General features: G+C 42.7%; 2 long non-coding RNA genes across 2 annotated transcripts; one reads left to right on the top strand and one right to left on the bottom strand.

Annotated features, from left to right (window-relative positions):
• The first annotated feature begins 19,194 nt into the window (after positions 1–19,194).
• On the top strand, positions 19,195–24,332 carry LOC309340463. Its single transcript, XR_014156003.1, has 3 exons — positions 19,195–19,230; positions 22,836–23,022; positions 24,206–24,332. It is a non-coding gene; the product is annotated as an uncharacterized lncRNA (long non-coding RNA).
• A 22,570-nt stretch (positions 24,333–46,902) lies between these two features.
• LOC309339673 lies at positions 46,903–52,182 on the bottom strand. Its single transcript, XR_014155524.1, has 3 exons — positions 52,126–52,182; positions 47,600–47,709; positions 46,903–47,027 (listed from the first exon to the last, which is right to left on the bottom strand). It is a non-coding gene; the product is annotated as an uncharacterized lncRNA (long non-coding RNA).
• Between the last annotated feature and the right edge of the window lie 19,907 nt (positions 52,183–72,089).

The raw sequence follows: 72,089 nt of genomic DNA, 5'->3' as shown, positions 1-72,089 counted from the left end.
CAAAACAATGAATGCAAACTTTATACCTTTATCCCAAGTGGCTGCACAGATGAGCACCTGACAATGTGAAAACATTATTATGATTTTTTGAAGGGCAAAGTAATTGAATGCTCATTAGTCATCTGCAGGGATATAACAATGTGAAGTGCTCAAGTAATTAATGTTATGACTTAACTTATAACACAAAGCCATGGTTCAAATTTATCACCATTTTATTACCATATTAACACCTCCATATTGTTCCGAGTGATTATTTAAATTAATTCAGGGTCCTTTTCCAGCTAACTACTGTATGCATATAATTTGTCCCATGAGTCCAGTAATAGTTGCTGTAATTCACAAAAGATACATGCCTTGGAGGGGGACAGAGTTCCCCATCTTTGAAATGAAGACTTTGTCACTTTCTTCATTAAGTCTTGGAAGATTTGGAATAAAAAAAATACATATTATATATTTTAGTATAATGTATTAAACATAAGTCTTCTTCCTTCAGCTGGGGAACATGAGTGCCATTAATCAATATGAGTCATGGAAATACACCCTTGTGTATATTTGTTACAGCAAATGTCCAAAATCTGGTGAAGGAAATATTCACATATTAATGTTGACTATTCAGAAATAATTTTTGTGAATCTGTGGTTTATACCATCTCTGCTTAGAAATATGTCAGTGAATGTGGACAATCACATTTTGGAGATTGTCAGCATTTATTGGGGTAACTCATATTTTGTTTGGTGGGGGACTGTCCACTCATATTTTTGCTGTGGGTTGTCATTATTTGTATGTGAACGTCCATGTTCACCAATCAATACAGTACACATATTCTAGAAATGCTATGGAACAGGGTGGTCCAACTTTTCATACCAAGTGGGCGACAAGAATACAACACAGAACTCACAGGCCACACACTGCCTTGCTGTGCAGGTGGGGAACAAGGCCAATATTTGGCAGAAACCTGTGCTCAGCTCTCACACTGCTCTCCCAAAACTATGGAGTGCTTCACCTAGAGTCCTTCCCAACGTGGAGAAAGGACTAACTAGGCATTGAACCACCTTGCTGTAGAAGATTCATATGAGCTGAACGATTTCTGAAAGCTTTCTTGTATCCTCAGATTATTTGCTAAGGAGAAATACACTAACACTGGCCCAAGGAGTGTCACAGCATCCTGAATCATCTTTCTTACAAGTTTCATAATAACTATTGGGTGAGGAAATGGCACTCCTTCCACCACCCCAAGCATCTTTGCTGCTTACGCCCTTGTGCAGAAAGCACCAACTGCTTCTGATTTAATCTAACAGTGTATTTTAACCTTTTTTTGAACTGCATTCTTGGGCACCTCTGTGATCAATTTGTTTTAAAGTTTGGATTGCTATCTTAATTAAAATATTATCCATCTGGCTTCCAGGGGCAGGTTAATTGCTTCTGCAGCACTTCAAAGCAGGCAGGTTAACAGCTCCTTGAACCACTGAGATGAATGCTGTACCACGCAAGAGACCAAGGAGCACACAAGCGGCATGAGATTTGGATTTTTATGGATGCTGTCTAGGCTTACTTATTTGGAACATGGGTTAGTGGGACTTCTGAGTACACAGGATTAGGTTTTAAGCAATACCCCTTCTTTCACCCCAAGCTCGCTTTTTCTGATCCATGAAGACAAACTGTCCCCTCTTTTTCAAGGAATTGTATGAATCAGGTGACCCTAGGTCATCAGTGACTGCTGGCATAGTAGAAGAAAGGGAGCATGATAGTGCTTCAAATATGTGGTTAGTGTGAGCTGAATGATGATGAGAATGCCTGAACTGGACCCCTATAAACAGAGTAAGACAAGCTGTATCTCAAAGCAATCTGCGAAATATAAGGAACAGTAAATCTGAAAGCTTGACTTCTAGGAAATGGACTGCCTAGAACAATGCACAAGAAGGGTTAGTATTATCTGTTTATCTTTCATTTAAGTGCTGCTTATTATTATTTCTTGCTTATTATTTAATTAATTTATACTTGGAGGTCTCACATTTGGCCAAGTCTTTAGGAACTGATGAAATAATAATAATAATAATAATAATAATAATAATAATAATAATAACAACAACAATATATTATATTATATTATTTATACCCTGCCCATCTGCCTGGGCTTCTCCAGACACTCTATGTGGCTCCCAACAAAATATTAAAATACAGTAATGCATCAAACATTGAAAGCTTCCCTAAACAGGGCTGCCTTCAGATGTTTTCTAAAAGTCTGGTAGTTGTTCTCTTTGAGGTCTGGTGGGAGGGTGTTCCACACTACCGAGAAGGCCCTCTGCCTGGTTCCCTGTAACTTGGCTTCTCGCAGTGAGGGAACTGCCAGAAGGCCCTCAGCGCTGGACCTCAGTGTCCAGGTAGAACGATGGGGGTGGAGATGCTCCTTCAGATATGAAGGAGCAAAGGAAACAATATGAAGTTGGAAAAAGAGAGAGAGAGAGAGTTCCACCTACTTGTAGCAATGGTTTCCAAACTTTCTGCCTTCTTGAATCTTTTCCACATTAACTAAACTTCTAAGGAGCTTCAGTGGATTCTAAGGCACACATATTCACTTGACCTCACCAACTACCTTGCATTCACAGAATGTGTTGTGGAACAGGTACTTCTGCAGGTGCACTTTGTAGGTTGTCTCATGGATATTGTACTGTGGTCTCTAATACAATTCATGTCCCACATTCTCTCCACCAAGGAGCTGTACACAACCCTGTTAATAAACCATTTTGTTTCAACAAAGTCTTAGCTCTTTAACAGGATTTGCTGATAACACACATGAGAAAAAATGGTAATAGATGACAAGGTAACTACTGCAGAAGCTTATCGGATGCTCCTCAGGGAAAATATCAGTAATATCAGATAAGCTACCTTAGAACTGAAACACAAGATTTGAGAACCACTGTTCTATTGTTTTTAATTGTCCTATTCATATAGCTTACATTAGGAAATGTGCCATAGGCAGACCTGTTGGCTGTATCCTCCATCAGGGTCCAAAAACTGTCAACAAAAGCTATGCATGTACAGCTTAATGCATATGCAAATCTAACTTGAGCACAAGTTGAATACATGTAGTCTCTTTCACCCAGTGAACATCTGGATTGGATGCAGGACCATTGGGACCAATCCCATCATCTGCCCTGACCACATATTTATTCCATCATATGTTATTCTATTAGGGGACACGGGTGGTGCTGTGGGTTAAACCACAGAGCCTAGGACTTGCTGATCAGAAGGTTGGCGGTTCAAATCCCCATGACGGGGTGAGCTCCCGTTGCTCAGTCCCTGCTCCTGCCAACCTAGCAGTTCGAAAACACGCCAAAAAGTGCAGGTAGATAAATAGGTACTGCTCTGGCGGGAAGGTAAACAGCGTTTCTGTGTGCTGCTCTGGTTCGCCAGAAGCGGCTTAGTCATGCTGTACGCTGGCTCCCTCGGCCAATAAAGCGAGATGAGCGCCGCAACCCCAGAGTCGGTCATGACTGGACCTAATGGTCAGGGGTCCCTTTACCTTTACCTTTTATGTTATTCCATTAGGCTCAAAGCTGTGTAGGGAAGAGAAGCTAGCTTCATCAAGCTTCTCCCTCCAGCAACTGCCACCTCACAGCAGCCATACCATCAAGGTGCAACAGAGAAGGGAAGCTGGGCAACTCTATCAGCTCAGCCAAGATCAGTGAGTTTTGGTTTCTCATTTTGTTTCCATTGCAGTATGTTATAGGAACTTTATAACCAAGTGTCTGAATCTGAATCCCCCCCCCCAATCTACCTGCCCAATCCCCTCTCCTATTATGACTCCCTTTTTAATATGCAAGTTTAATGGCAGAGTCTGCCTTACTATTGATCTTTCGAAGGCCCTTTGGAAGTCTTCTTTTCCAGTTGAAGGCTAGGATAAAAATGCTTTAAATAAATAAAGGATTTGCCTGACTAGTGCTGCAGTTAGTTAATATGAAAGAAGACCATATTGAGCATCAAGATGTTCCAATTTCAACCTGCACAGATGGGAACGGTAAGTGCCTTAAAATCTCACATGCAATATACTGCCTCAAGTAGACATTACTATTGGATGTCATGGTGTCCTTCAGTGCTCCAGATAAAATAGGAATGACACAAAGTTATTCGCTGAATGCTTGCATTTTATATGCCACTCTATAAGTAGTACTATTATAATTTATCAGAGCTGCTATAAGAGCAACTATAAATTCACAATGAATTGCACAGGATATTTTCTACTCACTGTAAGGCAGGTGGCAGTGCAGAACTAGAAGGCAAGGGTGATGATTACCGGCTCAAGTAGCTCATGAGTCATAAAGTTAACCTTTCTCTCGAAAAACTATCTTGACTCCATTGATGTTATGATTTCTCATTTGTCTCATTTGATGAATAACTTAAAGAGTTACAGACCTTGCTTACTTCTCTGACTCATTTGTCCCTAGTGCATTGAGGGGAAACCTTAGGCTTACGTAAACAACCAAAGAAGACTAACTCTGAGTGCATGCACTATAACTTTTGAAGCAGCAATTAATCAACCATTCAAAAAGTAGACAGTGTAAGGATGTACAGTTCCTTCACTTGGGATCTGGCAAATACTCTACTTAGCCAAAAGAGCTTTCAGCTGAATCCCATTCTTCACCTTGATATCCTGCTGCAGATTGAACCGGCAGAGTTACCAGGGGCTACAAGAATCGAGATAAGCATTGGCTGGCTTCACAGTCTTCCCCACATTGTGACTTAATGCATCACACACACACACACCATGATTCGTGATATATTGCCAAAATTCAAAATTATGAAATCGATATCACAATATGGACTTCAGACCAGTTTTGGATGATATATCGATACATCACCCAACCCTGTTCTCCAACCTGGCTTAGCTAAAAATACGCTGCTCTCAGTTGCTCATCCCAGCTAAGCTGAAGTTGGTTGAATTGAGCAGCAGCTGCTCACTGTTGAATAGAGTTTGGATCTGGTGTGATTTTCTGCTAGTTTAGCTCATCCTGGCTTGCTGTACACCAGCCTCTTGTGCATAGGATTGCTCCCTAAAAGGCCTGGGGAGGGGGGGAAATAGTATTTGGCAGTGAATTTGGTGCCCCAGATTTGCTGCCAGGTGAGCCTCTCTGCAAAAAGCGTTCTACATACATGGAACCACCACTGAAAAGGCCTTTTCTATCATAACCACCTACCCCACCAAACTTGGTGAGGACACTCAAAGTGCCTCTAAAATCTGTCAGGGTATAAAGGCTTACTGTGCTAATTTACCAGGATTTGGGCCATGGGAGAAGTGATGGGGGAGCCACAGTTCCACAAACTCACTTGTTTCACCCCAGCCTGTACTTCCAAAGCCTCTAAACATACAGGACTTCACTGTGAATGTTAACTAACAGCCTTAAGTTATGCTCCTCAAATGCTTATATTGCTGCTTGGCAGAAGTAAGGTTTAGTATGAGAACTGTTTTACTTAGAAAAGAAAAGAAAAGAAAAGAAAAGAAAAGAAAAGAAAAGAAAAGAAAAGAAAAGAAAAGAAAAGAAAAAAGATTGATGAGCTTGGCCTCAATTTCCCCATGAAAATTCACAAGGTTTACAGTAGGTCATTGCATTTTCTGTGCAGAGTTAGTGATAGCAAAGAAGTGGTATCTTTGTAAAAGGTTTTGATATCAAGCTATATCTGTCAGCAGTTAAGACTTGAGTGTATTGATTCATCTGGAAGAGACAGAATGCCTGTGTACATTTCTTTGATGGTGAATTAAGTTATAACCATGTTGTTTCTGCACAGAGGGAGAAGAAAGGGACAGAGAAAGAGCATCAGACAATATGAATCGTGGAATTTGGAAGTTTTATAGAGCAGGGAGGGGGAGGAAGAAGAGGTTGAAGTGCACCAGCTGAAAATCGTTGGCAAAGTGATACTTAGCGTTCTGCTTCAGTGAGCAGTGTGTTTATTTCAGTTAGAAAATCTGTCTAGATAAAAGAAAAAATTCATAAAAGGGCTCACTTTTCTTCCTGCCCTCCTTTTAGATCTCGTACAATGTGTAGCACTGACCTTTGTAGAACCAGATGTATTGAGCAGCAATTTTGGTGTCTTACGTTTTTATAACCTGTCCTTCGTAGGTCTCAGGACTTCCAAGTTTCGGTAGACTTTTCAAATCAGCAGTGAGGCTTCTAAAAATGTATCCCTAGCTGACTGAGGATCTAACACAGTGTTTCCCAACCTTGGGCCTCCAGCTGTTTTTGAACTACAATTCCCATCATTCCTGACCACTGGTCTTGCTAGCTAGGGATGATGGGAGTTGTAGTCCAAAAACAGCTGGAGGCCCAAGGTTGGGAAACACTGATCTAACAGATACACAGATTATGCTGTATATAGATGGGGGACTAATTCTATTGAATTTATATTTAATGGCAAATCAACCCAATTTGCACTAACTGAAACAATAAATGAACTGCAACACAGTCACTCTTCCAAGGTCACACTTCTCTGAAATTTTGTTTTACGGTACTCTGGGCAAGTACCACACCAAAAAATGCATGTAATGGGATAAAGCATGCCCAAAATGCATATTAGTGAAAATTATAACATACAGAAATGCATTATATTAGAGGAAATACAAATATTAGGGAAATATGTTTTGGAAACATTGGTATATTAGTTAAAATTGCTTACAAAAATTGCACTAAAATGCTGATAAATTTTCATGAGGACTTTAAATATACATACATATACTTACATACATAAATACATACAGCCGTACCTTGGAAATTGAACAGAATCGTTTCTGGAAGTCCGTTCAACTTCTGAAATGTTCAGAAACCAAGGCACAGCTTCCAATTGGTTTCTGATTGCGCGGGCATGCTAGAAACAATTGCAGAAGCTGCCCAGAACACTCATTTCCAGTTTTCGATTATTTGGAAGCCAGAACGTTCAACTCCCAAGCTGCTTGGGAACCGAGGTACGATATCACAAACAAATGTAGAGAACTGAATTTAAGATTGGAAAACAGAGAAACAGAAAAACAAAAAATGACAGATTCACTCATCCCTTCTGCTATTTAGATTGTTTTCCCATGACTAAAAAGCCCCATCCGAAAGGGAGGAATTTATATCATATTTTAGGTGATAGCACCAATCATCTATTTGTAAAGCTGGAGAAATGCGATTCAGACCCCTTCTTCCCTGTTCTGCTCCCAAACAGGTGACTGTTGTTCTTTCTGATTATCTGAATAGTGCTGGCTGCTGTATAGGATTTTTAAGACCTAGGAACCACTTGCAGAGCAGCTAGCTACTATAAAATCATATGTAATTGGATTATGGCCAATGTGTTCTTCAGAATTATGACTCAAAGATACATTACAACAAATGTAATGCTGGAATATCTGAATTCGACGTTTTCTAATGTCACTTGTTTTCACTAATATTATCAGGAAGAGGACCATGAAATTGTTTTAAAGTGCAGTAGCAGTGATAAAAGAGAAGAGAGATGGATATAGTAACAACAAATGAAGGCACAATCCATGGTTGCATTTGATCCATGACTTGCAGAGATGAAGAATCTTGGAGACAATTCAAAAAGAAACCCCTGCTTCTTCTTATTCATAAACAGTAAATCAGTTATTATGCATCCGAGCAAATAACAAAGCATTTTCGATTCACATCCCCTGGAAAATGTTCTATGGATAAACTATAACTGTTGCAGATTTGTTCTCCTTAGCCATGTCTGTAAGATGGTTACACTTAATGGTTATAATCCATCAAATACACCATATCTACGATGCATTTATTTCAATATATATACTCCAGAACACAATACTTCACATTTAAACAAATAGCTTCTGTTTAAATAGATGGAAATAGATCTGAACCATCTTATACCCAGGAAGGAGCAGCTTATCTAGTGGGCTGGTGCCGCACTGTTGCCCTCCCAACAGGAGGGGTGGGGCAGGAGAGGGCAGCTGTGGGGCTAGGACTGTGCAGTGGCAGAATTAATCCAGAGTTCCTGTCATGTGCCACACAGTTCAGACCTCATTGCTACCCTGCCTCATGCATGCACCATCCTGGTAAACAGCAGCGTGGTGGGGCAATAACACTGGCACATTTGTGCTTCTGTTTCATCTCAAATATCTGAAAGACCATAATAGTGGAATGGATGAAGTGAATCTTGTTTTTATATAGCGCACAGATGAATAATAACAACAGAACCGTGCTCAAGGTGGCTAACACCAACAAAATTACAATAAAACTTAATAGGTAAGAAAAAAAACAAAACAAAAAACAGTTAATTAAAATACGGGTTAAAATACAATTTAAAATGCAGCCTCATTTTAATAGTAGCCCATATGTTGCCTTATGTTGCCTAAGTATAAATCTGCCCTCTCATTTAAATTATCAGGACAGACTCTATATACAAGACTACTGTATACACCTATACATTTTCACGTCTTATGTAAAAAATATGTAATTTCTATTAGATGAAAATGGTATTAACAAAAAATAGACTTACTTGTTATTTTTAATTTTTATTATTATTAAAGTAAATTCTTTAGTTTCTGAATCTTTTTTTCTATCTTTCTCTTTTAAATTGTTCTTTCTTTCTTTCTTTCTTTCTTTCTTTCTTTCTTTCTTTCTCCCTCCTTCTCTATTTCTCTCCTCACCTTTCCATGTTTTTATTGTATCTGTTTAAAAGTTTTGGCTTGGTTAAAAAATGGGAAAGTAGATCAAGTTTTGCATTTTTCTCTATAAACCTTAATAAAATTCATTTTTTAAAAAACCCTTGTAATTAGGGATGGCCAGGAATGAAGGAGGGGTCTTCTTTCAATGAATTGTGGACTCTGCCAGCTGTCATACTTCTTTGTTTCTTGCCCACCCTGCCTTGTCACTCAGCTTTTAAAAGGGAAAGGAATGTGAAATTACCCTGCCAGTGAAAAACAGCCACCATATAATTCAATAAGCCATGTGTGGTACAACAGAATCATGCATGAACTTAGGGGTAAGCCCCAGTGTGGCATCACTAGGATTTCAGATGGACCCTCGCACCAAACAGAGAGGGAACACTAAACCTTTACAATAGCACTAGGGCCCTTATGTAGCTTATAGGATCATGTTGCAAAGTAATTTCCCCCTCAAATTTTCTTGCCATTGAAATATCTAAAATTAAACCAATTATGTAGGAGCCAATGCAGCTAATCTTTCCTTTCAGCTGCAATACATTAGAAAGGATTTCTTCTTCTTAAAAACAATGTTTGATTCAGTCCGGGGACATCTACAGAAACACTCATTTATTTAATTGTACTATAATTCTAGCTTCTTGAAATTGCATGAGTAAGAGTGTTCAGAATATAATTGGCTTGAAACTATAGAAATGTACTGTATTTTCAAAAAGATTTTATGGACCTATCTAACTAAAAAAATATAAGAAGGAATAAAGAAAATTTGATCAGAAATGAACAACTAAACACATTGTGTGTCTAAGTAGAAATCTTTATGCATGGCACTACATCCATAACACACATGCTGTGTTAAAAATATAATAGCGATACATATACTCGAGTCTCCAAATGAGCAACGGACACCAACAGAGAGGCAGGTGTACAAACAATTTCAAATAACAAACTACAAGACCAGAACCAGGCACTTTTGGAAGAAAGTGATTTTCTAGATGTGCTTCAACTGGGGTTTAGGCCTCAGAATTGGAGTTTTGGCACAGAAACTGCTTTGGTTGCCCTGTGTGATGACCATTGTTGGGACAAAGACAGGGTCAATATGTCCTCCTTAATTCTCCTTGTCCTCTCAGTGCATTTTGTAACACTGACCATTGTATCCTTCTGGAGCAGCTGTCTCTGTTGGGTGTAGGCAGCAGTGCTTTGCAGTGTGATCCTACTTTGAATTTTGTTTCCAGAGGGTGATGCTTGGGGACCATTCTTCAGACCTGTGGAGCCTTTAATGTGACATTCTTCAGGGTTTGATTTTATCCCCCACACTGTTCAAGATCTACATGAAAACACTAGAGACTTGGTGTACGCTGATATATGCTGATAGGTAAAAAGGTAAAGGACCCCTGGATGGTTAAGTCCAGTCAAAGGCAACCATGGCATTGTGGCGCTCATCTTGCTTTCTGGTCAAGGGAGCCGGTGTTTGACCACAGACAGCTTTCCAGGTCCTGTGGCAGCAGGACTAAACCACTTCTGGCTCAACAGAACACCATGACCGAAGCCAAAGTACACAAAAACACTGTTTACCTTCCCACCACAGCGGTACCTGTTTATCTACTTGCACTGGTGTGCTTTTGAATTGCTAGGTTGGCAGGAGCTGGGACAGAGCAACAGGAGCTCACTCCATCACAGGGATTTGAACCACTGACCTTCCTATCGGCAAGCCCAAGAGGCTCAGTGGTTTAGACCACAGCGCCACCCAAGTCCCAATATGCTGATGGCATATAGCTGTACTTCTGTTTAAGTTGTGCAAGACAACTGTCTTGTTTTGGTAATGGATTGGATGAGAGCCAATAAATTGAATCTCAACCAGATAAGACTGAGACACTGTTAGGGGGCAGTTCCCTAGACCAGATGCATGAGAGGTGGTTTGATCTGGAAGGGGTTATATACCCTCTGAGGGAGCAAGTATGTAGATTTGGATTTCTTCAAGATCCACGGCTGTTGCTTGAGGCTCAAATGGCCTTGGTGGCATAAAGTGCCTCAGCCAATGGCCAATTGTTAAGGATCATGGAAGCTGCAGTCCAGCAACATGTGCAGGGCCACAGCTTCCACACTGCTCTAAGCAGTGCTCTCTGTTGCTTGGGCTCCAAACTCATGTGGACCTTCCTGCTTCCTAAGAGAAATACCAGGTGAAGCATGGTTAACACCTTGGGATTTCTGAAATTTTATAAAAGTATTCCTCATTCTTAGGTATAAAACACAATCTATTTTTAAAAACATATTAAGTTATGAGGAAAGTTTGTGGAAGAATGGATCCTATTTTCCCCAGTACTGTTTCCTGCTCCGTGGTGTCAGGATTACATCACTTTCCTATATTAGCCATAAAGCAGAAATGAGCTTTCTTGACCCCAGATTTTCAGATATCACTCGGTGACATCTCAAATGCAATGATTCTCAGCAAACATGTCATTTTGCACATTGGGCTGTCAATCAAGTGTTGAATAATCAAATTATGAGAAAGCAAGTGGCGTATGTGAACCAGGCTTAAGAATGCAAGGATTTCCCCCCCATTTCTCGTCTTCACTCTACCCTGAATATTTTTCCGCTGCTGATGCTATTTTTATCTGCATTGTTTTGACCTCTCCCGATATCCTAATTTAGTTTATTTTATACAGTGTCAGCTTAACTAGGAGAATTTCTAAAATTAATTCTGTAGCATGTGCAGATTGCTGCAGCTTTCAGCTGTTCCATTTCATTTCCATCTCTCTCCCTCCCTCCACCCTGTCTATTGCCATTGTGAATGGGTGCACAATATGCACTGACAAAACAATGTTGTTGTAATTATGACACATGTGATTGCATCAAAACAATTTCTGCTTGATGTTGTGCACACATGTGCTTCAGCAGAGTGGTTAAACACCATATGCAAAGATGCTGTTGCATGTATATTCACATCAGGAATGTTTTGGGATGTTTTTCCTTTATTTTATTTTTTTGCAATGATTTATTTGGCAACATGGAGTGGTAAGGAAGGCACAGAGGAACTGAAGGGGCTCAAAGCAGTAACAATGCATCAGATGAGAATTGGGGATGTATCCTTATCCATGAGAATTGGGGATGTATCCTTATCCAGTCTCAATAATAATAATAATAATAATAATAATAATAATAATAATTTATTTATACTCCGCCCTCCCCGGCCAGGGCTGGGCTCAGGGCGGCTAACACCAAATATGAATTACAATAAAACATAATAGGAAAAACAACAACAACAACAACAAACAAACAGTTAATTAAAATATGGCTTAAAATACAGCTTAAAATGCAGCCTCATTTTAGTAGTAGCCCATAAATCAAGACCATAAAGGGAGGAAACATCAGATATTCACCCGAGCCAGCTATCCATGCTGGTCCTACATGGGCCAGCAAAAAAGCCAAGGGGAAATTTATATACCAAATCCCATATAAGGGGTCAGAGTGAGTCTAAGCCGAAGGCCAGGCGGAACAGCTCTGTCTTGCAAATCCTGTGGAAAGATGTCAAATCCCGCAGGACCCTGGTCTCTTGTGACAGAGCGTTCCACCACATCGGGGGCAGTGCTGAAAAGCCCCTGGCCCTAGTTGAGACCAATATAATCTCCTTGAGGCTTGGGACCTCCAAAGTGTTGTTATTTATGGACCTTAAGGTCCTCTGTGGGACATACCAGGAGAGGCGGTCCTGTAGGTACGAGGGTCCTTTAAAGGTCAAAACCAGCACCTTAAACCTGGCTCTGTACTCCTATTCATACTTATGAAGGAGAAAATCATATTGAACTCAGTGGAAGTTTCTTCCAAGTGAGCATTCCTTCCAAGCTGCATGTGAAATAGAGGATAAAGTGCATTGACCGTTCTATTTTTATGTCCTTCGGTTAACATTTTAAAAGGAATTTGGTGATGCACCACTTCTAAGTACAGAAACAGCTTTCTCCTTTCTAACCCCCCCCCCCGAAAAAAGAGGTTCCTTTTCCAAACGTTTAATGGACCCATGCAAAAAATGGAGAATAACCCAGGCACGCTCCCTTCTCCGCACATCCTGGTATTGTGTTCAAATTGACCTTTAATTGCACTGAAGTGCAAAGAATGAAGGACAATTTCATGGGTTCTTTAAACAGTAAAATTGTGTGGGGTTTTTTGTTATTATTTTCAACCCAGGGAAAAAAAATATGTTTCTCTTTCTGTATATTTTTCAGCCCTGACCTCATCTTTAGTAGTCAGTGAAGTGAAAATAGCTATCAGTGAGTGAGAAGAAAGAAATACCGCACGGAGGAAGGAAAATTTAAATAGTCTGTAGCCTTCACATTGTATCTCGAACAATTTCAAGCAATAGCAGGAATCTATCATATAAACCAATGTTATCCAAATACCCAAACAGAATGTGACATATCTTCGCAAAAGGTGAAGTTTTCTGTGTTGGATTTCATGACCCTTCATCTCAAAACATACAGAATGCCTTTGAACTGTCTGATATGGTTTGTAGTTCATTACTTTTTTGTTGTTGGTTTTAAGGGCATTTCCTTGTTATTGGAAGGAAATCTGAGGGCCCTACTGTGGCTGATTCCCGGCTGATCCCTCCCCCCCACACTTTTTATTGACATTCTAAACAAATACAGTGGTACCTCTGGTTATGAACTTAATTCATTCCAGACGTCCGTTCTTAACCTGAAACCGTTCTTAACCTGAGGTAGGTACCACTTTAGCTAATGGGGCCTCCCGCTGCCACCATGCTGCCGGCGTGCGATTTCTGTTCTTACCCTGAGGTAAAGTTCTTAACTCAAGGTACTGCTTCCGGGTTAGCGGAGTCTGTAACCCAAAGTGTTTGTAACCTGAGGTACCACTGTATATTTTATAACCTTTTCTGATTTAGGAAGCAATCCAAACCCAATATTTGCTGGGATGAATGGAGTTTGGAGTGGCTTGCTCATCCCTGCTCAGCCAGAGATACCCCAGGGTAAGTCCTCAGCCACTTCAGCCAGGGTAAGGTAAAGGTACCCCTGACTGTTAGGTCCAGTCGCAGATGACTCTGGGGTTGCACGCTCATCTCACTTTATAGGCTGAGGGATTCAGCGTTTGTCTGTAAACACCTTCCAGGTCATGTGGCCAGCATGACTAAGCCGCTTCTGGCGAACCAGAGCAGCACACAGAAACACAGTTTACCTCCCCGCTGGAGTGGTACCTATTTATCTAATTGAACTTGACGTGCTTTTGAACTGCTAGGTAGGCAGGAGCTGGGTCCGAACAATGGGAGCTCACCCTGTTGCGCGGATTCGAACTACCGACCTTCCGATCGGCAAGCCCTAGGCTCTGTGGTTTAGACCACAGCGCCAACCTCGTCTCTTTCAGCCAGGTTACTTTCCCTAAAAGGGGAATTCTGCTGGAGTGATGTGGGCATGGGATATGATAGGGTGAGATTTATTTCTCTTCCATGCCCCTCCCTTTCAGTTTGGCCAAATGACCTAGCAACCCAAAAGAATTCACCGGCAAAAATGGTGTTGTATGATAAATTCCTCCTGTACAAAGTTTGGAATAGCAGTAAATTACACTGGAATGATTTGTCTTGTCATAAATCACACTGGCTTTCTATAGTTTGGATTGGTTTCTTTTCACTGTTGTGCAACATGCATAAGTCGGTTGTAAATTCTGTTCCGTCAATTATAATTCAGCCTAAAACTGCTGAGTGGTTTAGCCAATGCTGGACAGCTCCACACACATAACAGGAACAAACTCATAGTGAGATCACCACAGGCTGCTTCTGACTTTAGGGTTGCTATTCAACCGGAATTTCCAGACATAGCTAGTATTCAGCCCTCGTAAACAGCGTCAAGGCGGAAATCACTTAAATATCTAGGAAAATCCAGACATTTTTAATTTCATTAAAAATAGCTCAACAACTTTGGGCAAAACTGAAAAAAAGCTCAACATATTTTGTGTCCAGATTTTCACTTTTTGAAATATGGCAACCCTAAGATAGCTTTCTTTTTTAGTTGCTATCTGTACATATGCTAAGAAGAGAGACAGGAATCCATGCCATGGAGGACATATTGCAGGGATGCAGAACCTTGGGTACGTTTCCGAGCACAATTCAAAGTGCTGGTGTTGACCTTTAAAGCCCTAAACGGCCTCAGCCCAGTATACCTGAAGGAGCGTCTCCACCCCCATCGTTCTGCCCAGACGCTGAGGTCCAGCGCCGAGGGCCTTCTGGCGGTTCCCTCATTGCGAGAAGCAAAGCTACAGGGAACCAGGCAGAGGGCCTTCTCGGTAGTGCCGCCCGCCCTGTGGAACGCCCTCCCATCAGATGTCAAAGCAATAAATAACTACCTGACATTCAGAAGACATCTTAAGGCAGCCCTGTTCAGGGAAGTTTTTAATCTGTGATATTTTAGTGTATTTTTGTATTTAGTGTAGTGGCGCCCGCCCTGTGGAACGCCCTCCCATCAGATGTCAAAGCAATAAATAACTACCTGACATTCAGAAGACATCTTAAGGCAGCCCTGTTCAGGGAAGTTTTTAATCTGTGATATTTTAGTGTATTTTTAGTGTATTTAGCCGCCCAGAGTGGCTGGGGAAATCCAGCCAAATGGGCGGGGTACAAATAATAAATTATTATTATTATTATTATTATTATTATTATTATTATTATTAGGCTCTCCAGGTTTTGTGAGACTCCTACTTCCAAGATCCCTCATCACTGGACATGCTGGCTGGGGCTGATGGGAGCTGCAGTCCAGCAACATTTATAAGGCCACATGTCCCTTCCCCTTAACATGATGGATAATACTTGAGGAAAAGTAGAAAGACTATGGTGCTTCAAGTCAGAGACACTAAGAACCAGGCATTACGCTGGACAAAATATCTATCTTGAATTTGCTCCCCACACCACGAACCTACCAATCCATTAGCAGCTCCTGGCATCCTTCAGCAGCCGCTGGTACCCCAGCATTCTGGAAAGGTATATTAGTGACACCTGCATTTGGGCTTTTGTTTAATTTGTATCCCAAGCCAGTCTCTTCAAGCAGTACTCGGTGACTGCATCTAGCCCAGGATTGAAGTTCCCCACTGCTGCCCTGGAGCAATGCTACTTTGGCAGACATGTGACAAATCAAAATGGTCATAGGTGCCATCTTTGGAGCCAGGGCACCCACAAATTTTAATTGAAGGTGCTGCCCGCCCCCAAAAAGTTCTATGCAGCAGCATGCACACATCATGTGGTGTGCCAACATCACAGGCACATACCACATTGACGTGGCGCAGCCCCAGCCCCCCCTCTGTTGCTGGAGCAAGACAACGTGCCTGAAAATAGAGGATAGCTAGGGGTGTGGAGAAGGGTAAAAAAAGCTGCAGGAAGTTACAAGTTCAGGGTGGCCTCCAAATTGGTAACTTCCTGGTTGGATGGCTGCAATATGCCCCTGTGGATGTTCCAAAAGCTGCAGCAGGTGCAAAATGCAGTGGGTTGACTGCTACTGGGGTAAACTAATGTCACCATGATACAGTAGTGATGGAATAATTGCACTGGTGGCCAAGGTGCTGATAGTAGTGTACAAAGTAGAATACAAGTAGGGACCAGGATAGCTACAATATTTTCTCATGGTTTATAAAACCAGTTCTTCACTGATTTCTGTGGGGATGATTAGGAAAGCAGGGGAGGATATATTATTTAATGATATCCTTCTTAACTTGTGCTAGCAAGTTCCATATTCTAGCAGAGTTCCAAACATCCCAATTTTTAAATTACACAGCGGTTAGCTTGTTGCTGGCTCGCCTGAGCCTCACTGCTTATGATTCCTGGTGAGATCCCTTCTAATCCCTCTCAGAAAGAATAGACATGCGAATCTGATTAAACTTAATATAAAAGCACAGTGGTACCTTGGGTTAAGTACTTAACTCGTTCCGGAGGTCTGTTCTTAACCTGAAACTGTTCTTTTTTTATAATATTTTTTTATTCATTTTCCAAACATTTTTATACAATCAACTCATATTAACTCACATTCATCAATTTTTGACTTCCCTCAGTTTCTCTGCCAATCTTTCGTTAAAATTTCTATTGTTAACGCATTTCTTAACTTATTATTGCCTTTAACCATTCCTCTTCCTTTCTCCTACTTTCTTTTTTACAATATTTTTAATTTTTCACAGAGACTCTTCAAAACCAACAAGCGTTGTCTGTGCATCACATATGCTTTTCAGATAATCTGTAAATTTCCCCCAGTCCTCAATAAACTTTTGGTCTTTCTCATATCGAATCTTCCCAGTCAATTTATCCAATTCCACATATTCAGTCAGTTTCATTCTCCATTCTTCTACAGTTGGAATTTCTCCCTTCTTCCATCTTTGCACCAGAAGTATTCTTGCAGCTGTTACAGTGTTTTGGAAAAGCTTACAATCTTTTCTATTAATTTCATTACCTACCAATCCTAGTAAGAAGGCTTCTGGTTTTCTAACAAATGTATATCTCAACATCTCTTTCAATTCCTTATATATCGTTTCCCAGAAGCCTTTCACCTTTTTGCATTCCCATCACATATGATAGAAAGTTCCTTCTTTTTCTTTACATTTCCAACACTTGTTACATGTTTTATACATTTTACCTAATTTAACTGGTGTTATGTACCATCTATATACCATTTTCATTACATTTTCCTTCAATGTGGTACACACCGTAAATTTTAACCTTTCATTCCATAATTTCGTCCAATCATCATATTGTATATTATAGCCAAAGTCTCTGGTCCAATGTATCATTACTGATTTCACCTCTTCATCTTTTGTACGCCATTCCAACAACATTCTATACATTTTAGACAAATTTTTATTTTATTCAATACCTCTATTTGAAATTTTGATTCTTTTCCTTCATATCCACACATTTTACAGTCTTTTTTAAACATTTCACTAATCTGGTAGTAGTGCAACCAATCATAAACAAATTCTTTCACCTCTTCATAAGTCTTCATTTTCCATTTCCCCCCCTCTCTTACTATCAATTCTCCATAAGTTATCCACCTCCCCCTCATGTTTATCTTTTTCACACTCATCACTTCCAATGGTGAAAGCCAATGGGGGAGTCTTGGTTCTAACAAAATTTTATACCTCTCCCACACCTCTATCAATGATCTTCGGAAGATGTGGTTTTCAAATCCTTTATGAATTTTTTCTTTTCATACCACAGATATGCATGCCACCCAAATCTATTATCAAATCCTTCTAAATCTAACAACTCTCCATTCACTAATTTAATCCATTCCTTTAACCAACAGAGGCATGATGCTTCATAATATAGTTTCAAGTCTGGCAGGGCGAAGCCACCTCTTTCTCTCGCATCTGTTAATAACTTAAACTGAATCCTTAGCTTCTTGTCCTGCCAGATGTATCTTGAAACTATTTTTTGCCATTCTTTGAAAATTGATGCCCCTTTCATTATCGGTAGTGATTGGAATAGAAATAACATCCTTGGCAGCACATTCATCTTTATCGTAGATATCCTTCTTAACCTGAAGCACCACTTTAGCTAATGGGGCCTCCTGCTGCCACTGCTGGGGCACAATTTCTGTTTTCATCCTGAAGCAAATTTCTTAACCTGAAGCACTATTTCTGGGTTAGCGGAGTCTGTAACCTGAAGCGTATGTAACCTGAAGCGTATGTAACCTGAGGTACTGCTGTAGTTTACTCACAGATTCATTCAGGTTCACAGATAGATCCCTGAAGGCAGGCTTAGGTTACATAACTATATATCTACATGAACTGTCCCATAAGGGAATTAGTTCCAAGTGACTGTCACTTCTCCTAACACACAGGAGCACAAAATGGAGAACACACAGAACAGAACATGGAGGCCATGTGCTCCTCTACCAAGAACAGGCCACACCCATTTTGAGTCACATGCAGTGGAAGTCTGTCCCAGTTCAGGAGGAAACAGAACGTTTTCTCCTGGGTGGTAGAAAACATCCCCTAACATGTCCACTATAGGAATGTTGTACTTGACTGCTATAAGTTTTACATCCCACAATTTCTGTACCAGATGACCGTCTTATCAGGAGACTCGCTACATACAACATATGAATTAGGCATTTAGTAATGGTGTCCACGTGTCCTTTAGAATTCTTTCCCAATGCATATTAGACAGGTGCTGTCTATGTCCTCTGCACTTTTCTGCACTTACTGAAGACTTTATTCTTTCCACAAGGCTTTTAAGTGGAGATCTTTATCCATCTGTATTTTTAACTGCATTTGGATATGGATTTTTTTTTTTAAGAAATGTTTTATATATGGAACTATATTTTATTCTTTTTGTTTTATAAATGTTTATTTCATTGTTGGGACATTATGGCTAAAGGACAAGTAAGAAATCTAATCAATCAATCAATCAATCAATCAATAATACAGTCTGGCACAATATATTATCCTTTGTATTTTATAATACAATTAAATATTACTCTTAGGGGAGAGTTTCTTTCCTGCAACTGGTTAATTGGGGACTAACATGGATGCATTCCCCCCCCCCCTTAGGAAATGTTTCTCCTTGAAAAAAATGTTTCTTATAAATCAAGGTAGGTACACTGAAAAACATCCAATAAAAGAAGAAAAAACAACAACAAAACATTAATCCACCTAACTATGTCACAGGTCAACCATGAAATATATACATAAATGAAGTTCCCCATCTACAGTTTATGTAATTTAGTCATCCATTCAAATTTAGAGCTCCCCGCATTCAGTCTCCACAAAGATAAAAGTATATTAAAAAAGCAAATATAAAATGTCCGCTCTAAAATTAAAAATACATTTAATTAGGTAGTCCTCCAGGTTCAGTTTCTGATTTAGATGTTGTTCTGCTGGTGCAGACAATTATCTTGAACTTTCTTGTTGCCTGATTCAATCCAATTTATTTTCCACTGTGGGTGGTGATGGTAATTGGAGGTTTGATGTGCAAGGTATTGTGTGAGAGATGTGGAGAGGGGGGAAACTGAGTCTGGATGGTCATCAGTACACATATCTGAACGTAACACTGACTCTAATTGGGTTATATATTTTGATATTCATTTTGTCCATAACAAGAACAACATTGATAAGCATGCTGGTCCACAATCACAATGCCTATCCACATTGGGGTGGGGGGGGGACAACTGGAAATGCAAATGAGCAGTAATTATTCTTTTTAAAAAGTATGGATATTTAAGAAACTCTGTGGACTTTTCACGGATACTCCAAAAGCAAGGGCAAGCAAAATGGAAAAATCTTTACAAGTGAACAGTTCAGAACTCTGAAAATTAGACAGTCCTAATTTAGAGTCAACCTAGAAGTTTGAAAGCACATCAGATTGCAAGTAGATAAATAGGTACCGCTCCGGCGGGAAGGTAAACGGTGTTTCCGTGCACTGCTCTGGTTTGCCAGAAGCGGCTTAGTCATGCTGGCCACATGACCCGGAAAAACTATCTGCGGACAAACGTTGGCTCCCTTGGCCAGTAAAGCGAGATGAGTGCCGCAATCCCAGAGTCATTCGCGACTGGAGTTAACGGTCAGGTGTCCCTTTACCTTTAATTTAGAGTCAAACTACACATTACATGCAAACACGTGTATCTGTAGGTGGGTGGGTACTTTTGAAAAGAAAATAATTGATTGTGTTGGTTTGGAATGGAAATATGGTAGCCTTACCCTGTTGTTAACCATAATCATCAGATTATGCTTACATGGTGTTTTCCTACCCTATTTGTGCGGGACTTTTCATAGTGCTGTTACCATGACATTTGCTGTGTATTTTAGCTCTTTGTTTCGGGTTCAGTGTCTTGGTGCCTCTCTGGAATACTAAGCGTATGAATACCCCAGTTCAGTTGTTATTTTAGCACAATGTATAATTCTGGAGTTCACATCCACAAGACATGGTGACGTCCTCAACTTACAAAGCTTTAAATGGGGATTAGACAAATTCATGGAGTGTAGTCATGATTGCTATACAGTCGTATTGCTTCTAGGTTCTTAAAAGCTATATGACTGAAGGCCAGTTGCTGGATTGCAACAGTAGGAGGGGAGTTTACCCTTCCCAAAAGCGTTGGGTGGGCAACTGTGAGAACAAGAGAGGCCTTTCTGATCCAGCCTGGCCCTTTTTATGTTCTTAGTTGCCCTTGTTTCTTATTTGACCAGGATTTGTCAATCAGTAAACACTTATTTTTTGAAGGACCTGACAATGTAATCTAACAAAATCCACTTGATTTCCTTAATTTCTCTCATTGTTGTTTCCCCATATATTTGTGGCAATTTAGAAGCTGAAAATTGATAGAGGTGGCTACTTTTCCTTTGTATTGCAAGTTTATGCATGACTCCATGTATCCCAACTTATCCAAATTTGTTCAAAATTAGCTTTTTGGCTGAATACATAAAATACGAATAGTATTTCTTTTTTTTAAAAAAGTATTGATTTCTTGAATTGCATCCTTCCATGCCACAGAGTTATCTTGGAAACCCGCTGAGAAATTTGTTGAAATTCAATCTCTGCTTTTAAAAACCTCCAAGAAGCATATTTGGAAGCTACATAATAGATATCCCTTTCAAGAAGACACACAATCTTTGAAGAGGAAAAATTGAATGATGTATTATTACTATTCCTATAAGTTCAATTCAGAAGATAGTTTTGATCTGTCTAGTACTTTATATTTCCAGTAAGACGAGCTGAATATATCATAGTTCTGAAGACTCCATGATCAGAAAAAGTAGGTTACTTATATTGAGGATATGCTTGGAATGATATAAAGCCTCAGTTATGTGTCACCAATGATAGCCAAGTATTACAAATCATAATTTACCACAGCAGAGCCTTCCAATAAAATTCTAAGCTGAGACAGGATTTGTCAATGAGAATTAAGTCTCCAGTTATTAATGATTTAAGTAAAATATAAAACTCAGGGCTGACTTCTTCCTGCCCTGGCCCCTTCCAAAAGAGCTTAATGTGAGTCTGTAAGTGATTACACAATGGAAGGCTGCTGACAGAAGGATGTGGAAAATTCATTAAGGATACAAATAACTGAAAGGGAAGGGGACATCTAATGAGGGTACACCTGGACTACAATCTTGTACTCTTCACACATAAGCAGCAGGATGCTGAGATGCTCAGATATAAGCATCACACAAGCTTGCTTTATGCCAGCTTCTTTTGCATAGATTTGCTTCCTTAGCCATGTCCACACATCAACCTCTATTTGAAGTTCTGATGTCAAGTAAATATATTTTTCTCTCCTTTATATATTTGCAGATGACTGAGTTTAAAAACCTATTTCTCTGCTGCTGGATTATTTGTTTAATGGTTTTGTGGTTTTCAAAGTTCTTTTCCAATTCCTGCATTGCAGTGTAATGTTATTCTCTAGGGATGCAGGTGGCACTGTGGTCTAAAACACCAAGCCTCTTGGGCTTGCTGATGGGAAGGTCAAATCCCCACAATGGGGTGAGCTTCCACTGCTCTGTCCCAGCTCCTGCCAACACCAGTGCAAGTAGATAAATAGGTACCTTTGCAGCATGAAGGTAAATGGCATTTCCATGCGCTCTGGTTTCTGTCACAGTGTTCTTTTGCACCAGATGTGGTTTAGTCATGCTGGCCACATGACCTGGTAAGCTGTCTGTGGACAAACTCTGGCTCCCTCAGCCTGAAAGTGAGATGAGCGCCACAACCCCATAGTCACCTTTTTCTGGACTTAAGCATCCAATGGTCTTTTACCTTTACCTTTTTAATGTCTAGATTCAGGTAGGTGGCCGTGTTGGTCTGATGCAGTTGAAAAAAAATTTAAAAATAAGAAAATTGTCCAGTAGCACCTTAGAGACCAACTAAGTTTGTTATGGGTGTAAGCTTTCGTGTGCATGCACACTTCTTCAGTCTTTCACCACCCCAGAAAACTTCAGGCAGATGGGTGCATTTTGAATGTTCAGCATAGCCTTCTGGGATACAATGCAGCAAAATAAAATAACAAAAGCTTATTGATAATGTCATTTTGTGAGGTGCCACCAGATAAAGCTCTCAGCTTATAAGGAGATATCTGAAGGCCATATCTCGCCTCTCAGTAATGGTCTCATTCCTACGTTCGTTTCTCATAAAACATATTTTAGCAAGGTCTGACAGTAGATGCCTTGTCTCACTAAGAACATTCGGTTTTTATGAATTTCAATACAGAACCACATAGAGATGTACAGACTGGATGAGGAGCAAGATCTGGATCTCAGGATTTGCCCACCATCTCCATTACATATTGCTGCTGCCTCCTCCTAAACACAACTCTTCACCTCTGTTGCTACCTCCAGTTTTCTGTTCTCAGCCATGTAACTGAATTGCTCAGCATGAAAAGGAAGGCTGGCTCCAGGTATGGATGGGGGTATGAGGTGGGCAAGCTGCCTTGGTGCCCCTGACCGGCAACACCACTTTTTACTACTGTAGTTGGTGACAGATTGACCACCTGCTCATAATGATGGTGTATGCAGTACACTGAATAGACCTCCCTGCCCACGTCAGTGGTGTGGCTGGCACAATTGAGATGGCAGCACCAATGATTAATTACAAGGTAGGCATGCTGCGGATAGCAGGGGCTGCTGGGAGAGGAGGCACCGCTTCCAGACTACTCACCTGTACTTTTTGAAGCATGCAGTCTTATATTTGACATGCACAAATTAGGAGTGTGCCTGGCATAATTCAGATGGCAACAGGGGCGCCGACTTATAAAAAATATTGGGGGGGGGCGGGGGCCCATACCGACTTATAAAAAATATTGGGGGGGGGGCCAAGACCTCCAAACCGCTGCTGCTGGGGGAACGAAAGGGGTGAGCCCCGGGCTGCCCCGACCTTAAGTGAACCTGTGAGGGCCCGCCCTTTGCGGCAGCCGATTGGCTGCCGCTGTGGGCGGTGAATATTAATGAGCTAGGGGGATCCCCGCTTCTTGCGGGGCTGACGCCAGCCCCACGAGATTGTTGATGGGTCGAGAGCCCGCAACCCCACCCCCTCTCTAGATCAGGAGTGGCTTTGTTTTAACTCATTACTGAATGTATTTTAAAAGGTAACTATCGTCAAACAAGGAAAATAAAAAATACCAACATAATTTTGTGATTTTACAAAGCATAATATAACTAATAATTTTGTTAAATTATTGGGGGGGGCGGAGCCCCCCCAAACGAATTTTTGAGGGGGCTCGGGCCCACTCAGGCCCCATGGAGTCGGCGCCTATGGATGGCAATGCCATGAGTTCAAGCACGCAAGAACGCCACATGCTGGCACTGAACATGATGAATAAAATGGTGGTTTTGTGTCTTGCCCAAAACCATGATCCAAAGAAATGGGGCGGCAACAGCTCTCTATGTCTCTTGGTTTGGACAAAGCTGTTGCCAACTGCCAAGAGAAAAGCCACAGCTTTGCTTTAAAATGGTGGCTTGCCACTTCACCCATGGAGATTAATACATTGAAAAAGATGCATTTCCCCATTAAGTTCTTCCATGAAGATGCACGTTACTAATTTCTATTGCAGCTCATAACCCATTTTCATCACTTTTATATAGGATGGCTGTTATTGAGATTTGGAAGGACAATGGAGAATTTTATTTTCGGGAACCAACTAATCACTGTGAAACATTGCCTGCACAGCTTAGAAAACTCATGAATAAAGATTATTTAATTGAGCATTCACCAATGGTTTATACATTTTGTTTAATGTAGCTCTGTGGTAAAATGCCTGATATAATAACCAATGTAAGGAATAAGTTATACATTTATATTACAGCACAGCACACACATGCCAGGGGGCATAAATGTCCCCACCCCAGTTTGTAATGCAAACATAGAATTTGACATAAACCTTCTAACTACTGTACAAAAACATTTTTTAAAAAAACTTGTGATGGTTTCTTCTCTTCAGACAGCATTCTGTATTTATAGGTTGCAATTTGAAGTAATTAATTAATCATTAAAACCATTGCAGTGGTGACCAGGGGATGCATATTAACACATTACTTAGGATATTAAATTATAGTTGTATTCTTTACAATGGACACATTTATTAGTATGAAATGTTTCCCCAAAGTACCATCCAATAAATATTTCTTTTTTGCGAGTCTTTCATGTTTGACTGAGTTTTCCCCCCACAAAGTAGCTTATAGAATTACATGGTGAAATGACTCAAACCTAGAAGCTTCAATGAAATATTTTATAAATATGTTTATAAAATCCCATGACATGATCTGCCAGAATGAACAGCTTAGTCAGCTGTTTTCTGTTTCAGCTGGGCTCAGGTCACATGACACCACCAACTCCAGCTGTGTCAAAGATCTATTAAGTACCTATTAACAAGACTTTTTACAGTGATCCTATGCATCTCCACCCAAATGTTAAGTTCCATAAAGTTCAATGGGATGGCCTTGTTCTCATGTAAGTGTGTATATGATCATTGCCGTCTTAATGGCTGCGGCATCAGTGGCCAGAACCATCAGCTACAAGAGAGTTGGAGTGACTCTTCCTAGCATTCTCAGGGCTCATCCACACTTAGAATAATAGAATTGTTGAGCTGGAAAGGACTACAAAGTTCATCTAGTACAATCCCCTGCAATTCTAAACATTTTGATAAAATGACCTGACCATGACAAGGGTGTCAAAGACCTCCAAATCACTATCTTCCTGGCCAGGTAAGAATACTGAATCAAATGAATGAATGGATGAAATTTGGTTTAATTTGTTGTATCAAGACTAAAGCGACCACACTGAATTATTCTGGAAAATACATTGCTTGGGGTGGGGAACCGACTCTATTTTTGTTCTCTCTCTCCTACTGGATTAGGAGAAACTATTTACTGTTTCTCTCTCATATCTTGAAACAATTGTGTTTCTGCAAGGTCATTTTTAAGCAGCATAATTAAAATACAAATTGGTTTTCAGCTACTGATCAGCACAGTGGCATACACCTAAGAAAATAATGCTAGCAGCTATGCTTCTTTTTAGCCGTTGCAGTAAAATTAGGAACAATTATAAGGGGGAAAGGAAGGTTTTCGCACTGCCTAAAGCAAAGGAAGCTAGTGAAAAGCTTGATGAAACCTTTCAGAGTGAGTGGAAATCATTTTTGCTTTTTTTTTTTTTTTTGGTTTTTGCTTCCAAAAGACACATAGGAAAATCCAAGGTCAGCTCCCCATTCTAAATTAAAGGTGACTTGTAATGTTTAATGCTGAAAAGAAACACAAAGTTAATTGGTTTAACAATAAACCCTTTACAAGTAAAGCACAATAAGGCAATGTATTTTTTCCTGATATGTATAGCCTGTGAGAAATAGCAGTCCAAGACTTTAGAAATCTTTCGGACAGATCATTCCTAATGTAGTCCATTTGCCTGCTTATGGATGTAGTTTCCACTCGATTCTGACCAAACTAAGCCTCCTAAAGCAAATGCCTCCTTGCATAGGCAATAAAATTTATCCCTGAGGAACTCCACTGGGGTGAAAACAGCACTCCCTAAGCATCACCATCTGGGAATGACCATCCAAGGAGGACCAGAAGCACCACAAAGGAGTTGCCACCTACCCCTAACTCAGAAAGCCACTCTAGACTGATTCCATGGTTGATGGTATTGAAAACCACTGAGAGGTCAAGGAAGGAGAATTAATAAGGACATATTAATAAGAACGGCTAAGGGAGCTGGGCATGTTTAGCCTGGAGAAGAGGAGGTTAAGGGGTGATATGATAGCCATGTTCAAATATATAAAAGGATGTCACATAGAGGAGGGAGAAAGGTTGTTTTCTGCTGCTCCAGAGAAGCGGACACGGAGCAATGGTTCCAGACTACAAGAAAAAAGATTTCACCTAAACATTAGGAAGAACTTCCTGACAGTAAGAGCTGTTCGACAGTGGAATTTGCTGCCAAGGAGTGTGGTGGAGTCTCCTTCTTTGGAGGTCTTTAAGTAGAGGCTTGACAACCATATGTCAGGAGTGCTCTGATGGTGTTTCCTGCTTGGCAGGGGGTTGGACTCGATGGCCCTTGTGGTCTCTTCCAACTCTATGATTCTATGATTCTATGATTCTATTTCCCCTGTCACTCTCCTCAACAAAGGTCACCATGCAGGGTAACCAAGGCAGTTTCTGTGCCAAAACTAGGCCTAAACTGAAATGGATCTAGAAAATCAGTTTCCTCCAAGAGCACCTGGATCTGGTCCAGGACCACCTGCTCAGGAACCTTGCCCAAGAAGGGAAGATTGGCAAATGGCCCATATTTACTTAGATAATTACTTAGATAGATAATTACTTAGCTAGCATAAGTGGTTGATCTGAACAATCTAAGCACCTTGTCTGCATCCTCAAGCCTTACTAATTGAAACTCATCCAATACAACAGGATGAGACTAAGCTCTGGACACCCTTTGAGATTCATCTACTGTAACAGCAGAGTCAAGATTCCTATGGACGCAAGTGATTTTATCCTCAAAAGGCTTGCAGACAAGTGACAGTGAGCTATTGTTGATTCATCCACCTCCTTTGGGCCAGACAGTAACAGGCCCCACACTACCTGGAAAAGCTCTGCTGGACAGCTCAATGAGGACCATATACTTAAAGTTCCATGATACCAATTTAAACTGTCATGGCTTCTCCCAAAGGATACTGGAAGTGTTAATTTGTTAAAGATGCTGAGAGTTGTAAGGAGACCCCTATTTCTCTCCCCCCCCCCAGTATTACAATTCCTGGAGTGATTTAACAATCAATCCTTCTCCACAGGGAAGTCTTAGCACCTTTACAGCCACAATAATTATTTGGGGAAAGCCATGATTCAGGACAGATCCTAAAGCTTAGGCTCCAATACTTTGGCCATCTCATGAGGAGAGAAGACTCCCTGGAAAAGACCCTGATGTTGGGAAAGATGGAGGGCACAAGGAGAAGGAGACAACAGAGGACGAGATGGTTGGATAGTGTTCTCGAAACTACCAGCATGAGTTTGACCAAACTGCAGGAGGCAGTGGAAGACAGAAGTGCCTGGCGTGCTCTGGTCCGTGGGGTCACAAAGGTTGGACACAACTAAATGACTAAACAACAACAATGATTGTTTAAAGCAGTATCATAGCATTTTTAAGGTATGGTGTGAAAGTGCCCTCATCCCTGAGGCTTTCCTAGTTGGATGAGGAAAAATAAGCTTAGGCTTGAACCGGTGAAACTGAGACATTGTGGGTGAGTGGTCCTCATGTCTGAGAAATTGGTCAGATACCTACTCTGGTCTCATAAAATTTTTTATTAAACTTTTCCATAAAATCTCCAATCATACAAAATTCCACATCACATATTTTAACTTATTGGACCTCCCTCAACTTCTCTGACAATCATTCGTAGTTAAATTTCTATCTTCACATTCCTTAATTTTGATATTGCCTTTAAATACAATATTTCTGTCCTCATTTACATTCTTGCAATATTCCTTAATTTTTCACAAAGCTTCTTTAAAACACACTAGCATTGTATGTTCCTCACATACAGTTTTCAAATATTCTCTAAATTTCCCCCAGTCCTCTAAAAACTTATGGTCCCTTTGGAATCTGATTTTTCCAGTTAATTTATCCAGTTCTGCATAGTCTGTTAATTTTGTTCTCCATTCTTCCACGGTCGGTACTTCTTCTTGTTTCCATTTTTGAGCCATCAATGTTCTCGCTGCTGTTGTTGCGGGTCAGAGACCTACTCTGGATGGGGCTGCATTCCCCTTGCAGGTTCTGGGTGTGCTTTTGGGTTCAGCTTTGTCACTGAAGGCCTATGTTGCCTCAGTGACCAGAAGTGCATTTTACCAGCTGTAAATGACAGCTACAACCATTTCTGGACTGCGTCGGAGCTCTGGTATTGTTATTGTTAGTGTTAGTATCCTGCCCATCTGACTGCATTGCCCCAGCCACTCCAATTACTATTAACTTAAAATAATAATAAAATAACCTATAGTTTATATTGGCATATTGCCTTTGGTCTCCCCAAACCAGAGAACAACGAGAACAGGAGCAGAGAAGATGCTGTGGATAAACATTGTGCTGGACAGAAGTCTGTACACAGGCTGCTGCATGGAAATCATTGAAGGATGACTGCATTGGTGGATGCAGTCTAATGTTTTTCAGAGAGCAAGCTTTCATACATCCAGATATGTGCTGAGAAACCTCCTCCATGCACAGTTTTAACACTGCAGTTTTGCTGAGGGCATGTATGATAAAATAACAATATCACCTTTCCGTGATGGGAACCATTTATACTCAGAATGAGGTCTTTTAAATGGATTAAAATCACTGACCAAAACAAAATGTGAAGTACTCTCTAAAGCTAGATTTCAACTTAGATGGCAAATTTGTGAACAATATTGGATTGTGCTGTGCATTTGATGATGGTGTTGGGAAAACAAACAGAATCAGGAAGCATAGCCTGAAGGGGACAAGAATATTTGCCAGCCAAGGCAATAAGTTTTCCCAAGAGAATCAAGTACTTAACTCTTCTCAGGTGTTTTTAACCTTAAGCAAAATGCCACTGTGACTCAGAGTCAGCTCACTACTGCAAAATTCATATTTGAAACTAAGGAGGAAAGCAAAGTGGTTGTATTTCATCAGAAGACCACTGAAGAGCTACACTTCAGTTGGAAATGTTTGCTACATCTTTTGGAGCTGTTTCCAAGCGTATTGAACAGTGTGTTAAATTAAGTGTTGCTGTAATAAAAATAAAAGGCACCCATTTCATGCAATTTAAGCCACATTTCTAAAATGTGGCTATCAATAAGAATCAACTCTTAGCATAAACTGGTCAAAATCCACATTTTGAAGTAACCCTGCCCAATTCACCAGTCCCAAACATATATGCAGATTGGAACCTAGTTTTCAATCAGATTATACACTTCTCCAACTTTTGCTATGCAGTGTTGATTCTAAAGAGCTTCCCCATCTCTCCTCTAAACAGATGTATTTCAAATTAATTTCAAATACATCAAGTACTTGAATCGGGCAGTTAGAGATCACATATACTGCAAATGAGTCCTTCCAATATATCAGACGAGTAGTTGACAACAGGTGTTTAGTTGCTGGCATTTTAACTTATTGCAATTTCTACAGACAAGGTAAATAGGTGGTAGAGTTATCAGAAAGTGTTTTGATGCCGGTGATGTCATGCAGATGGTGTGAAAAACTTGGGTGCATGAGCAGTACTGATCTCACAATAAATACATGTCTGGAAGCACTTCTAAGCTGAACTCTAAATTGCTCACTTAGAGAAGGCCCAATGGGATCTGGATCTCACCTCTCCCCCTGGCCCCAATTCCTCATGCTCTACTATAAGCTCTACTCTGTTTATTTTTTTAAAAAAAGGTTTTCCATGTGGTATTGCTCAAGAAACTTGTCCAAAGCTCCCTTGGGTGCATGCTACTAATTGCATGGGTCTTTGGATCCAATTCCAAGCCATAAAGTTCAGGAAAAGCTCTTAGGTTAATACTGTTAATTTTGTTCTGTTATTTTGTGCTATGTTCATTTAGGACATCTTGAAACGAAACAGTGAAACTGAAACTGACTTCCGTTCAGCAGCCCATTTGGCCTTGCTGAAACTCCAAGGCCTGTTTATAAAAGAAAGCAGTGAGACTTTTCTGTTAAGTGAAGTGTTGTCTTAAGTGGAAGTTGTAATTAAAGCTATTCTCCCAATTATTGTACACTGTCATAAACGACTTCTAGTGGATTCTGTAAAACATAATTGACTTAACAGCAAAATAAATAAAACAAAGAACTGCAAATATGTGTGTCATGGTACTTTTACCAATTTAAATTAACTACATTCCGCTAAATAAATGAAAATGTAATCAATTGTTCCATTCACTCACCACTGCAAAATACTTCTGTTCAGTGCAACAAGGGAATAGCACTCAAATCGTACCTTCTTTTTTAAAAAGCCAACTCTCTTTTTTGTTTGCGTATTACTAAACAGACAGGTCAGCAATGCAGCACCTCTTGGTGTGGATGCACCCACAGAGACCTCTCCCAGTTCCCACAAAGTCCCACCCCCTGGTGAAATTAGTCCGGTAAGCCCTCTGTTTTAGCATATTGTATGCATGGTGTATGTATGCAGGGATGCATATTGTATGTAGGGACGCAGGTGGCGCTGTGGTCTAAACCACTGAGCCTCTTAGGCTTACCAGTCAGAAGGTCGGCAGTTCGAATCCCCGCAACGGAGTGAGCTCCCGTTGCTCTGTCCCAGCTCCTGCCAACCTAGCAGTTCGAAAGCACACCAGTGCAAGTAGATAAATCTGGTGTAGGTTTCTATTAGTATTCTTTACCCTCTATTAGTTTCCTTTGTTTATTCTACTCATTTCTAATAAAACCATACATTGGGATGTTTAAGGTGTCCCCAGTGCATGTTTACTCAAAAGAAAAGCCACACCAGCTTCATTCAGCCAGAGGAAAAGAAACCTACACCAGATTTACAGCAGAGGACATTTGCAATCCACATAACTACAGGTGGGAGAAGGAAGTAACACACAAATGGACCATTTTACTCCTGAACATGTGGGGAAGTGAAGAAAATTGCAGTTACCAATTAAAAGCACTGTATCAGCCAACAACAGCAAAAGGGAAGGATGCACACAACAGACTGGACTCTCAGTAGAGACAGTTAATTTCAATAGAAAAAGGTGTTGTTTTTGCATAAAGTTAGCATTTATTGAGGAACTCCAGCGCCACAATCTTTTTGTTCAATATTACATTGAGAATACATATTTTCTTTACTCATTACATTTGTATCACTTCAAGGCTCCTGAGGTGTTTCTTTCTTTCTTCTTCTTCTTCTTCAACAGATTGAAAATGACTGGTTTGCAATTTTGTCCTAAACTACTGGAATGACATTTTAAAGTCTAGCCGACATTTGAGTATAATTTGTGCAATGATCTTTCCCTCCTTTTCATAAACAAAAACAACGTTAAGTCTGAAAGCTCCATTATGCAGAGGTTTCTCGTTGTTTCTCACAGTACTGAACATTTAAATGTTTGCAGTATGCACCTTTCTCATATAGTTTCATTCTACTTTCATAAGGCTGTGTGGACCCAGGCATGTTTTACAATTCTTCGATTTTTGCTCTACAGTCCGTAAGGTGGCAGTCAATTCAAAACTGCAAATAATTGGTCCTTTTAACCTTTGATGTTAACTTTCTGGGTGATGCAAACAGTAGCCACAGGAGTTCTGTTCCAGATCAGTCCCACAATGGGGGCAGAGAGTTAAAACAAGTGTGTGTATGTGTGTCCCAATACAGATTGGGGCCCTGTGAACTCCCCATCCCTAAATGTAAGACTTAAGCGAGATAACTAATGTTGTGTGTAGCTAGGAAAGATGCCATCAAGGATGCAAATAAAATTGTAAATGGGCTCATAGTCAGGCTTCCATCCTTCTCAGGGCTAAAAGAAGAATCGTTAGTGTGAAAGCATCTCTGCATGGTTTCTCTATCCATGAAAACACATCAATATAGTTGCCATTTTGCGAAATCTAAGGATGAAGGCTAAATCACATTGTTATAAGGAAAGGACATGTCTGCTCCTACTACCACCCTATGGTAACACACTGATACCAACATTGTATTTAAAATAAGAAAGTGTGTGTGTGTGAGAGAGAGAGAGAGAGAGAGAGAGAATCTTCAGTTATAATTTGCCCCTACTTTTTTGTATCCCACCAATTAATCAAGTAAAGTCAATCAGTTAAAGTGATTAAACCTTGCAGTTTACATATGTTTTATATGTAGACAAGAAGATCATCTCACAATATGAATCAGGAGAGGAGGTTCAGATAATAGATTGGTTACTTGGAATAATGATATGCTGGCTGTGGGCCACTGCACTGAGGCTGAAATTTGATCTGAGGTGTTATGTGTTCCAAGTTCTCCATCTGAGAGGCAAGGAGATAGCTTGTTCTGGACAGGGGTTCAGTCCCCTGGAAGGAGCAGGTCCATAGCTTTGGGACTATTTCTGAATCCAGCATTGTCTCTGAGGTTCAGTGGCCTCAGTGCCTAGAAGCAGCTATCTCCAGTCACAGCAAGACAGTGGATCTGTGGTCTTAAGAGTCCAGTGTTTCCTTTCACATATAAAACTATCAGGGATGGCCACACATTAGAAAGGGTCCAATATGGGTTAGCTATTTAGGTGATTAATTTTATTTCCCTTAAGCATGGAAGAGGAACCTATGTCTCTTTAGCTCTTGCTTGACTCCAACTCCCATCATCCTCAGCCAGCAAACCTAATGTCAGGGATGATGGACGTTTCTACTTTAACAACGTCTGGTCAGGACTTTATCTTCTTTCCATCTCTGGGCCAGAGACCAGAGAAGAATGGCAAATTAAGTTGATGGATTATGGCAAAATGGCAAAAATGACCAGAAGAACCAGAAATCAGGAAGACTAATAATGAATAGGGGAAATTTATAATTTATCTTAAAAATCATTATAAACAGTTAAAATCGTTAGTAGGATTGGAATAACACTTGTAATTTAATAGTGAATTTTGGATATAATGAAGATGTAAAATATTTGGATTATTATAAAAGATGCAGGAGGAAATGACTAACAATAGGACCCACAAAGGGGAGGAGGGAAGTCCAGGATATTCTTTGGAATCTTTTTTTTTCTGATGTCTGTTGGATATGTGATTGTAAAACTTCAAACTGAAAAACCAAATAAATAAATTTACAAAAAATAATAATAATTTAACAATGTGTGGAGGGCCAAAGTTTTCCATATCCTACCTTAAAATCATTGTCCATGTTAATGTTATTTGTTATTTCTTCATTTGGTTTCATAAATAAATGTTTGTGAAAAAACAATAGAAGAAACCAAACAATAGAAGAAACAAAAAATAAAGATTGTAGAAATTTTAGATATAACCTTATTCCAAATCCCCAGTTCATATAATAGTCGTGGGCTTTGTAATGTCTCTCAGTGGAATCAGTCCTTTGCTGTGGTTAATTTAACACAAAAGTGTTGGGTAGTAAGTTACCACCCAAAATTCCCTCTGGGCGGTAGTAGAAAATCATTTTCCCAGTTACATACATTGCAGTTGAGCTCTTGATCTAATGTTGTACAATATGCAATTCTTTCTGTGCTGGTTTAAGCCATTGGAGCTCAATTATGATATGATATGAATAATGTAAAGAGCAAAGTAATGAAGCGCTTCATTTCCAGTGAAAGTATAACCTAAGTTTATATTTAATACAGATATGCCATTCCAACCCGTTCACTTACATAGCATAAGCCTGTTCAAAACATTTAGCAACTCTTTGTCACTTCATACAACATGTTCTAATTGTGCTTAGCATTTCAACATTTCTTGGGAAATAGAACCATTTCTGTGTGCTGCTTGAGGAATTAGCTGCTATTTGCCTCAGGGGCAAGCATTAAAGAATGCTAAAGAAACAATAAAATATATAGCAGCGGGAGTCAAGGAGTAGTTTATCCTCCTTTTCAGCATTAGGCCCTGCTTAATGAGGCAAGGAATTCTGAAACAAAAGTGCAAGGGGTTGCAAACTTGCACCCTTTTCTGAGCAGGAGAAAGTTGAGGGAAGCCCTCCCTCCCATCAAAACATGAGAGAACTATTGGAGTTTCTAGACCACACTTCTATAGTTAGAGTCTCCAGATCACAACCTAAACCATACCTTCTCAACCAAGTTGTTGTTGGACTACAGCAGAGGTGGATTTAGAGGAGGCTGACCAGTTTGGTCGCCCTGGGTGCAGAGCCTCAAGGGAATCACAGGGGGTGCTGCAACTATGATGCAAAATTGAAGGTGAGAGGTCAGGGGGTGGCACAGGGGCCACTGAAATTTGAGACCCCACAGTCCATCACTGCCCACAACTCCCATCATCCTTGAATATTGACCAAACTGGTTGGGGTTAATGGGAGTTGTAGTGCAAATCAGTTGAAGGGCACCAAGTTATAGAAAGCTGACCTGGACAAAATGACCCTATCTTTTAACAGACCAGCTGCTAATTTTATGTTACCATGGCTGAGATGTGACTAGCGACAAGGAGGCACTAGCAGTAACGAAGGAGAAGAAAGCAACAAAAATGGAGCAGAAAGTCACTGCATAGAGAAAAAGTGGGGAGGAGGAAGATGGCTATTGTGGAAGCACTCAACCCATCATTCCAGCAGCTTAAATCCTGTACAGAATTACTATGCTAGCTGATAGGTTAGACATTTGTCAGTAATGGCACACAAGCAAAACATTTTATATACAGTGAAAATGTAACCCATCTGTGTATAAATGATCCCACACATAAGCATCTGTTTATCTTTCCCTAATTTGCTAAAATAACATATTAAAAGGACTGTCTAATGCAGCCTTTAGCAGCAATTCAAATATTTTCCCATTACATTTTACCAGGTGCGCAAAACTGAAATTTGCATATGTCCTTCTCTACTTTATGAAATTTGTTAAAGGAAGGATTTCTGTCACTTCGCTCAGTTGTAATTGCAGATGAAACAGATGCTGGAGCAAAACTGTGCAGAGTGGCTGAATAATGGGTGAAGAAAAGAGCAAAAATGAAATATTTTAAGAAGTTAAGCAGAGTGGATATTCACCATGTTCTACAACTGTTGTGAATTCAGCTGCTTGACAACATTAGAAATTTTATTGAAACCAAGCATATCATAATCACCTCTTTCTCTCAGAGCTGAACCATGCATTATGGCTGCAGTGACAATTAGCCATCAGCACCAACACATAACAGTAAATGGCAGCATTGACCAAGTACATCAAAGCCAACTTGCAGTAAATTCCCAATCAGTAGTGGCTACGCATCATTCTAGAGTGGGAAAGAATAAGCACAAGTCCCCCCTACCAAACACAAAGCATCCCTAGGAAAGCATTTGTGAGGTGAGCATTTGCATGACCAGCTGACGATTGTCATTAATTACTATGGGAACGTTTTTGATCTGGGACGCGGGTGGCACTGTGGTCTAAACCACAGAGCCTAGGGCTTGCTGATCAGAAGGTCGGTGGTTCGAATCCCCGTGACGTGCTGAGCTCCTATTGTTCGGTCCCAGCTCCTGCCCACCTAGAAGTTCGACAGCATGCCAAAGTGCAAGTAGATAAATAGGTACCACTCTGGCGGGAAAGTAAACGGTGTTTCCATGCGCTGCTCTGGTTTCGCCAGAAGTGGCTTAGTCATGCTGGCCACATGACCCGGAAGCTGTCTGCGGGCAAACGCCGGCTCCCTCGGCCTATAGAGCAAGATGAGCACACAATCCCAGAGTCATCCGCGACTGGATCTAATGTTTCAGGGATACCTTTACCTTTACCTCTCTCCTCCTAGTTCACACATGTGCATTGCTCTTCATCATCTTTGCAAAGCAGAATGGATGTGTGTGCTCTCCTCCATCATTCTAGTGAACTTGTGTACAATGCAAGGGCTTTGAACAGGTGGCCCTGTTCATAGGGTGAATTCTGCCACACAAAGAATGTCAATGACTGAATATATGAACTGGCTTCTTGCCTGTAACATGGAAATGGTTTCTACAAGATGTTAACTATTATGCAGAAATGTTGTCTCTGCACTGAACTGTGACTAGCTAGCAACTTTTTACGATCTATTCCCCTGTGAAATATTTTAGTCACCTTGCTCTTGCAACATTATCCAAATGAGTATATCTGTGCTGAGTTTTACATGGGCGGAAGCAGATGTGTGATTGCTTCACAATGCACTTACCTTGCAGCTTAAGCAGACATTTACCGTGATTCTGCCCGGTTGCCAAAAATGGTGGTGCGATGAGTGTCTCTGCCACATTTGTATCTTGCCTTTCATCATAGGATGACATCTGTAGGATTATTCAATTTATCCTCAAGATAAATTCCATGAGGTGGGCTTGACTGAGAGAGCACAGCAGTTTCTCAAATATGAATTCTAACTCGGATCTCATCAGCCCTAAAACCAACACTCTGCCCCACAATGCCATAAAAGGGAGATATAGAGTAATCTCTTATCGGTCTATGGGACTCGGGTGGCACTGTGGTCTAAACCACTGAGCCTCTTGGGCTTGCTGATTGGAAGGTTGGCAGTTTGAATCCCCATGACAGGGTGAGTTCCCATTGCTTTGTCCCAGCTCCTGCCAACCTAGCAGTTCAAAAGCATACCAGTGCAAGTAGATAAATAGGTACCGCTGTGGTGGGAAGGTAAATGGCGTTTTCATGCGCTCTGGCTTCTGTCATGGTATCCCTTTGCACCCTAAGTGGTTTAGTCATGCTGCCCACATGAGCCAGAAAGCTGTCTGTGGACAAACAGCAGCTCCCTTGGCCTAAAAACGAGATGAGTGCCGCACCCCATAGTCGTCTTTGACTGGACTTAACTGTCCAGGGGTCCTTTACCTTTACCCTATCAATCTAACCTACCTCACAGGAATGTGCTACCCAGCAAACTCAATGGCTAACTAGGGTTTGAACCCAGGTCTCACAATGCCAAATCCCTGACAGTTATGATGGTTAAATAAAAAAGAATTCATTGGATCCACGGATCCAAACACAAAGCAGAATGCTTTGGGGAGGGGGGGGCAGCAGGTGTTTTAAAACACAAAATGTGCAGCAAAGCAAAACACAGGAATACAGGCTGTTTGACTTTTTAAATATCCTGTTTTAAGTCACTTACACTATTTCACTTTTATTCCCCCCTTAGCATAGAATAGACCATACAATTAAGATTGTTTTTCCTTACAAAGTTTCCAAATGTCAGATTCATGCATTTTCCCATACAGCAGCAGAAAGCACAGGCAGAAATCCTGGGTTGCAAAATATGGTAAAAGTTTCTGAACATGCGGTCTGAGCTTGGAGTGATCAAGCTCAGGTGCCCTAGATTGAGAAAATCTGGTCTAGACCCTCAGCAGCTTTTGAATAGTGTGAGGGGAAGGCGGTATTTGGGAACATTTGTTCTAGGCAGTGTGGAATGTGCTTTTGTAATTTTGAACATATAAAACAAATTGTGCAGCTTGATCCTATGCAAGTTTACCTGAGAAGTGTGTGAAGGATGTGATCCTTTTGTCATATTTTGCAAGTCGTTCATTTGACCTAATGTTGTTTTGCAGCTTTGCAGAAGGAAAAAGGCAAACTACCAAAAACGGATGCAAATCTATTGAAAACAAAGCTGCCTGATAGCTTTCAGGTCTTTGGATTGAACTCTGCAAGGCTTCACCTCTGCTGCAAGAAAACAAAAAGAAAAAAGTTAGAATTCTAGACATAATGAAAAAGAGAGGGAGGGAGGGAGGGATGGGGCTTGAACACCAAATCCCTGTATCTTGCTATCCTGTAGGTGATGAGACTATCTGGAGTAAACATGCCATCTCAAGAAAGCTTCCACTGCAGTGATAATTCTGCAGATAGTGTGGCTTGACACATCTCAGGAACAACAGTCAACCTCATGAAAAAGCACCTGTGGTATTTAAACAATCCAAATCAGTTAAAGAACCCTGTAACTGGGAGAAATGTTATTGATTGCTATAGAAGCTGTCACAGCTGGAAGAGAAGACGAAAGTTGTTTATAAGCAGGGAGGTTTGAAATGACTGGAATGTAGATCCTGTGCTATTGTTACTGTATGTATGTTCGTTTTCCTTAGCTGCCATTAAGAATTAAGGAAGGTGGGAGGAGCCTCCAGGCCACACCCCTCACCAGCCTTGAGTGTTTTTGCCTGGTTGGAATGTAGCCTTGAAGTCTGATAATGCCTCTTGTTTGCTGCATGGAAGATAGAGAGAGCTGTATCTAGAAACCAACCTTATCTACAAAGATAAAAAATTCTTTGGTTCCTCCACTCAATTTTGTCCCATCTACTATTGGTATGTGACTGAGCCCCCTGAAAGACTGCCCAGAAGGCAATGTGACCCTCTGGCAGAAAACATTTCCTCCCTCTTAATTCTTACCCCCTCAGATGATCTGCAAGCCACCCCCCCCCAAAAAAGGTGCAGAAATATATATTATCTCTCCAGTCACTATCAAGTCACTCAGCACTACGATGTGGAAAAAGCAACAAGGATATTGTTCATTCATAGTTTTGTTCTTTCACGTGCGTACCACTGATTTATAAATGCCTGGCTTTTATATTTGGTGATTTGCTGCTGATTAGCTGATGTGTTTTCCATGCACATGGGAAAGTTTCCATGAAGTTTCGAAGCGACCTTAGCCAGCGAGCCCTGCCTTCCAGTGAGGGTGTGGATGGGATCTGATATCTGTGTGTATGTAGCAGAGAAAAGCAGTTTAATGAGTGTCAAAACACTGCTAGTGACAGACGCAGCTCTGTGATTTGCAGCTGGTTGGAAGAAAGAGCCTTGAGGAGCTCTGAGTGGAAGCTGTTTGCTTTGGGGAAAACAGATGCTACTTTAGAGACTAGCGCTGCCTGCCTGAGTGCTTGTGTCTTCTAGCATGCTCTGCATGACCATTGGCAAATAAACACACTTCAGGAAAAAAACCAACACAAACCACTGACTCCATTGTTCTCTCATCCAAAATGAAACTCAGCCCTGTAACTCCTAAACTCTCTGTGAATTGGTGGGGATATACATAACAATACCCCCCCCCCCACATACACACAATACACACATTACAACTCTTTGGGAAAGGGGATGAACCAAAGTCATGTTGTCTTTCTCTGTAATAGCTAATTTGCAGGTCCTTCCCAAGCATTGGCTTTGTTAGTATATTTGAGTATCAGAATTCAGATATGCAATACAAAGAGATGTTATCCATGCTATTAGCTGTAGCTGGACAGGTGACAACAAGAAATGGGAAAATTAAAATGGAAGAACATTTCAAGGGTGGAAAATTGTAACATGTCAAACAGAAAGATTGGCAAAGCAAGTACAAGCAACGAGACAAAGAAGCACGAATAATGATTTCAGAGGAAAGTGGTACGGATTCATTCTATGGTTAAGAGTTAGTGAAATGGGGACCTCACCATCAGCTTCACAAGAATGTTCAGGGAGAGACTTGATAGGCTGAGATAAAAATTAAAACCACCAGCAACAACAGCAACACCTCCCAAACAACACCCCAGTACAAGTCTGTTCAGCAGTCTCAGCTTCTGTAGCTGGTGTCGACAGAGTCCCACCCTGTAGGGAGCAGGTTTTCCAGGACTCACAGCCAATCTGGAATCTTCTGGAATCTATTTGGAATCTTCAGTACCTTCAGGTTTTGTAGCTGGAGTCAGACAGGGCCCTGCTCTCCCAGGCAGGTGGGAAAAAACCAGCAAGGCAGGGAGCAGCAGGAGTCCCAGCCAAGATGTAAGTTTTGTGACTCTACAGACATGCACATTATTGGCTTGCTTTACTGGAGGAAAGTTCAATTTGATTATTATTTTTTATTAATGCAAAAAAGAAAGTTTCATACAAAGCATAACAACTTATCAAGCAAGCAAGCAAGCAACCTCACAATTTCCATAGTTTCTAGAATTCTAGTTTTAAGCCTAAACCAAAATAGATTACTATGGCAACAAAATCCCATGTTACCTCGGGAAATTACAGTGCACTAGGATCACTTGAAAGAGAGGGTTAAGCTTAAAACAGATAAAAGAAACTTCCAGATAAAACAAGTTAGAAAACAGCCCCAACTGGTATTAAATATTGCTATTCTGTCAGTCCTGTCAACATGGCCACCATAATTCTTGCAAGAAGGATAAAATGTCAGATACAAAGCTTTATACATCTGAACACATTTTTTTCTTCTTCAAACAGATTGATTTATCCTGGCTAAGAAACACCATCTTGGAATCTTCCTTCATCATTCAGCCAGAATATCTGTTACTGCCCCTAACCATTTAGATTTGCTATCTGAGAAACGCTAGATAATTTTTACAAAAGTAATTTGCATGTTATTCTCACAATGATAATATAAAGTAATTGACCATGATGTACTATGCTGTCTTTTGTGGAACTGTTCTTGAGTAAAATAGATTGCGACTTGCTACCACGGAATCAAACAAGAGTCTATGATCAGCATATTTTATTTTTAGTGTGCCTAAATAAACTTGGAGCCTGATATGCAGCACAGAACTGAAACAAATACCATTAAAGCTTAGGACTTACTTTAACAACAGGAAATTCTTCTACTTTTCAGGTGAAAGAGTGAAGTATGCTCTCAGAATAAAGACACAAGGACACAGGATTTTAGATTAATGTTAATGGGCAAAATTTAGGCCACAGCTTTATTGGTTATAGAATGTGAGTGGTATCGGCTTAGGCATTGGCATCCACAGACTACATCTGACTCCTGCCCACCTTGCAGGGAGTCTGGTAAGGGTAAACCACCAGTAGGGGGAGCCCCACCGATGTGGATTGGGTGGGAGGGCAGGAGATCTGCAGCGCAAGGCTGAAAGGGGCAATTTGGCGTCACACCGTGGTTTAAATTGGCCCCTGCCATGCCCCCCAAGCTGCCTGATTGGCCACTTGGCTACCAGGCGTGGCCAGGCCTCCCCAGCGTAAGGCGGGATGCAGTCCCACCCCCCACACACACTGAGGGGGGGGGGGCTTGGCAGCTCGCCCGCAACGCATCCCCACTAAGAGGCGGAGCCGATTTATCAGTTGTTTGTGAAATGTTTCCCTAATTGTTCTTCCCAGAATGCTCTCAGTCAGTCTTACTACTTGTCTGGTATAAAACTCATGAGTAACCTCCCAAGGCAGGCAGAGCCATAGGTAAAAAGGGGGGTGGGGCTATGGCTCTGGATATGAATATTTACCTACCTCGCAGCCATGCAAGAATCAATTGGCAAAACACCGAAGAAGAATCAAGACAAGGAATATGGACAACAAGCTGTATTTATTAAAATACAGCGGTACCTCAGGTTAAGTACTTAATTCGTTCCGGAGGTCCGTTCTTAACCTGAAACTGTTCTTAACCTGAAGCACCATTTTAGCTAATGGGGCCTCCTGCTGCCACCACACTGCCAGAACACGATTTCTGTTCTCATCCTGAAGCAAAGTTCTTAACTCGAGGTAATATTTCTGGGTTAGCGAAGTCTGTAACCTGAAGCGTATGTAACCCGAGGTACCACTGTATAACTATAGAATCTGCAATCAGAATGATCCAACCCAGTTTACCAAAATCTATGAGGTCCAGGCAGTGAGGTGAAGTGGTGGAAGCATTTCAATTCTCCTTTCTCTTGAGCCCACTGTCAGTCACATGCTGTGATCACACAGCAAGGCCCGAATAAACTTCTCCCCACACACTCCATGATCCTTGGGTATATGAACCTGACATATGCACCACGGCCCCAGTGGCCAAAGTCCAGCCTGTTGAGCCAGACAGGTCCAAACACCACTTTGGCTCCAATATTAGTCGGATATTTTCAAAAATCCACTCAATCACCAAGACCAAATGTCAATTAGCCAAAGAAAAACACCGCTCCAGTCATACATACAACACCTAACAGTGTGAAACAGATGAAAAAGATGTGACACAAGCCAATTAGTCTCACCCCCAAAAAAATTCCTACTCAAGTCTCCTTAAAGAAGTCAACTAGCAAAGTTCACACTGGAAAATGGGTGGGACGATGGGTGTCTCAGTGAGAAGAGGGAAGAGTGTGGGGTGGAATGAACTTAAATAGCCTGAGCTTTACTTCTCCCCTATAGGGCAACTCGTTCATGTGGTGTCATGGTATTGACAGAGAATGAAGGGGAAGAGGAGAGACAGGCAGAGGAAGGGGGACAGGAAGTGACGGTGGAGGAAAGAAGGGAAAGTGAGGAGGAGGAACGACTCACAGATGTTGGAACAGAGCCTCAACACCGCACAGGAAGCTCTGGCACAGACAGTGAAGCAATGCCTATTCCATCTGCCCAGGAAAGGAGGGTGTTAAAGAGGAGGGGACAGAGACATCACATGAGAATTCCATACCTTTTCTGCTGGAGAAGGGGCGGCCGTAAGGCACTCCAAGAATCTGAGCCAGAGGATTCAGATGCATGATTATGCGAGCTGCTTGTACATATGTAAAATAAAGGATGTATATATGTATCTTTGAGTGAGCAGAGGCATTTCTTGCGGAGAGCGCTTACAAGCCATCACATGTGGTGCCCCATGTTACTTCTGTGGGATAGTCCATCTCTCCTCTTCTTGCAGGTCCAGAATAATTATTTTTGAAAACAATAACAACAACCCAATTTTTCCAATATCCATACAGGCAAGCAAGAGACCTGATCACAGTTCAAGGACACATTAGAACAAGGCAGATGCACTTGAGGATGATGTGGAGCAGGACCAGTGAGAACTGTGGCCTGAAGAGAAGAGGTGCGTCCTGGGAAGAGATGGGATCCCTTGCCCTTCTCAGAGTTCATCAGAAAAGTGTTGTGGTAGGCGCCTGTGACTTCAGATGAACTTTGCCAACTTTAAACATATTTAATAGAATAAGAACTGGATTGGAATTGCTTGAAAAGAATGTGGGTTCATGTTTGTGTTCCAGTTCCAAGAAAATGGAAATGTCCATACCTTCAGCGAAGGAAATGAAGCATGCTGATCCACTATCAGTTTCAGGTAGAGTGATAATGGACTTCAAAGAGAGCCTGGTCTGTTTTGTTCTTTAGTGTAGATTTTATACATGCTGTATTGTGCCTTGTGGAGACATAAAAGTGTGAGAAGCAATGAGCGGAAAGAAAAATGACAAAGGAAAGAGCTTTAAAACTTTTTTTTTTTAAAGATGCTAATTGAAGTAAGGACTGAGCTAAAAGAAACTGGAATAAAAATAGTTTAGCTTGGTGTGTTTATTTATGTATAGAGGAAGGTTGAGATATGTGGTTTGCAGTGTGTGTGTGTGTGTGTGTGGCCAGAAATATCAGAATCCATTTTCTGACTAAACACCATATTTGCATACATGCCTATATAAATACTAATTTAGTCCAGAGCTTGAATTTATCTGTTTCAGGGGGATGTGGAGGCAGTGAATTTATATCCCCAACTTGTGAGCCCTTGCAGATGTGACAACTTGCTCCATGTAGTATTGCAAGGACATGATTTCTTTCTTTCTTTCTTTCTTTCTTTCTTTCTTTCTTTCTTTCTTTCCCTCTCCCCTTCGGCCAAGATCCTGCAATGGGTGTGTAGGAAGGCACTGTGTCAAGCCCTGGGAAAGGGGTGCAGCACTGCAATATTAGCTGGCATGGTGGCAGGTCTTAGGGAAGGATTTAAAAATTGATTACCCCATTGCTGGCTCATTTACCATTTTTACAGAATCTGCCCTTGAGATCCCCCCGGATCTTCTAGAACTTCTTCCTGTCTAGTCAGAGCCCATCAGTGTATATGCAAAGTTAAGACTTTTTTTGCCTCAGTGTGCACATAGAACAATTTCACATTATTTAATTCTGCAAGTTTTTCAAGTACTCTTGGGTTTATGATATCCTGACCTATTGACTTCCTAATTTTTAATATGCCATTTAACTCTGAGATCTTCAGCCCTTGTCACCTCTAATTGACATAGCTCTTCAGACACTCTCCCCAGAAAGAGTGAATCAGCTCAAACATTTTATGTGGTAATAATATAAATACAAATAACCAATATAGTTTATTTGGAATCTCCCTGTCCTGTCCTCCTCTTTCTCCTCTAATGGTCCTACTGCTTCAATGGCTGTTGTCTACTTCAAAAAACTGTTAACATTTGCTTTTGATTCAAATATGTTTTTCAACAAAGCAACAGAGAGGGTGGTGGTAAAATGGTGAAATGCAATGTAACAAAAGATAGTATTGCCAGGGCAACCATTACACAGTTAGAAATCTCAACAACCATGACAATAACAGGAGCAATTTTTTTCTTAATGAACATTCATATATTTGAACTTGATAGAAGAAGAATCCTCTCATAAATCAACAGTTGTGCCACATTCGGACGTTGTTCCGGTATACATCACATTTCCTCCCCCAGAGGAGCTTAATCACTGAGCTAACAAAATTATAAATAAAACAAGATTCCAGTCAACAACTATTTCCATATGAGGTAAATAAAGTGTGAAGAGAATGCATACATGCAACATTACCTGTGTAGTAAAATGTAGACAGTGTGCAACTATTAGTTTAGAACAAGGGTAAATCTATAGAAGTAAAAAATGTCAAAATCATTGAAGGATATAACATTAATATGACCCACCATCACTGATGTGACCCACCTTCCATGCTTCTTTTTAGATTGCCTTATGCTCAACATTCTCTTGCCAACCTAGCAGTTCGAAAGCACACCAGTTCAAGTAGATAAATAGGTACCGCTCCGGCGGGAAGGTAAACGGCGTTTCCGTGTGCTGCTCTGGTTCATCAGAAGCGGCTTAGTCATGCTGGCCACATGACCCAGAAGCTATACGCCGGCTCTCTCGGCTAATAAAGCGAGATGAGCGCCGCAACCCCAGAGTCGGCCACAACTGGACCGAATGGTCAGGGGTCCCTTTACCCTTTACCTTTATACTCAACATTGGTCTTGCCAGAATCTGTGTTCTTCATCCACCCCAGCAAAACCACACTCTCCCCTCCCTCCTCATCAAAGCCACCCCTCCCATTAACTTCATACCACCCTCCACCCCTTATAGGTTTCCAATCCCCTTTCTTCTTTTCTGACCAGAGGGCTAGATCTTTATCTCCTGCGCCCCTGGCAACCCACCTGTCAATCACACAGCATCTTAGTGACATCAGGGGATGCTTCTTCTTGAAGCCTTGCTTATCAGGACTCCAGTGTGATCCACAAGGCTTTCAAAGAGTCCTTTGTAAACAACAATGTATATGTGTGTATTGTCACAAATAAAAGTTTGCTTGTTATTGAAATGCAAAGCCAAAGACGCTCAGGAGTCAAATTACAAAATTACAAACTAAATATCCATGGCTATAGCTGCCTCAAAGTAATGGGCCTGGGAACTGATACTTGGTACGTATGAAAGTGAACATAAAAAGGGGGGGGGCAAAGGGAGTTAAACTCTCATAACTCAGACTCCTAAATCGATTATTTTCAAGAGGTGGGGAGGAAATTCTCTCTGTGTGGGTGAAACATTGCATGCCAAGATTCAACCCGAGGGGATCTTCACACGCTAGACTTTGAAAATATGAGCTAATGCCAGAAATGTTGGCAGTGTTCGGCTACTAATACATTCAGTGCTATACTCTGACAAACTCTGTATGGGAGTTGCTAACACATCCTCATATTCTCCTCAGGCCTGCCACTTACACAGATGCATAGAACAAAAGTATTTCTTTAATGAGTCGCTGAATGTTTTGAAGTGTGACTTTATTGGCCCATAGAGGAACTGTTATACATCAGGAAGGACAACTTTTTACATAAAATCTGGCCATTTTTCTGTTCTTTCATTATGTCCTGCCAAATGAGAATAATCCAGAGAAGTTATTCATACTTAAAGTGGATTTCAATGGGATATAAAGAATATTTATCTGTCTATGGATTGCTCCCTATCACCCCACTGGGTTCATCACGACTCTGCCCATTTTTGGTGGCGAATCCTGCCAATATAATGTCACAATGCTGAAAAAGAGTGGGTGCTCTTCGTGAGAACAGATAGAAGCCACTTCCAGTAGTTCTAACCACATGGAATAAATATATCTATACAGTCGTACCTTGGAAGTCAAACGAAATCCATTCCGGAAGTCCGTTTGACTTCTAAAACATTTGAAAACCAAAGTGCAGCTTCTGATTGGCTGCAGGAAGCTCCTGCAGCCAATAGGAAGCTGCGGAAGCCCCATCGGACGTTAGGCTTCCAAAAATAGTTCACAAACTGGAACAGTCACTTCCGGGGTTGTGACGTTCGGGAGCCAAACCGTTCAGAAACTAAGCTGTTTGACTTCCAAGGTACGACTGCATAGGAAGTTGTACTAGTAGCTAGGGATGTTAGAGAATACTAACAAAAACAAAAAAATGAGGGAAAATTGCTGATATCTGCTTATTCAATCCGTATCTAGAATGGAAATCAAGCCAGCAAATGCAATCATTTTTTTGCTGCGTTGAGTCCCCAGAGATGCATAATTGAGCCTTGTTTTCCACTATTTGCAGTGCATTTCATCTGCACTGAAATGAAAGGGATGGAGCAATGTAATGAACATAACACGTCTTTAATTGCCTAAATTATGCAAGTTACAGAAATAACTTGCTGTTGTTGTTTACTCATATAGTCGTGTCCAACTCTTCGTGACCCCATGGACCAGAGCACGCCAGGCACTCCTGTCTTCCACTGCCTCCCGCAGTTTAAGCAAACTCATGCTGGTAGCTTTGAGAACACTATCCAACCATCTTGTCCTCTGTCATCCCCTTCTCCTTGTGGCCTCCATCTTTCCCAACATCAGGGTCTTTTCCAGGGAGTCTTCTCTTCTCATGAGGTGGCCAAAGTATTGGAGCCTCAGCTTCAGGATCTGTCCTTCTAGTGAGCACTCAGGGCTGATTAACTTGCTACAGGGGACAAAATGATAAATAATGCAATTTTGGGTGGAAGATGAACTGCAACAGAACAGAAATAGTGTTGCATGTGATGAATATAGGGTAGGAAACCATAGCTTCTTTACATTCCTAGTAGTAGCTTAGTTATGTCTCTACTGGTTGGCAGTAGCTGTCTGCATTTTGAGGCAGGAGTCTTCGCTTGCCCTGCATGAAGATATGAAGGACTGAGTTTTGAATCCTTTGTATGGAAATCATGAAAGCTATGACCTTTCCCTGAAAACAAGGTGGCATAAGAGTGATGGGAGTCAGCCTATTTCAACCTCTATAAGGCTTGATAGGACATAGGCTCAGAAAGAGATACTCTGTTCTCCATATATTGCCAAGAATGTGCTGTAAGCCATAAAATGGTGTTTAACAGACTAAAGACAATGTATTATCCACATGGTTTAACTTGCTGCTCTGAGCTCAGATGGAAAACCGTTCACAATTTTTTATACCTGACTTAATTCACAACCAACAATTTTTTTTTTTAAAGGGCTTGGAATTTGACTTTATATTTAATTTCCTGTATTTATGGTACTTACAGCAACTTGGTATGTTCCTTCACATCTGCATTAGCTTGCTTTTCTTCCTCTGTTTTTACTTACGTAGCTCAGCTTCAACATTTCTCAATCTGCTGTGTTTTCGTGGACTTCTGAAATAGAATTTTTTCAAATCAATCAGGGTTGGTAAACTGTTTTGTAGGGATGTGAACAAATCTGTACGTTTTCCCAACACAAGCTCTTTAATAGATTTTTGCATATTCTAGCAAGTCTCCTTGATGTGCCTTCCAGTCTGAATTTCATACTTGAAGTGTTACATCTGCTGCCGTTTCCACAAATGTGAACCTCTTTTCATTAAAGGAGATTTCCACTGGATTAACCTTCAGCATTTTGAACGTGTCATTTAATCATTGCTGCTATTTTCTCATAATAGAAAAGAGCAAGCCTTATGACTGTTGGCTTTATATAAGCAATACTGTACAAACAATGAGAGTTTTGTGCTTATGCTGCAGAAATGTGCAACCGTGTTATTTCAGATACCCAAGGTTTCGGAATTCTCATGGGTAACTTTCCAAGCATTACTCCACTGATAAAAACACATGGCCAGTTTTGCACCCATTTTAGTCTTTTTAACCTTGGGTTCTGTACCAGGTGTTTCATTAAATAAGCCAGATATTCCGAACTATGGCAGGATCATTCTTTCCCTATTGGCTGCATGCACCAATATTCTTGCTGCCCCCTACAACCTGTCAAAGACTGTCATGCTGTACTTCTGACATGCTAAAATCTACCAATGCAACCTGACCCTCCCAAATAAAATCAACTAGTTTCTGCTCACTGATCTTATAAGTTAAATCCAGCTTTGTCTCCTACCTTTGTAGGAAATGTTTGAAAGGCTGCATAAAGCAGAGACATCACCTTGCCAACAAAGGTCCATATAGTTAAAGCTAGGGTTTCCCCAGTAGTGATGTATGGAAGTGAGAGCTGGACCATAAAGAAGGCTGAGTGCTCACTGGAAGGACAGATCCTGAAGCTGAGGCTCCAATACTTTGGCCACCTCATGAGAAGAGAAGACTCCCTGGAAAAGAACCTGATGTTGCGAAAGATGGAGGGCACAAGGAGAAGGGGATGACAGAGGACAAGATGGTTGGATAGTGTTCTCAAAGCTACCAGCATGAGTTTGCCTAAACTGCGGGAGGCAGTGGAAGACAGAAGTGCCTAGCGTGCTCTGGTCCATGGGATCACGAAGAGTCGGACACAACTAAACGACTAAACAACAACAACAACAAAATCATATTTGCTGCCTCCACAGCACAGGAGTTAAGCCTCACCTCAGCGCCTTACTTTGTGGTGGCTATTTTTGCTGGGGGGGGGGAGCTCCTGAATAAATCTGTAGGCTTCTTAAACCCAGAGTCTTTTGATTCTATAATACACATTAAAAAGGGGAGGGCAGGACTACAGGGTAAAGCAAATGGACCACAGAGGAAGTTGCATTAAGCTATGAAACATAAAACTGCATTTGAGATATTTTTAATGACCTATGGTCCTTCATAACATAGGGGGCATTTGTATAAAATAAAGGAACTATGACAACTAGAGCAAGTAAAGGGAAATTTTATGACCAGGATGCATGACCAACAAAATATCCTGAACACAAATTTTTTTTAATAATATTTATTGAACATTTTCAAATATAACAGAAAAAAGAAAAGAAATAAAACATCCATTTTATAACCTTATTTTCATTAGCGTCTTGCCAGGACTTCCCCACCCCACCCCCTCTTGTATTCCAATTCCTTCAAATAGATTCAGCAAGTTCTTACCCCCAATTTTAAACTTATTATAGTTAACCCAATGTTAAGAATGTTTTTCCATCCCCTAAAATCGACCCCGCTCCCTTCCACGAGTTCCCCTCTTTAATATGCAGAACAGATTAAAATAAAAGAAAATAGAACAAAGAATAAAGTATAATTTAACACCCTTTGGATTCCAAATTTCCCTCCCCCCTTTCCCGGTTGCGTTCCCCAATGTCCATCAATGCCTGTTGTCATCCTGGAGATCCCACATCTAGGCCGAAATCCTTCACAAGTCCACTTTGCCGTCTTTTTAATAGTCTTTGCCGTCTTTTTGATCATCTTTAATTTCAAGCGTCCAATCTTGGAAAGGCTCTATCTCAAAAAGGTCCATTTTTCCCATCCAGATCTCTGTATTTAAGAGTAAAAACTCCAATTTTGTTTCTTTAGACCTTTCAAATCTGGATGTCCCAAATGTTCCCACTTCCAGCTTTGTCCAATTCTCGTTGTTCATGTTGTTCTTATGATTCTCTCTCCTCACTTTCCTCTAGTTTCTTTTCCTGCTCTCCTGCAAAAATGTTCCAATTCCAAAAGCTTCTAAATCCCCTACAGAGGCTTTGTTATTCAGGAACAAAACTTTACGTCAAGTCCCTTCCATTCTTCAATAGATAAATCTATTGTCTCCTTTAGTGTAGAGACCTCTGTAGACAAAATAGTGTTCCATTTCTGCAGTTTCCCAGGAGATAAAGAGTCCAATTCAAATTCCATGCCAGCAATACTTGTAGTGTCCCACAGCCCCTCTAGAGGGATTATAGTAACTCAGTTTCCTTCCAGATCGCACCCAACAGTCAAAGTAACTTGTTATTCCTTGTTTTAAACAATTTATATCTAATTTGTAACAAATGTAACCGGCAAAGTCCTCATAACAAAGTTCTCTTTTTATTCTTCAGCTTTGACAGCTCCTTTGACAGCTGTCAAAGCCTCTGTTTCTCCTCTCCCGGTGCTCTCGCGGATCGCTCCTGGTTCCCGGGGGGGGGGGGGTGTTGCATTTTAGCTCACGTTCTACTTTTCTCCTCCAGCCCAGTCTTATAATTTTCCATCGTGAAACTAGTGACTTTATCAAAATAAGGTAGCACTCGATCTTAGTTGTTAAATCCTTTGCTTTAAATCCTCTACGACAGGGGGGAGGCGGACTTCCTTCTTGCACCTCCCCCGCTCGCTCCGAATTTAATTTTTTTTCCCTTTTTAAGTCCAGTTTCCAATTACTCACGGGTTATTCTTTTTAATCCGAATTTTCAATGGAAGAAGTCAGCGCTCTCCGCCAAATGGCATGCGGCTTTGCTCGGCAGGGGAAGCGGAGGACTCATAGCACCACACCCCCCGGCACCCGCTCCATAGCCTTTAAAAAGGCTCCTTCGCGGGTCGGGGGGCCGCAAACGGTGCCCGCCGAGTCACCATGCCCATGGGTTTCAGCGCCCATGGTTTTTGAGGGTCCCCACGACGCCGACGGAGTAGAACCCAGCCCCTGCCGAGCAGGCTCCCTCCGGAGCTCGGAGGGAGTCCGCCATTCGGCGATGGCGCCAACCCGGAAGTCCTATCCTGAACACAAATAGAACACAAGTAGAACCATTCTTGAGCATTCATCCTTTCACTGGGTCAACTGGTGTTAAGAAGAAGAAGAAGAAGAAGAAGAAGAAGAAGAAGAAGAAGAAGAAGAATAGCACCTTAATATTCACAGTGTAATTCGGTCAAAAAAGGTGAGCATCCGATTTGAGTAAATGTGGTAATAATAATAATGGAAGCAGCTCTCATATTACACCTACATTTTATTCAAGCTTAGGTTATGAGGGCAAATATAAACATGAAAGTTGCTAGGGTGTTAGGCTGATAATTGCCTGCTTACAATCATTTACTGGCCACTGAGTTGGCATGGGGACAACCTAGGTTAAATGCAAACAAGACATTCGGTTGTCATGCATGATATCACAAACAACACAAGCTTTAAGCATTTGTAAAGTGAGAGACAGTTAAACAACAGGCTGAATCTGATTTATTTGGAGGCCACATAGCCTTTTATTATAGGGGTACAGGTTTAAACTGCTTTGTGGATTTGGTTACCTACTCAATGAAATGAACTCACTTCAGTCTGTTTCAGGCCTGGGTTCAGCACTGCAAGAGTCTTAGAGGCCCTGGTTGATGACTTGTTTTGGGAGATATGGGAGTGTGACCTGGATTTCCCTGGATTTCCCAGCAGCTTTTGATATCATCAACCATCAGGGCAGATATTGTGAGATTTCACTGGAAGAGGCCACAACATCTTCTTGTTTCTCTGGCAGCAGGGGCAGGTGGGGTGCTCGTGGGGGCACTGCCCCATAGGCAAGCAGAGGAAGCAATAAGCGTCAGAGTTCCCCTTGCTTTGGAATCCTTAGCCTCCCATTCTTCTGTCATTGGAGCTGGGGGGGGGGCATCTGATATCACATTAAACAGACCCTCTTTTCTTAGCAGAGCCTCTGCATACTGCACCCAGTTTTGAAAATTCCCTTTTTTGAGCTTTGGAAATCCCATCGCATTTTCAAGAGCCTCTGTTACTCTTGCACTGGCCATCTCTGTGTCTTTAAAGCAAGCTGTGTCTATTTACCAGCTGCATTCCAAAAGCACACTTCTTAAGGCCTCCCTCCTGCCGCTGCCGGTAAGTGCTTTGGCTAGAAGTTCAAAGTCCACCCCTTAATGCCATTAATTAGGGACTGGCAGGCTTCCCGGGGCTCGAGCACATACCTCTCATCAATCTTCTTGACACGCAGAGAAGATAAGCTGTATTCCGTTCTTCTGCCGTTCGTCATCTGGGCCCATAACCAAAAATGTCAGAACTTCGTTCAACTGAGCTGATAAGGCTCATCTTCGGAATCGCCTCCCAATGGTTAATTGATGACCTGATCCTTTGTTGAGGCCTCAGGCACGTTGTCCCAGCACAGCATCAAAACAGCATGTGGAAGTGATAAGATTTATGGCTACATTGCTGTCAGAGTCACCCGTGGTCCCAGCTCACAAGAGACCAAAGTCCAGTCTGGCTTATGTACAAAAGTTTTTATTGAAGAACATTCTTAGCTTCACAGCTGAGCTCCGTGACTCTACGTCTGTTACGCTTAGACCGCTGAAGTCCCCTCTGAGTCAGTCCCGCCTCTACACCAGTTTAAGAGGCTTGTACTGGTCCAGCTCTTCCTCTCTTTCCTTTTCCGCAGGGTCTTTCTGCCCCCCTGTGTTCTCTCCCTTCGGGACTCCCCAGAGGCTGAATCCTCTGGCGCCTCCTCCCCCCTCCTTCGGGCTTTGGGACCAGGCTCCTCCCCAGGACTCTCTTCACTTCCGCGCGCCTCCCATTTTGAACTTGGCACGCGTACGTTGCTCCTGACCTTCCCTTCGACAGTTACACTGCCCTCGATACTACTTTCCTCCCCTTCCGGCAGGACGTCTTGCCCTGATCTCCTTCCCCTCTCTGCTTCCTGTTCTGCTCCTTCTGACACACTGGTCACTCCACCCCCTTCACTCCGTTCCGGCGGAGCAGCCGGTCCCGATCTCCAACTCCCACTGGGGGTTCCCCCTTCGTTTCCCTGCTCCTGACTGCTTCCCCCTCTAGCTCCCCTTGGCTTGACCAGAGGGGCTCCCTTTTGGGAGTCCTCCGATTCACTGGACGGACTCATGGACAATCTTGGGTCATTGTCGTCCTCTTCCTCGTCACCCTGGAATCCTTCCCCCTCGCTCTCTGTCTCCTCCCTCATCTGCTCCTCTCTCCCTGAACCCCTGACATCCATCCCCCCCTCGAAGCCCCCCCTTCCCCCCTCCCGGCCCTCGGAGGCAGGTCGTGGGAGCCGCAGCTCCTCGGAGGTAGATGCAGGATACAGTTCGTTTGCTTCAATGTCCTCTGCTAGCAGCTCGGTGTATGTGTGTTCGAATGCGGGTTCTTCACCCAAGGTGTTCTCGGCTCCCTCTTCCATTGCTACTTCGTCTGGTGCTGCCTGCCAAGGCCCCGTCAGCCATTTCTTGTGCCAGTCGTCCTCTGGTTGCTCGTCCCACCAGTAAGAGGGTTCTGTGTCTACCTCCGAACACGATCCCCTGGGCGGGCTTGAGTCTGGCGTTCTCTCCTCGGCGGAAGAAAAGCCCCTGAAAGTACTGTCTGAAAGTGTGGGCGTAAAGAGCCAGTCATCAAAGTACTCGGCTGGCATGGGTCTATGCGGGAAAAGTGCATGGAACTCGTCTTTCAGAAGAGGTTCGTCTAAAGCGTAGTCTGGCACCCAAATATTGGCACTGGCCGGGGTACCCTCTCTGGCTAGAAAGTATTCTACTCCCTCTACCCCCCATCTCGAGTCCAGGATCTCAGTGACCTCGTTGAGTGGTTCGGCCCTGGGCGCCCCCTCCCTCTCGGGTGACTGTGTGTGTGGGTGCGGTACTGTTTCAGACTCCTGAAACCTGTGCGGGGTCTTGTAGGGAGTGAGCACCGACCTATGAAAGACCGGATGCACTCTGGAACCTTCGGGGAGGGCCAGTCGAAAAGCTACAGGGTTGATCCTAGCCTCCACCTGGTATGGCCCTAGCTGCCTGTGTCCCAGCTTCTTCTTAGCCAACGACCTGGCTGGCATCGCTTGGGCCGCTAACCATACCCAGTCCCCCACCTGGATGTCCTCTCCCACTCTCCTGTTTTTGTCTGCCTGCACCTTATATGCTTGTTTGGCTAGCTCCAAATGTCTCCGCAGCTCCTCGTGCACCTCTTGCAGTTCTGCTGCGAACTGGTCGGCTTCTTGCGTCACCCCCTCCCCCGGTGTTACGAACCCCGGGAAGGTTCTGGGATGACGACCATTGTTCGCGAAGAACGGCGTCACCCCCGTCGACGCGTGCTTCGTGTTGTTGTAGGCAAACTCCGCCATCGGCAGGTAGTCCACCCACGCCGCCGGGCGCTGATTGGCGTAACATCTCAGGTACTGCTGCATGATCGCGTTGACTCTCTCTGCTTGGCCGTTGGTCTGCGGATGCCTTGCCGACGTTAGGTTGATCTTGACGTGCAGGATACCTAGAAGCTTCCGCCAAAAAGTAGAAACAAATTGGCGCCCCCTGTCGGACAGGATGGATTGTGGCAGCCCATGCACCTTGAACACGTGATCGACGAAGAGTTTGGCGGTCTGTTCCGCCGTTGCCACCTTCGTGCAAGGAATGAAGTGCGCCATCTTGGTGAACAGGTCCACCACCACCAGCACCGCCGTCTTGCCTCTGGAGCTGGGCAGGTCAGTGACGAAGTCCAGCGCCACCCTCTCCCACGGTTGCTGTGGCGTCTCCAGCGGTTCCAGTAACCCCGCTGGCTTCTGGTGCACTGGCTTGGACCTCTGACAAGTGTCACACCTGGCGACGTAATCCGCTATCTCTCCCCGCATCTGGGGCCACCAAAAGTCCCTGGCCACCAGTTCTATTGTCTTCTCCTTGCCGAAGTGGCCCGCACTGGGGGCATCGTGCAACTGCTGCAGAACCCTCGCGCGGAGCTCTTCGCCCGGTACGTAGAGGGCACCTTTGTGAGTTAACAGCCCGTCGCGTAATTGGAACTCATCGTCCCTCTGCGAACCCCTGCGCAGCGCCTCCATCTTGGATTGTGCAAATCGATCCACTTGCAACGCACGTCGCACCGCGTCCAGGTCGACTGCGATGGTAGCGCACGTCCACGCCTGCGGTGCGAAAATGTGCTTGGCTGCCACTGGCGCTGCTTCCTCGAGATATTGCGGTTTCCTGGAGAGCGCGTCGGCTATAACGTTGGAATCTCCCGGGATGTATTCTATCCTGAAGTCGAAATCCGTGAAGAATTCAGCCCAGCGCATGTGTCTTTGGCTCTGGAGCTTCGCCATGCGCCAATACTCTAAGTTCTTGTGATCCGTACGGACCTGCACCGTGTGCTTGGCTCCTATGAGGAAGTGTCGCCACGCTTTGAAGGCAGCGTGAATGGCCAACAGCTCCCTGTCCCATATGGTGTAGTTTTGCTCCGCCTTGCTGAGCTTTCGGGAGTAAAAGGCACCGGGTCTCCAATTTCCTTGCGAATCTTCTTGCAGGAGCACGGCTCCCACCGCTCTGTCTGAGGCGTCGGTCTCTACTCGCATGGGTCTGCCCGGATTCACGTGCAGCAGCTGCTCCTCGGAAGCGAAGAGGCTTTTAAGCTTCCTAAAAGAGCGCTCCGCCTGTTCCGTCCAAGCGAACTTCTTCTTCTTGGAACTGAGAGTGTCCGTGATTGCTGCCGTCTCCTTTGCAAAACCCCTGATGAATTTGCGGTAGAAATTGGCGAACCCGACAAATCTCTGGACCTCCTTCCGATTGCGTGGGCTCTTCCAGTCCAACACGGCGCGGACCTTGACGCTGTCCATGGCCAGCCCCTTGTCAGACAGCTTGTAGCCGAGGAAATCCACCTCCGTCACATCAAACTGGCATTTCTCTAACTTGGCGTAGAGCCTGTGTTCTCGCAGTCTCTGCAAGACCTCCTTCACGTCTCTTTCATGAGCTTCCTGCGATTCCGAAAAGATCAGGATGTCGTCGAGGAAACACACACACTTCTTGTAGAGGAGCCCCGCCAGCACGTGATGCATAAAGGCTTGGAAGACGTGAGATCCATTTTGGAGACCAAACGGCATAACTCTGTATTCATACATGCCCAGAGGCGTGAACATGGCCGTCTTCCACTCATCGCCCTCCCGGATACGGATGAGGTTATACGTTCCACGCAGATCCAACTTGGTGAAGATCTTCCCCTTCCGCACGGTCGCTAGGAGGTCATCAATCTTGGGCATGGGGAAGGCCTTGGGCTTGGTCATGGAATTGACGGCCCTGTAATCCACAATGAGTCTTTTCTGGGGCGTGTCCTTCTTCTTTACAAAAAACACAGGACTGCCCCCCACTGCTTTGGACTCCCGGATGAATCCACGCTTCAAATTATGCTCTATGAACTCCCTGAGTTCTTGCATCTCGTCCTCAGACATGGAATACAGCTTCGCAGTTGGCAGCTGCGCCCCCGGCAACAGGTCGATCGCGCAATCGTAAGGTCTGTGGGGCGGCAACTGGTCAGCTTCCTTCTCGCAGAAAACCTCCAGGAAACTCTCGTACTTGCGAGGAACTGCCTGCACCATGCCAAGTTGCAGCTGCTGCTCCGCCCCCTCCTCCTGGCTGGACTGGATGCAATGTTGAGCACAGTACGATGAGCAAAAGGTGATCTGCCGTTGGTACCACGCTATCGCAGGACTGTGCCTCTCCAGCCAACTCATGCCTAGTACTATAGGTGTGTCCGACAGGCGGGTGACATTGAAGCTAATGACTTCTCTATGATGTCCAATCCGCATCTCCATGGGAGGCGTCTGTTGCACAACTTGTCCTCCCAGCAATTTCCTGCCATCAACCGTGACTACGTTTAGAGGCGTTGTCGCGGGCAGAAGCGCTATGTGATGCTGCTTGACGAAATGCACCCCCACAAAGTCCGCGTTGCTCCCAGAATCGATCGTGATGGGGACTTCCAGGGTGGTTCCGTTCGGCAACTGGAGTGTTGCAGTGAGCTGCACCATTGGCTTGGGTGGTAAAGGGTCTGTACGTTGCAAAGGCACTGGGGACTGCTCTACAGATTCGCCTGGCTGAGCCCCAGCAGCTCTGCTTCCAGCCAGGCACTGTCATTTCCCTGAGGTTGCTCTTCTTGCATCACTTCTGCTGCCACTGTTGCTAAGGCTGCAGTGTGCTTCTGGGGCCTCTGGGGGCACTCTTTCGCCATGTGCTGTGCACTGTCACAGATGTAACATTTCCTGTTCCCTCTAGGAGGCTTCGCTTTACTGCACCGGATGCTGGGACTCTGGCTGTTGCTTGAGCCTTAGCACCACCAATTTCCATCGGTTCCTCCCCCTGCCGCGCCAGAGGCGAGGGATGTGCCTGGCTGAAGTCTCTGGGGAGAAAAGGAGGCGTCCTTGCCGGTGCACGCGCCTGGCGTCCCTCCTCATTGTGCCAAGGACGTTCTTCGTGCCGTACCCCTATCGCAAGAGCCCTCTGCACGACGTCCTCCAGGGTCTGAGGTCTGTCTCCCCTGGCAAGTTCGTCTTTTATGGGGCCGCTGAGACCCTCCCAGAACAAATCTCTCACTGGTTTGCAGTCGTTCTCCCAGCCTAATACAGTCAGTAAGGCGAAAAATCGTGAATGATACTGACGCACAGTGGCTCTGCCTTGCCGCAGCCCGTGCATTTCCCTGCGCGCAAGATCAAGATCCACGGTTGACTGGAAACAAGCATCCATCGCTTTAATAAATTCATCAGAATCGCGGCGGGCAGGGCCGTCTTCGCGCCACAAATTGCGCAACCAAGCTCTTGCCTCCCCATGCAAATGAGACACAATAAACCCCACTTTCTCCTCTTCATCTTTAAAGTCATTACGAAGCAAATGCAGTGCATACAAGACGTCTGCTCTGAAACTTGGGTAGTGCTTTAGGTTCCCATCGAAGTGGGTGACTAGACTGCCCCCCCGCCTTCCAAGTCCAATTCCCTCCGATCTGGACCCTGGGAACCCTTCCTTGCTTGCACGCTCCCACCTTGTTTGCAGGTCCTGGCAGCGCTTCTCCGCTTCATCACTCTTCTTCTGAGATGCAATGACTGCAGCGGTGAGTTCTGTAACTGCGTTTCGCAGCGTTGTCAGCTGCTCCTCCGCACTCATGGCCGCTACCGTTCGTGAGCTTTGCAAAAAAAAAATTTTGCGTTCTTAGAGAGGGGACTTACTGTCAGAGTCACCCGTGGTCCCAGCTCACAAGAGACCAAAGTCCAGTCCGGCTTATGTACAAAAGTTTTTATTGAAGAACATTCTTAGCTTCACAGCCGAGCTCCGTGACTCTACGTCTGTTACGCTTAGACCGCTGAAGTCCCCTCTGAGTCAGTCCCACCTCTACACCAGTTTAAGAGGCTTGTACTGGTCCACCTCTTCCTCTCTTTCCTTTTCCGCAGGGTCTTTCTGCCCCCCTGTGTTCTCTCCCTTCGGGACTCCCCAGAGGCTGAATCCTCTGGCGCCTCCTCCCCCCTCCTTCGGGCTTTGGGACCAGGCTCCTCCCCAGGACTCTCTTCACTTCCGCGCGCCTCCCATTTTGAACTTGGCGCGCGTACGTTGCTCCTGACCTTGCCTTCAACAGTTACACTGCCCTCGATACTACTTTCCTCCCCTTCCGGCAGGACGTCTTGCCCTGATCTCCTTCCCCTCTCTGCTTCCTGTTCTGCTCCTTCTGACACACTGGTCACTCCACCCCCTTCACTCCGTTCCGGCGGAGCAGCCGGTCCCGATCTCCAACTCCCACTGGGGGTTCCCCCTTCGTTTCCCTGCTCCTGACTGCTTCCCCCTCTAGCTCCCCTTGGCTTGACCAGAGGGGCTCCCTTTTGGGAGTCCTCCGATTCACTGGACGGACTCATGGACAATCTTGGGTCATTGTCGTCCTCTTCCTCGTCACCCTGGAATCCTTCCCCCTCGCTCTCTGTCTCCTCCCTCATCTGCGCCTCTCTCCCTGAACCCCTGACAATTGCTATGCTTTATTTTCTAGCTAAGCAGAGAGCAAAGAAATATACATCCTCTCTCTGTAAGAGCAGTGAGCAACCGAACAAAGGAACAAAGGAACAAAGGAAACAGGAAACCACTAACATCACATCCCGTCTCCCTTTCCCATGAGACTGCAAGGTCTCTGGAATGTAAACAGAGTCCTGTGACTCCATGCAGCTGCTCAGTGAGAAACAGAAACTAACACAAACCACTCGGCGCCTCTACAGACTGTGCATGCGCGGCAGCCCATACGGACGCCGCGCTCGCAGTGCCCATACTGGCAGCGTGCATGCCCTCGGCCACTCTACAACTGGGGGGGGGGTGGTAGCAGGCCATCTTGTCAGCCCCCAGGGCGGCACCCGGGTTGGACCACCCCCACCCCACTCTGTATGCCCCTGCCCATAGGATTCCACTGTCTGAGGCAGCTTCCTCAGTCTGCCTTTAGGCAGCCCAGCCCTGTCAACCTGTTAGTCTTTCTGGGCTAACTCTGTGATGTGGGCATTGCAGATACCATATTATGGTGGCTCTACTTCTCTCGGTAGTACCATTTTCGTAAAATAGCATTGGGGAGACCTTTTCACAATAGCATTTCAATTGCACTGTGGGGTCTTGCAAGGTCCTTTCCTTTGCACATGCTCTTTAACATCTATATGAAGTCACTGGGAGAGGTCATTTTGAGAATTAGGGCAGGATGCCATCAGAATATGCACACAATGCTCAGATCTGTCTTTATTCCATCTGAATCAGGTACAGCTATGCAAGGTGTTGGACCATTGCCTGGAGGTGATAAAGGGCTGGATGAGAGTCAGTAAACTTTGTCTGAATCCTGACAAGATGCAGAAATTATTGATGGGTAGAGCCTCTGTCCAGGATGGTCTGTCATGAACAGAGATGACATCCCCCTTGAAGGAGAATATGTAGCTTCCATATTGTGTACACATTTGTCACTTGAGTTTAATGTTGTAAACCCATTTGATTATTTTGACTGAAGGTAAACACTCTGCAGTATCAGTGTGAGTCAACATATAATTGTTCTGTTTTCCAGTGGCTACAGGCTCCACATGTATATCACTGGCCACAGGGATGTGTGAATGTGACAATTTCAGTTTCCCCGCAATTTCTATTCCCCCCCCCATCTTAAATGTGGTTCTCTATGTTTCCACATTTGTTCTCAATATTATATATTGAAATTTAGTGTGATTCTAAACACATGATATACACATTTCATATGCCATTTCTCCTAATAAACACATTTTTCTAAATAATTTTCTCCTAATATTATGATTTCTTTCTGCTGTTTTCACCAATATATACAATTTCATGTACACTATACCCAAGTACATGCATGTTTTACATATTCCTTGGCTGGATAACTTCATTGCACAATTCAGAAACATGTGAATTCTGAAGACTGACTGTGTTTCAATCCTCATATTGTTTGGGAAAGTGTGAATTAAGTGCATTCACCTTTCAGTATGAAGAATATCAAATTTCTCCCCATCTTTAGTGGTTGGAACAGGTTGGAACAAGAAAGCTCCATGCTATGGTTGCAGTTTTCTTGGAAATCACCATAGAAACGACTGGAATCTTTAATAATTATGATGTCAGGCTGTCAGCATGTTAGGATTTCCCCCAGCTACTCACAATGCCACATTGGGTCTCCCTTACCATGTAATGGAACATCTTTATTATGGTAATGATATCATTAAACAGTCCACTTCTGGACAGCAAATCCATATGGAAAATCAGGCTTTATTTCTGTATTCCAAAATGACATTTAGTCCAGAATGATTGTGGAGTAAGTTATTCCTATTACCCCCTCTGCTTGTGAACATGTGTGAGCCAAAGACAATGCAACATGGTATAATCAATCCATTCCAACACTAATGGTTAGAAGACTGCCTCCTTTCCTACAAGTCCTCTTGGGTGTTAAGAGGAGACCCTCTCCAAAGCTCCACTGCCCTTAGAAGCTAGTGGAAGTGTCTTGGGAGAAGAAATTCCCTGCGTTGTAGATCTCCCTCTCCGCAGATGTGTGACTGGCACCTTGCCTGTACAGTTTTTGGCCAATGCTGAAGATCCACCTCTTTAGCCTGGTTTTTGACACCTGAGATGCATACTTGTATGTCAGGGACTGGACTGAGGAGGAATGGTGGAGACTGCCCCTCTCCTCCTGAACCTTCCAGAGAAGAGGAAGACCATATAGATTTACAACAGTGGTCACAGATCAGAGATACAAGAGGGGCAAAGCTGCGAAATAATGGTAGAAGAAGGGGGGGGAGTGCCGGAGCAGCTAGTGGACACATTATCACTAGAAAGCATTCCAGACCCCCCCTTCTCCCAGGACCCTGTGAGCCGTGAAAGTGGGAGAACAAAGAGCTAAGAGGCAAATGGCCTTAAGCTAAAGTTACCAGACGTCCCCGTTTCCCAGGGACAGAACCCGGATTTACAAATCAGTCCCCTGACAAAATCCTATCATTCCTACTGAAGTTGAACAGCGTCCCCGGATTCACTGAAAAAAATCTGGTAACCTTACCTTAAGCAGCCACCATAAGGGGGTGGGGGGTGGGGTACTGTTGACAATTAAGATGGGATGGGAAGGGGTGGAGATTACTCAGAGCAACACCATTACTCCAAGAGACAGCATTCCTAAGCCTCTCTCCGTGAATATTGAATAAAATACTTGGTAAAAGTTTTTCTTGTCTACTTATCCCTGGCAGCCTGCCGTGGGGAAGGGGATCAGATTTCCTGAAGTCTGACACACTACTTTTGTGATTGTAATGTGTTTCGTACTGTTTTTATTGTTGCATCTTTAATTGTTGTAACCCACCCTGGGACCTTAGAGAGAAGAGTGGGTTAATTATAATTATGTTAACAGCAACAACAATGCATTGTGAGGTACCATCAGAGTTCGTTCCTTCCCACATGGCTTCCATGCCAACATTTGCTCTAAGAAGTCCACAACTCGCACACCAGGAGCCACCTTGGTTGTACTACCGCTAGATCTTTCAGAAATAGACACCATCTCTAGGTGAAATTTTGTCAACCATATCCTTAGCGGAACAGAGGAATGAATTCCAGTATAAAAAGCCAGTAAATTATTAAAGCAGCAACTAGAAATTATGGCCAGTTTAGAAAAAGAAAGAAAGCAGAATTGTGGGGTGATGTAGTTAGGGTATTAAAAACACCACTTTATTTCTCAGACTTAATAATTCACTCCCTGGTCCTTCAGATTCTGTATAGATTCTCAAGGATTCCACAAGTGCCATAAACATGTATTTTATTTGCTACTGGGGGGGGGGGGAAGCCTCTATAGCTGCAACCTGCTAATTTGTCAAAAGTGGACAGAATTGTCAATATTTGCAATTAGCCCAAGTGTATACTTTCACAGGTTGTCTTTTTCCAATAAGTCATCTTTTTTTCTGGTGCCTGGGGTTTTCTTAAAACTGCTGCATGATTTCCCTCCCCCCCCCCCCCCTTAAAGTGGTAAAATGATATCCGGGGCAAAATTACATGTGACTTTTATCACATATTTTGCCCTCCAGTGCAAGCTTTCTCTTCCACAAATTGCCAGTGTGGGAGTCCAAAGAAGGAAACTGACACCTCACCCACTTCATTTCTCTTCCAGATTTGGGTGGGGACCTGCCTGCAGTTTTCAGTAAAAGTTGTGTGACTTCTAACATTTGAATGTTCCAGGTCCTGGCTATAAACTTGTTGCTGTTGTTTAGTCGTTTAGTCGTGTCCGACTCTTCGTGACCCCATGGACCAGAGCATGCCAGTCACTCCTGTCTTCCACTGCCTCCCGCAGTTTAGTCAAACTCATGCTGGTAGCTTTGAGAACACTATCCAACCATCTCATCCTCTGCCGTCCCCTTCTCCTTGTGGCCTCCATCTTTCCCAACATCAGGGTCTTTTCCAGGGAGTCTTCTCTTCTCATGAGGTGGCCAAAGTATTAGAGTCTCAGCTTCAGGATCTGTCATTCCAGTGAGCACTCAGGGCTGATTTCCTTAAGAATGGATAAGTTTGATCTTCTTGCAGTCCATGGGACTCCCAAGAGTCTCCTCCAGCACCATAATTCAAAAGCATCAATTCTTCGGCGATCAGCCTTCTTTATGGTCCAGCTCTCACTTCCATACATCACTACTAGGAAAACCATAGTTTTAACTATCCCTTCATGGATCACTGCCTTGCTGTGGTGAAGGGTCTTGAATAACTCAGAGAAGCTATGAACTATGCCAAGCAGGGCACCCAAGATGGACAGGTCATAGTGGAGAGTTTTGACCAAACGTGATCCACCTGGAGGAGGAACCCGCAAGCCACTCCAGTATCCCTGCCAAGAAAACTCCATGGACAAAGACAACAGGCTATAAACTATGAAGTGTTAAATTGTTTGAAATCAGACTGTTTGGCGGACAATTTTTCCTTCTTCGTGAGCTTCCCTGTTAGTTACAGTCACCTCTGGAGACCCCTCTCTAAATCATTCCTCTTGTCAGAGATCCATTGGTTGAGACACTGGACAGGACCTCTTTGGTTGTGGTGCCAAGCAACGTCTTCTCTCCAAGCAGCTCAGTTAATTTCTCCAGGCCTTTGGCTTGATAATCAGCCCATTCTCCCTTCAGAGAGTCGTTTCCACCTGCTCCAAGGTTTGCTCCAAGGTCATTCAAAGATGCCTCACAGAAACTGTGTTTGGTAAACTTCTAGTCATTCCAGTAACGGAGGCATTCAATATATATGAATACAAGTCTTTTCTGTTTGAGACCATGAAGACAAAATGTTTTTCAAAAAGATGTACAAGGAAACAATCAAGCAGAGACCTTGTATTTACAGAGAATCTGAGATCAAGGGCAACTCACATTATTTTTCCAGATGTCCAATGTCATACCAACACACATAAATAGTTTCCAACCGATTTACTAGATCAGACCTGCAATTGGCCATTGAGATATAAACCTATGTGTCCTTTTAAAGGGGGGGGGGGTGTACAAGTGTGCTGAAAGGAGAACATTTTGTTCCTGCTGCTGTTAAAACAAGATCTAGGGTTGTTTCAGTATATTTGGCAAATTGTAAACGGATGGACTTTTTTGTGGGGAGGGAGTCATTAAGGTTTTTACATTGGTTCTTGTTTTGCCTGACCACATTTTACCATGGTTCTTGTATTGCTTCTATATATTACAGAATGTCTCTTTGCTTTGCTGGTTTGAATTGTGGCAGAATTTCTTTCTGATGGCTTTTGATATGGCCTGTTGGTTTAAACACACAAATCTATTGATCTATAAACAGCAGGGGCCGCCAAAGCGGTCAAAAATTGACAATGCACAACATACTGTTTGCTCTACCTGTTCAGCTCCTCTTTGTGCTGACTCAGGTTCCCGTAAATTGAACACACACTGCAAAGCATTCCCACATTTCGCTGTATTTCAGGATTGAACACCCATCTTCCTTTTTTTTCTCAGCAGAGGAAAGATGCAAAAAGCTCTTCTCTGTGAGCAAATGTAGTGGTGGTTTATGTGGGCTCTGTTCTCCACTGATAGGGTGAGCCTGCAGGGTAGCATGTCCATACCATTTTGTGGTTCTGTCTCTTTTTTTCTGCTCTTTTGGGTGTTGCAGCCATTTTGTATTGTGCCATGCCCACCTTGCAATGATGCAATAACCCCTTCCATGAAGAGCTATCGGGAGAGACAGAATTCCACCCACTCCACCCCCACCCCCCTGAAAATCTGCATGCTCAGCAGCTATCTGGAACCAAAACAAAACATTGGCACAAGGAAAGCAACTTTGCCAATTGGGTTGATAGTTTTTGCCAGTGCTATTTTTCTAGAAAGAGGTGTTAGAACTCACCGTGGACGCCTTCTTTGTTCTCTTATAATGTCAATGGAACCCACCTGAGAGGTGCCGGGACTGAGTTCTGGTCAGTTCCAGCTGAAAAGAGCCCTGGCTTTGGCAACTTTAAGGCAGCCAAACATCTTCTCCAGTAATATCTGGTTCGGGTGAGTGGTCAACATCGCTTTCTTTCATATACATGCATTTAGGATTGAGGTATTGGTTATATGTTGTTGTTTAGTCGTTTAGTCGTGTCTGAACCTTCGTGACCCCACGGACCAGAGCACGCCAGGCACTCCTGTCTTCCACTGCCTCCCACAGTTTGGTCAAACTCATGCTGTTAGCTTCGAGAACACTGTCCAACCATCTCGTCTTCTGCTGTCCCCTTCTCCTTGTGCCCTCAATCTTTCCCAACATCAGGGTCTTTTCCAGGGAGTCTTCTCTTCTCATGAGATGGCCAAAGTATTGGAGCTTCAGCTTTAGGATCTGTCCTTCCAGTGAGCACTCAGGGTTGATTTCCTTAAGAATGGAGAGGTTTGGTTATATGTTAGGAGGCTCAATTTGTTCAGGGGCTAGGAAGCTCATGCGCTGAACCGCATTGAAGAATATCTCCCCACGATGCCAAGGTAATATAAATTAAGCATTGTTACTTTTTGCTTGAAGATCTATTCCACTATAATTTGCCATGCCCACTGGTTAATGAAAGCTTAAGGGATTTCACTAAATTGTAGATGATTGCAATTTTTGAAATTTGTATGTTTTTATTGCCATGGCAATTAGGATCTGAAAATCCCACTTGTAATGAGTTTACCTTTGCTGTGTTATTCTCTCAGGCCTATAGTTACACTAAGTCTTGTGCTTAAGTATCTTGCTAAACCTATGAATTAAACTCTTATAGATTTTTGCTCCTTTGTGTATTTTTTAACTTGGTGCATATGATCTCCTGTGAGTCTTCTTCAAAAGGATGTATTTTCCCATTAAGAAAATGATAATATTCATTATGGTTGTTCAGTGCTTGCTTTTATTTCCCTTGCTGGCAGAATTTGCAACATTATTTAGGTATAACTTCCTCTTTCATTGTTGGGTTTCCTGAAACCACCTCCAATTGTAACTCATTAATGGTCTTATGGATTTCAAATTGATGGACTCCATTGATTTTCTTCTCCCATGAAACCACCTATGTCATCTGTATTACATTTATAAATGTTACCAAAAAAAAATCAATCGAAAGGAAGTTTTCAGAAGAAAATGGGTAGGGAAGAAGGCTCACAAAGTAGTACTGGGCTGTTATTTTCTATCCATTGTTCTCAAATTAAAATGTTGGCAAAGCAATGAACAAGTTGCCCCATGGCTGTTTCAATTACTATTGTTTGCAATTATCATTAGGGCTTTTAATATGCAATGCAATTAATGATCTTTGTGTGGGATAAATCCAGCCTCACATGACCAACATGTGTAACTCTAATTAATGCACAAAGGGTTTAAAACCATAGAGTAATCTGTCTTGCCAGGTTTAGTTAGGTCATACAAGCATACATTGGGAGGAAAGGTTAGCAAAGTCTTTGTTCTTTTTATTTCACCATGTGAACCGTTGTGTAAGGATATCTAAGCTGAATGCTCCAAGGTTAGACCATGTGGCTTTAGCAAGCCATCTTTTGTTTCTACACTAAAAATTAAACCATTTACAATTTTTGAACCTAAGTTGTACTGCCCGTCTTTTCCTGCTGCTGTATGGAAAAGCATATGAATATGACATTTTAAGAATTTGTAAATGAACATTTTTTAACTTACCAAACATGTTGTCTCTTTCTATGTTAAAGGAAGTGGGAAACTTTGGAAGTGGCTTAGAAGGAGATATCTTAAAGGTCTAACAACTTATATTTCCACGCTTTGTTTTGCTACATGTTTTCTGATTTTTATATCTGCTGAGTACTTGCCCCAAACCTTGATCTAGGCATCCAGGGAATTTTCTTTTTATTCTTTAACCAAATCTGCTCTTTCAAAATGGCAGAAATGAGTGGTGGGGAGACCTAGCTTGTAACATTACCTTGCAGGCCTCAGTCACAAGGCCTGGCCATGTCCTTTTCTGCCAAGGTGCTTGAGGTTTATAGTTTCCAATGTATCACAGCCCAGTTAATTTTATCAGGAGGCAATAGTAACTATATCTCATGTACAACGCAGTCTTTGGCATATGTGCCGCCGGCGTGAGAAGATCAGCCCATCACCTCCAAATTTAGTTTAGCCCCCAAATTAACTTTTATTATGATGTAAGAGTTAATTTCGTGTGCACAGTGCCATTGAGAATGACAAGCGCCGTCGCTGAGTCAAGCGCCGCTGTTGTGAATGACAAGCGCCGCCGCTGGCACGGCGTGTCTTTGGTAAATGAGCACACAAAGTCGAAAGTCCTTTAGTGAAACAGTAGGTATACATTTTGGTAATACCTAGGTATATATGTATTTTGTTTTTCTAGCTTGATCAAAATTATTTATTACAGTGGTACCTCAGGTTAAGTACTTAATTCGTTCCGGAGGTCCGTACTTAACCTGAAACTGTTCTTAATCTGAAGCACCACTTTAGCTAATGGGGCCTCCTGCTGCCGCCGCGCTGTGGGAGCATGATTTCTGTTCTCATCCTGAAGCAAAGTTCTTAACCTGAAGCACTATTTCTGGGTTATCAGAGTCTGAAGCGTATGTAACCTGAAGCGTGTGTAACCTGAAGTGTATGTAACCTGAGGTACCACTGTATTTCATAACAGGTAGATAGTTAAAGGCTTAGGTGGCATAAGTGGCACCTGGCGCCCCCCAGAATTCGGTGCCTGTGTGCCCCACACCCCAAGTAAAGACGGCCCTGCTCATGTATCCTGAGAAGAAAGAATGCTCCTGAGTATTGCAGGAATATTCAGTCATTCAGTCCTCTCCTGCTATTAGAATGCCATCATCACCATCAGTTTTCACTCCTTCACATGTTTATTTAGGAAAGGAATGGAGGAGCAATAAGTAAGAGGATGAAATAGCTGGCATAAAATCAGCTATCAGGTCAAAACTTTGGAAGTGATTTGGACTTGGTTCATAATGGGGTTAGGATTTCCAATCTGGAAGCTTTTGCTTCAGACGCTCAAAATTCCAAAAATCTCCAGTATCAAGGGTTAATGCTGTTCAGTGTTCTTTTTGTGTAAATCCTATCTATATATGCCTATTCGAAATCAGCCCCTTTGGTCTCAATAGGACTTCCACCCAGGTAACCCTTTTCACTCAGAGATAAATCCCCATTTGGGCTACTTTCCAGGGATCACCTAGGCAACTCCAGAGGCCATATTGAACATGGACTGCCGTCACACTGTAGTTTATTCCGTTTTGTTGATGACTTCCTAAACTGTTATTTTGGACATGATATTTGAGCTTTCACGTGATATACAGGCCACTTCTGGAAAACGAATGAAATGGAATGGAGTATAGTTCAAGTTTAGCACTCATTTCCATGTTATTTAATTCCAGGGGGAAATCCATTTGCAGGAGTTTTGCTTGACTATTTCACCACCTTTTTCATGGGTTCATGCTGCAGCTGGTCATGTGACAAGACATCAGATGACATACCGGCATGCACTGCACTCACCGCCCATTTCAAGGCTTGCATCTTTCCCCCACCCCTCCCTTGATAAGAAAGCATGCTGATACAAAGTCATGCTAAGAAGGTAAAGCAAAGAAGAATGGGGGGATGTAAAGAGAGAGGGATGGCATGGAGGAGTTACATGTGTAAATGATATTTACTGCAACGTGGAGGTATAGCAGTTGAGATGTATTGGAACATGCATGTGCAGTGTGAAAGGAACATTTAAAAATGGGGCAAAAGCTCCAGCCTTATAAGGTAAAAAGGTAAAGGACCCCTGGACGGTTAAGTCCAGTCAATGGCCACTGTGGGGTGTGGTGCTCATCTCGCTTCAGGCTAAGGGAGCCGGCGTTTGTCCACAGACAGCTTTCCGGGTCATGTGGCCACCATGATTACATTCGCTTGTGGTGCAATGGAATGCTGTGACAAACGGAATGCTGTAACAAAAATCAGAGTGCACGGAAACGCCATTTACCTTCCTGCTGCAGTGGTACCTATTTATCTACTTGCACTGGTGTGCTTTTGAACTGCTAGGTTGGCAGGAGCTGGGACAGAGACTTATAATCAGTTAAACTAATGCAATGAACCCCACATGCAAATGGTGCCATAGTGAGAGGCAAAAATGGACAGAACATGAATGTGAATGTTAATTTTCTACAATACACTAGTTGTTGGGGGGGTTGTTTATTTAAATTTTTATGCCCTTCTCTATCCTCCATCCAGCTCAGGCTCCAATACTTTGGCCACCTCATGAGAAGAGAAGACTCCCTGGAAAAGACCCTGATGTTGGGAAAGATGGAGGGCACAAGGAGAAGGGGACGACAGAGGACGAGGTGGTTGGATAGTGTTCTAGAAGCTACCAGCATGAGTTTGACCAAACTGTGGGAGGCAGTGGAAGACAGAAGTGCCTGGCGTGCTCTGGTCCATGGGGTCACGAAGAGTCGGACACGACTAAATGACTAAACAACAACAACATCCTCCATCCATGCAAGCAAAAATTATTATCATATTTAAAAGGCTCATGAGGATGTGTACCCTGAGGAGAATTTTGAAGTCCAGACAGAGAGAGCTGTCTGGAGAGCTGCATTTGGGCCTCAGGCCTAGAATTCCCTGTCCCTGGAATATAGGAATAAAACCTGTTTCAGTTATACTCGTCACATTAGACTATCCTGACCAACCTTTGAGCTATTTCTTCAGCCGTTGATGCCTTATATCTCAGGTAGTGGGCTTTATACACAGGGGATGAATTTGGGAACCAGTTGCTCAAGTTGTACTTCAACTTCATTTGCTACAGCTTGTACTGCAAAAACTCTGTCTACAACAAAGGCAGAGCAGAGGAGGCAGAGAAATCCTGGGAGATCAGATTGAGTAAAAAGCCTCATTCTGGTACTCTGGTGAAATGGAACATTGAAACGAAGATTCTGCAAAGGCTTGAAGAGTGCCAGATCACTCAATGGGTGTGAGAGTGAAAGGGAAGTGATGGGGTCTATTTGTCTTCTTCCATCCCTTCCTTTATCTCAAATCTTTGGAAGAAAATGAAACAAAGTACACACTTTTCCCTTTTGTTGAAAACACAGGCTCAGCGGTTTTTTGTGCCAGTTTCTATTTTCAATTTGAATTATGTCCTATTCTGAAGGCTCAGCATAGATTACCGTAACAAAACCAAACAAACATCATTGCCAATATTTAATACTTTAAAAAATCTCATCTGAAATCTTCCAATACCAAGTGAACACCAATCTCATTCATTTCTTTCCAAAATGCACCCTCTACCCACTTTCAGTACATATTCCTTTTTCTTTTATATTTCTTCTTAACCAGTTGAGTCTTTCCATTACTCTATGTCCACTGTTAAGGATGTGCCTTCATACCTGCACCAATGGAGTAGATGCTGAGAGCTATAGTTACTATAGCTACTGGAGATAAGAGCAGGGTTGATATAAGGCATATAGCCTAAGTTATCAGTTTATGACCGAGATGTGGTTGTTTTACCACTTAGACCTTGTGGCAAGGACTGGTTTATATCTAGATAAAAGCTGGGTCCACTCAGATGATGAACCATACAAAGTCCTGCTAAAATGTTATTGAACAGACCTACTCTAGCTGTGTGAAAACATTTATGCATTCCATGCTTCATAGTGTTGCACAGAATGTCCTAATTTTATTTTTATTTTAGGACACAAGTATGTAAAATCAGAGCTGTCATAGTGATCCATAGCTAAAGGTAAAAGTCGGCAATTGTGTCCTCTTTTTTGCTCTTCAAAATATGGCAACCCTAGTTAAAACTACTGGTACAAACCAGCTTCTTGGTGGGGAAGCGGGATATAATTGCAGTTAAGTACATTTTAAAATGGGATGCGGGTGGCGCTGTGGGTTAAACCACAGAGCCTAGGGCTTTCTGATCAGAAGGTCGGTGGTTTGAATCCCCGTGACGGGGTGAGCTCCCGTTGTTCAGTCCCAGCTCCTGCCAACCTAGCAGTTCGAAAGCATGTCAAAGTGCAAGTAGATAAATAGGTACCGCTCCGGCGGGAAGGTAAACGGCGTTTCCATGCGCTGCTCTGGTTCGCTAGAAGCAGCCACATGACCCGGAAGCTGTACGCCGGCTCCCTCGGCCAATAAAGTGAGATGAGTGCTGCAACCCCAGAGTCGGCCACAACTGGACCTAATGGTCAGGGGTCCCTTTACCTTTACCTTTACATTTTTAAAAAATGGGAGTGAATAGGGCTGCAATGCTATGCCCATATACCTGGGAGTAAATCCCACTGAATTTATTGGGACTTATTTTTGAGGAGACATGACTACGGCTGTGCTGCGAATGTGCAAACGTATTTGACAGATTAAAACTAGTAGAAATACTTCAGAACCAAACATTTCGGCCCTGAATCCTTTTCTTGCAAGAACAACATGTGACAGCAGACATTTACTTTTCTAACATGTCACAAAAAGCAATGTGCGATATGGCACAGGTGTTTTGCTCTTTAGAGGGAAACAAGTCAAATATCCCGCTGGGTGTGCCTTAGCTCTTTGGAATCTGGCTCAGCTTCTAGCAAAATTGTGAGATTGAAGAGGTGTTGCCTTTAGAACTGGTTAATGCACACGGACTGATGAAAATCTTGAAGGAGACAGGGGCTAGGTGAAGAAAGGTGACTGTCAAATGAGTTTACACAGACATGAATAATTTAAAATTTGCAAGCAACCTTTGTTCACAACATGCAGCTTACAGTCTCAATATATCTGAAATGTCAAGGCTTTTTCTCTGAGTTAACAGATGCTAAAGGTCCAAAGTAAGGCGTTAGTTCTTGGTATAAATTAGCTGAGTGCAAGGCTTCTTTGCCAAAAAAAAATAGGAACATGTACATTTTGGGGGGTGGGGGAGGACCAAGGCAACCCCCAAATAGATCATGTCCTTATTAAAAAAATGCCTTATCCCATTTTTTAAAAAATGTATAATTCAGTTTCTGGAAAAAATGAATGGAAACTTTTAGGACCGAAATCTGACTGAAATCATATGTACATTGAAAAAAAGGAAAGACAACATGATAGAAATTATTATTTTTTAAATTTAATAGATGTTGGAAATCTTCCTGTAAAGGCAATGCTGAAGTCTAATAGGTCGCTCTATCTAACATTACCTTTATTTTGGTGTGCTGGTTTAACTTTACTGTCAGTACAGGAAGGAAAAAGGAAGAAGACAGAATTATGGAGCCTAAGCAAGCAGTTGCTAGGGTGAGAGTAGGGACGGGTGAATCTGC

This window comes from Podarcis erhardii (assembly GCF_964252035.2).
Source record: "Podarcis erhardii genome assembly, chromosome: 4".
NCBI classification, from domain to species: domain Eukaryota; kingdom Metazoa; phylum Chordata; class Lepidosauria; order Squamata; family Lacertidae; genus Podarcis; species Podarcis erhardii.
Note: the sequence above shows the minus strand (reverse complement) of the source record. Positions and strands in the feature narration are given on the sequence as shown.